General features: G+C 35.8%; 1 protein-coding gene and 1 pseudogene across 1 annotated transcript; one reads left to right on the forward strand and one right to left on the reverse strand.

Annotated features, from left to right (window-relative positions):
• The first annotated feature begins 2347 nt into the window (after positions 1–2347).
• Positions 2348–11010, forward strand: LOC113073713 (low density lipoprotein receptor adapter protein 1-like; annotated as a pseudogene).
• A 1048-nt stretch (positions 11011–12058) lies between these two features.
• Positions 12059–35933, reverse strand: LOC113073712 (fibronectin type III domain-containing protein 4-like). The gene is made up of 6 exons (XM_026246500.1): positions 35465–35933; positions 26661–26776; positions 23829–24033; positions 16600–16689; positions 15384–15517; positions 12059–13249 (listed from the first exon to the last, which is right to left on the reverse strand). The coding sequence occupies exons 1-6, from the start codon at positions 35538–35540 to the stop codon at positions 13208–13210; spliced, it is 663 nt and encodes a 220-aa protein (XP_026102285.1). The 5' UTR covers positions 35541–35933; the 3' UTR covers positions 12059–13207.
• Between the last annotated feature and the right edge of the window lie 15173 nt (positions 35934–51106).

A 51106-nucleotide genomic window follows, 5' to 3' on the forward strand; every position in this document is an offset into this window, starting at 1 on the left:
TGAATGTGTCCCGACTAAGGCTCTATTTACATTTGTTAAAATTTAACAAGTGTGTCACCTCTTTACCTAAAAATAGTTTCCAAAAGCAGAAAGCATTCATGCAAAGGCCTCACTCACTTATTTTGATGTGCATTTCGACTTTACTGTATCTTTGCTTTTAACTTTGCCTGGATTACATTTCTTTGTTTACATGACCCACCTCATGCTTTCTTATTAATATAGAGTAGAGTGCAAATGTCTGAAAACACAATGACAGTAAAAAAACAGTTCAGTTAATATGTTATAAATATCTTATATTTTGAACACAGCATTGCCATTAACTTCTTTGCAAAAAAAAAAAAAATGTTGCGAACTTACACAAGCAACAGGCAATAGGTGTTTTGTTCCTGAATAATTTGGTACAAAATCGGTAGCTTGATTGATTCAAAGACTCCGTCATAAACATAGTCACTTGTTTTGATAGTAAATGCTGCATCTAAAATTGCATGCATTCTAAGTAGGTGTTTTGTGTAGTTAATTTGTGACTGTGAAAAGTACCATATAGGATGAATTTATGTAGAATGAATGTAATTTGGACATATGGTTGGTACTACATTTGTCATGTTGTTATTATCATGTGACCTACCAGTGTCAGCCTTGCTTTCCTGCCATTCACAAATCCTCCTGTGCTGACATCACACACTTCATAATCTTCATAATCATAAACTCTTTAATATACTGCTTCTACTAAATAGTAGGAGAGTAAGCATATATGGATGCAGCCTACATTTCTAAACGAGTCCTTTGAGTGAACGAGTCCAATGACACACTCATAAAAATGGTCACTTGTTGCCACCTTCTGGTGAACCAATGTAACCTGCAGAAACAGTAAAAATGATTTCACCTGTAGAATTCACAAACACGAAAGTGGAGAGTTGCAAACTGTTTTGTTGGACTATGCATATATCAGCACTCTTATGCCGCTCAGACAATCAAAATCTAGGACTGGATGTAAATATGTAAACGTAAATAAATGTTCCATGAAGTTATTTTCAAAATTTCCTATTTGTTTTCCATGAAAGCAAAGATTAAGAAGTTCTTGTCAGTATAACAAAGGATAAAATGTCCCCCATGTTCAAGTCTATTTAAACAGATTTACAAACAAGCTTACAATCAGCCAGTTTACACTTTCCTTCCCATTAAGCTTTTCACTCTTCAATAATGAAGGTGTGCAATACACGACAGATTGGAATAAATGATAATTCAACACACCCCTGTGTTCAGAGACAGGAAGGGGAGAGAGAGTCTTGGGCATTTCTATTTAGGTCGGGCATCAGAAGCAGTACACTAACAATTGAAGATGAAGTGAGATCAGAGCTCTGTCTTCCCTGGGCTTGGTCTAATATATCTCATCATTTTCGGACAAATGCATTTGGGTTAGTGCTCTGAATTTCTTTCCTTTTCCTAAAATGACATTCAAAATCCACTTTCTATTACATTTTTGATGCTTCATATTTAATTTTAATTATAATTGTGTCTGATATTATATCTGATAATTGGCCCTAAAATATACACACTGGCTTTCTTTACAAAAACGAAATGCTGTAAAATAATAATAATAAAAAGTAGATTGACAGGATATCAACACAGTCTAGTGGAAAAAAATAAAGCCCAAAATTAAACTTTTGTCAGCATTTACTCACTTTCATATTCCATTATTATTGAATGTTAATGGTGACCGCGACTGGCAAGCTACATTTTCAATGGCAATGTTTCATTTGAGAGAATAACATCTTAAATTTCAGTCTGTTCTTTAAACAAATGAAAGAATGTTCTTTAGGTTCTTTTTGGTGCTTGGCAGCTCGAGTCCTCTTCGACTTTTATTAACATTTTATGCGTTTGGCAGACACAACTTACAACTTATATACAGAAATGGGTGCTATTACTGTACACTTCACCGACAGATTTGACCAATGTGAATCTTAGAGAATTCAAACCTATCTTACTTTTTAAAAATTACAAATCTGGTTATGACAAAGTTGTCTGGGTTGGTCTACAGACCTTATAGACCTACATTACATGGCTAGATGCATTTATCACTCTTGTTGAAAGTTAGAAAAGACTCGATATATAACAAAAGTGTTTTTTTGTTTTTGTTTTTTTGTTACTGAACTCCAAGAAGCTTGTAATTTCTCTATAACACAAGCTGGGGATTGTCACACACTTTCATAGATATTATAGAAAGATTAATATTTAGTCATAACCGTGACCCTGTTTGTACATTATACTTTCCCAAATAAATTTTATTTGATTATATGAGTCTTTATGGACAAAACAGTGAAAAGCCTGTATTTTATTGCCTCTGCAGAATATCTTACTGCACAACTGACAAAACTCAGGATAAGGTCTTTGCTTACGTCTCCCAAAGCCAGTGCAATGAAACTCTAGAGTGCCATGCCTTCCTGTGCCAAAAAAAGAAAATAGTAAGTTCTTCAGATGCACATAATGTCTATCTGCCTGCCTGCCTGTCTGTCTGTCCATCTACATTTTTAAAAAAAAATCTATTTTGATCATGATTGTCTATTTTCTTGCTACAGGTTTTGTATTATATTTGACAAACTCTTATTGTGAAAGTCACAGTCTTTTCTTTAGATCTGTATTTATAGTTGGTATCTAGCGCCATCTAGTGGACAAGAGCATGATTCTTCACAATGTTACCCATGCAGGGCAGGCTTTGATTTTGTGATCACGTGTCCTTCACAGGCTCAGGCTGTGACACTGACAGTTGCCCAAGCTTTTAAAGTAGCTCTGGATCAGTGGGAGATCGCACAGGAAGGTGAGTTTTTTTTTTGTTTTTTTGCCTTGGGTCGATTCTTTTTGGGGTGAATTATGTGTTATTCCATATATATATATATATATATATATATATATATATATATATATATATATATATATATATATATATATATATATATATATATATATATATATATATATATATATATATCCCAAGGAACAGAAGATATTCCTGTGTCTTCATTTTCCCATTGCAGACAAAAGTAAGAAAGCTCGCACATGCTACTCCTGTTCAGACCCTGAATCTCAGCCTGAATCTGAACCAAACAGTGTTTCAGGTACATTAATTGTTTGAACACAAGGTTTTCTGGATGTCTGTCTTGAATTCATGGGAATACTCTTCATTTGTGTTCTTTACTTGTGTCAGAGGAGGACAAGACTCAGGATCTGATGGAGCACAAACTTAGGAAGCCCTTCTTTCCTTCTTTCCTTTCACCATCCCACAGAGCAAAGCTAGGAGACGACCAATCAAACATGACTCCTGGGTACGATGCCAGCCTTTCTAAACTTTCCACATACTACCATGCCAAAGTTTGTGGTTGGTAGGAGTTAATAATGTTTTTAAAGAAGTCTCTTATGCTTATTAAGGCTGCTTCTGTTTGGTCAGCAATACAGTAAAATAGTAGTTCTGTCAAATATTATTACAATATTATCTTATTATATTTATAATATTAATAAATATTATGAACTCAGTTTAGAGCAGAACTAATTTTACACATAAATATGTTTACTGAAAGAGTGCCACTATTGTGCAGAGTATCTGCTCCAAAATGAAGGTCAGTTGTTCTGATAGAGCATTCAAAAAGCATGCCATGGCAGTTATTACTCTATTGCCCTTGGCTAATTGCCATTATATTATCAGTCAGCACGTCCTGTCCTGTTGATACAGCACATATTCACAACTAAGTGGCATTCTCTGCTTAAATGCAATATACATGACCTCTAGGTGGTGATTCCATTTTTTGGAATGGCCATTCCAGTTTTTTACAGCATGCTAGTGCTGAGAGTTACTCTGTGAATCTGTATTTGATATGATATAGATGTGATCTCTGATGGTTTTTCTCACACAGTTATTTCATGTTGTCTTATTTCCAGGATGCGGAAGATGGCCTCGATGATGCATTTTCAAGGTAAGTTTCCTGTTCCCTTCTGCTTATACATAGTCAACCTGTCTATGACATCAGAGATTGATCCTCCAGTGAAGTGTTTGTTTTAGATATTGTGCTTATTGATCACAACTTGTGCTTTAAAATACACTCACATACATATGCAAAAAATAAATAAAAGATTTGATTATGGTAGTAAAAAACAAATGCAGTAAACTTAAAAATCTTACTGACCCCAAAAGGTCTGAATGTTATTTAATTACTTGTGTTTATTCTAAGAGCATTTTATCTGCAGAGCGGCTCAGCAAATGTCTGAATACAGCATTTAAAAAAGAGATGATTTCCCCAGGGATGCTCTAAAATTCTTTGTTTATTAGCAAGAGGCGAAAGGGCTGATTTGCTTCCTTAAAGACACCAAGAAATCAAAATATGGGTTTTCTAACATATTATCTGTGTGTGTGTGTGTGTGTGAGTGTTAGTTTTGAGCCCATCTGTATGCTGTATTCAGATGAATGTGGAGTTATTAAATATCAGAATTCAATATCAAAATTCAAGCTTTTGTGTGAACTGTTAATGATATTAGATACAAAAACGAGAATTACCAAAAATAATGAATATGATTTTATTAACAGATAGTGAAACTGGCAAAGTTGAACAACAAAAACAAATAAAGAATCTGATCTTCCACTGCATGAAATGTATAGTTTTATAATAATTAATTAATTCATATTTTACTAAAAATAATAGTTTTGTTGTGTGTGTGAATTACCTGCATCTATGTCTCACTACAAACAATGAAGCTGAGTTTAGTTTCTTCCAAAACAGCTATTTTACCCCCTTGTGAGTGTGAGAAATAATGTAGGGATTCGGTATCGAATCTGTTTTATTAATAGAAGTCGCAGGGCAGCGTTTACAACAAGCTTCTGTGCTCCTGAATGTTTATTTGTGTGCGCAGTGTGATCTCTAATCTCTCTGTGTGTGTGTGTGTGTGTCAGTAGAAGCAGCACATTAAAATAGAACGGTGATTAAACTAAAAGATTTCAATACACAATTGACACTGTCACACACATAAAGTGGTCTTCAGTTGGGTCATATTGTGAATCTGTTATTTATTAAAATAAAGAAACTTTTAGGATTTTGAAAAATTAAAAAACAATTTACAAGAAAAAAAAACAAGATTCTGCACTTACTCAGTACAGTTTTGTATCTGTAAATTTAAAAAACCCTTTATGTACTACATATACAAATACAGCATGCATTAAAAAAAAGTTTAAGGTGAAGTATAATCTGTTCTGTGATTAGGATGAATTTTATAATTAAAGCTGACATTTTATTAATAATTCTTGTTTGTTATTATAATTTTAATAAAAAGATTTTAAATTAGTTATAATAGATAAAACAAAATAAAATTTAATAGTTTTTACTTTTATTTATTTAGAACTGTTAAGTAAATATAATTTTTTTATAATATGCAATCAATGTATTTAATGTGTGTGTGTGTGTTTTAATTTAATAAATGTTTTAGATTTTTGGAAACATTTTTAGTTTTACTCACTGTCTCTGCGTTTATGGGCTTCTTTAAAGGGGCGCCAAGCAATAAAATCATGAACATCAGTGCTTTCATTGCTTAATGTTTAGGAACTGATTGCTTAGTGAGTTACAGGCATTCCTCTGTACAATTTCACAGGGATGTACTTTCTAATCAATGTATTTTAACCCGATACAAGTCATTCTATGATTGCTTGCCACATTCTCTGCTGCCATTACGTTGTAACTGGTTGTGATGCCAGTGAATTACTGTGACTTTATTACTGAGATACAGCAGGTCAGAAACAGTACTGTCATCCTGCAAAGGGCCAAAGGACCATGATTCATCTAAGTGAATCAGATGAAGTGGATCCAAATAGTCAGCTGTTTCCTTTCACTGAACATAAATAATAAACACTGTAATATTAGATTTAGATCTCCACTGGCTGACAAAGGCTGGTATAGTTTGAACAGTGGGATGCTGGGAAGGATGTGATGGTTTAACCATAGCTTACAGTCAGCATGTGTCATGCTCTCTCTCACCTGCCATGCAGCAATATGGAGGTGGAGGAGATGGACGCAGGTAAGTGAGGTGAGAGAAACCGTACCGCTTAAAGATGAGCCTCAGTTATCATCAAGCCAGCCAGAGACTAATATCATTACACTTCAGACATGCATCACACTTAGTTTCCACTTAGTTTCCACTGCACTTTAAAACAGTAACATACAAGAGGGTTCCTGGTGAATTTTCATGACTTGTCGAGTCATTTGTGAGTACTGGATAATAATTTGTAAATAAAAATTTGGCAACACTCTACAATAAGGAACATTAGTTAACTACTATAGTTAACATGGACTAAGAATGGACAACACTTCTACAGCATTTATTCATCTTAGTTAATGTTCATTTCAACATTTACTAAAGCATTATTCAAATCAAATGTTGTGCTTGTTAACATTAGTTAATGCACTGTGAATTAACACAAACTAACAATGGACAAGTGTATTTTCATTAATTAACATTAATAAAGATTAATAAACAATGTAATCAATGTATTGTTCATTCATGTTAGTTAATACATTAACTAATGGCACTCTATTGTAAAGTGTTACCAATTGTCTGAATTATTCACTGAAAAGAACTGACTCAAACTAATGATTTGCTCACAGATTATTGCGTGCACAATATATCAGCACTACTGTTCAAAAGTTTGTGGTCAGCAGAAATTTTTTCACACAGTTAAAAAATAAATAAATAAATAACATCTTTTATTCAGCAGTGTTTTATTCAGTTGAATTAAGCTGATCAAAGGTTACCGTAAATATATTTATAATGTTGCAAAATGTTTCTATTTCATATAAATGTTGTTCTTTTAAACTTTCTCTTCATCAAAGAAAACATTTTTGTACTGACCCCGTACTTTTGAATGGTAGTGTAGCTGATTAAATATATACAGTCATGGCCGAAAGTTTTGGCAGTTAAATAAATGTGTTTGCTAGATATCGCTGCTTAAACTGTTATGGTGTTCATTCACCTTGTTTCTAGATTTTTGTGACTGATCAGATTTTTAAATAATTGCTAAAAGCTTCATTGGCCAAAAAATTGAAAATGGACAACAGCCGGTGTCAACCAGGGCAGCAAAGAAGCCACTTATCTCCAAAAAAAAATAGATAAGGACAAACTGAAATTCTGCAGGAAGCACAATATTTGGACAGCAGAAGACTGGTGCAAAAGCTCCCTTCTGACTGTTTGGAACATCTGGAAAATCTATTGTTCGGAGAAGAAAAGGTGAACGCTACCATGAGTCCTGTGTTTTGCCAACAGTGAAGCATCCTGAGACCATCCATGCGTGAAGTTGCTCTCTCGTGATTCTGCCCAAAAACACTGCCATGAATAAAGAATGGTATTAAAAGATCCTGCAAGATCGACTTCTTCCAACGATCCATGAGCAATTTGGTGATGATCGGTGCATTTTCCAGCATGATGGAGCACCATGTCACAAAGCAAGAGCGATAAAGAAGTGACTCGAAGATTATTGCATTGAAATTATCAATCCTTGGCCAGGCAACTCCCCAGATCTCAATCCCATAGAGTACCTTTGGTCAGTCCTGAAAAGGAAAGCAGAAGCCCACAAATTGTGATCAACTTAGAGAACTACCCCAAAATTATAAACGCAACACTTTTGTTTTTGCCCCAATTTTTCATGAGCTGAACTCAAAGATCTAAGACTTTTTTATGTACACAAAAGGCATATTTCTCTCAAATATTGTTTTCAAATCTGTCTAAATCTGTGTTGGTGAGCACTTCTCCTTTGCTGAGATAATCCATCCACCTCACAGATGTGGCATATCAATATCTGATTAGACAGCATGATTATTGCACAGATGTGCCTTAGACTGGCCACAATCAAAGGCCACTCTAAAATGTGCAGTTCTATCACAGCACAATGCCACAGATTCCAACATCACCTCATGTTGCAGCATGATAATGCATGGCCCCATGTTGCAAGGATCTGTACACAATTCCTGGAAGCTGAAAACATCCCAGTTATTGCATGTCCAGCATACTCACCAGACATGTCACCCATTGAGCATGTTTGGGATGCTCTGGATCAGCGTATACGAAAGCATGTTCCAGTTCCTGCCAATATCCAGTAACTTCACACAGCCATTGAAGAGGCGTGGATCAACATTCCACAGGACACAATCAACAACCTGATCAACAATATGTGAAGGAGATGTGTTGCATTGCATGAGGCAAATGGTGGTCACACCACACTGTAAAAAATTTCTTGTTGTTTTTACAAAAACTTTTTGGCAGCTGTGGTTGCCAGAATAATTTTGTAAAAATACAGAAAACTGTAAACACATTTACGTCAAAAACTGTTAATTTTACAATATAAAGCTGTAATTTACAAACAAGAAAATGTGAATATAAACCAGTAAATTCAACAACACACAAAATTAAATCTGTTTTGTACCTTGAAAATACTGACAACCACCATAATAATAAAGATGGTACTGTATAAGAGAAAGCCACATGAAGCATCAAAGCTCATCACAAGTAGCTTCACCACAAGCAGAAGTATATATTAACATATAGAAGGTGCACATTTATGGAAACACAAAACACCATCATGGTAACACACGTGATACTTAAATAATGCAAAAAACTTTCATTAAGCAACAGAAGATGTAACATAAAGCTCAAATGTACATAACTGATAACAAGAACTATTTAAAAACATGATTATTTAAACAAAATACTTTCAAACGTGGAGTGTCACGCAGGGAATTCTGGGAATATCAGTTTACAGTTTTAGACTGTAAATTATACATTGATTTGTTCTTTTTTACTTCTAAAAGCTGTATAATTAACAGAATTTTACTGTAAATTTACATTAAATGCTTTGTTAGATCTTTTACAGTTTTTCCCTGTATATAGTACGGGAACTTACTGTTAACCTATTATCAGTTTTTTTCCGTAGCGTTTTTACAAAATTTTACAGTTAAAATTACACTTATTTTTTACAGTGCAGATACTGCCAGAGCACCCTACAGAGATTATGAAGAAAAAAGGTCAACACTGTAAATTTTGACTCATTCTATTCAAGCCTTTTAAACTTATGATGTGCTTATCATTGTTTTTCAGTATACCATAGATATGTGAAAAAAAGAGACAAATCTACAAATACTGCAGCAACAAACTTTGTAAATCACAAAATGAATGTCACTGCCAAAACATTTGGTCTTGACTGTAGAGCTATGCTTGCAAAAATGTACATTTACTAAAATAAATAAAAATACATAATACAATACATGATAATAATTTCCAAGTCTGAAAAACGACATTTTAAATGCCATGAAATTTCCAGGTTGTTGATGACTATGGGAACCCTGATAAAAGCATTGTCTTTCCTAAAGTTTTTTGCATGTGCATCTTTCAGTGTAAATGTAGTTGTAAATTAAAACATTTTAACTGTTAGAAAAAATTTAAAACAAGGAAACATTGCAAAGTAAAATAATTAATAGTATAGATAACTCTACTTCTTCCCTCCATCAGACTGGCAACATCCCGCAGCAGAACCATGTCTGAGGATGCAGCTGTGAGTCCAGTGGAAGAAGATCTCCTTTCCTTCAGCAGTGAGGACTCAGACTGAACACACACACATCACTCTCACCAGCCTATCAGAAAGTGTCACACAACACCCCCCAGCTCCGCACACAATGTGTGACATATGCCTCAGTGATGGTCTCATTCACACCACTGCCACTTAAAACAGCCACAATACCACACAACAGCAGCAGAAACGTGCACAATTCAATTATAAAACGATTAAATTCCAATGTACTTACATTGTAATACTGTAAGTTCAGGGTAAGTACTTGATAATACAACATGTGTGAAACCGTATGTTGTTATGTAGTATTCAAGCATCTGTGTAAGCAAATCTACTGCATTATATCATGTAAAAAGTGTAAATCTTTTCAACACATTGGTGCTATATTGTAGACACTTGGGTTGTGTTAATTTAATATACATTAACTGCAAACATTGACAATAAAGCAGACTCGACTTGACTTAAACATGTACTTGAAAGGGAAACCTAATTCCACAAAGACCAGACGTCTGTCCTTCAGCCCGGCGTTCTTCAGGTCAGATGGTGTGTGGGTTGTTTCAGTCGAGTCCTTTGCGCTGAACAAACCCACTGCAAAGCTCTCAGACGAGTGTGATTAGACATGTACAGTACCAGAGCCGCATGTGTTAGGGAGCTTTAGATGTGCAGTTATACACTCTAGGTGAACGTTTACAAATAGAAGTATGTAGAATTGTTCAGGACTGATATTTTGAAGAAATGTAATTCAATTTCAGATATATATTGTTGGTCAGGGTGACGTTTGCTTATACAATCATGGCAGAAACAGAAAGTGATTGTGAAATTTTGAAATATTTTACAAATGCCTCAAACAAATTTTTTATTTCTTTCTTCTTTAGAATCCAAGATAGTCTCGTGTAAAAGCCTTTCACACTGGCTTCCAGCCTCAAGTGTTAGAATTATTATTATTATTGTTTATATTTACAGGACAGTGTTTCACCCTATTGATTGTCATCAATGAAACCTATTTTTAATTTGAATTCATTTAAATATATGCAACTTCATATATTTACTGACTTTTTTTTGTTCAAATGATTTCAAAATCATAACTGATTTGGTAAAAAATAAATATAGGTGTTGAATAGAAAAGGCACAGAAATTGATATCACTGTTTTCTATAGGTTCTGTCATTTCTTTGCTTTATAAGAGCTAAAGAATATTACACTGTGGCTCTCAGAAATGAAAAATAATCATATTCCCATGAGTCCCAATCAGTCTCCAGCAGCTAGCGCTACTACCATTCTGCCCTTTTTACATTAAATTAAAACGCACGCTCAGAAATCTCTTCATCATTCCCTGAAATCATTAAACATTAAGTCTTTGGGCCTCAGTGGCTCTCTCAGCTTTTTTCTCTTTCGTGCATTTTTGAACATGCACTATTTCTGCTCAAATTACAGATCAAAATATTGTACCATTGTACCATTTTAACCATTGTCCTGCTGAAATAAGTTTAATTTAATTTAATAGAATAAATACTGTAATAGAAGTGTATTCTGTCTTAGTTCAATTAGTGGTGTTCTGGTTATTTTGATTAATCATATTGAATATGTCTGTGGGTTAATTATTAATGTTTGTTCTGATTTGACTGTTTATGCAGTTTCCACAAAAAAAAAAAAAAAAAAAATTATCTGTGGAGGGACAACCATAGTAAAAACCTTTTTTTTAATTTACATAATGTCTGAAATGATTTCTTATATATTGTTCAATCAGTATAGCATATTGTGTGTGATTTTTATAATGTTTTTTTATAGAAAGAAATTGAAGTTTGTGCTTTATGAAAAACTATGCAATCTATGTTTGGCTTTGTACACATACAATTTTTTATTATTTAAACCATCATGAAACCATAACAGAGCTCAAGAGGTCGTTTGCATATATTCAGTACATAGACATTGGTTGATATTTAATAATATATAATAAAATATTTGTTCAAAAATACAATAGTCTCATATCTTGTGATTTTAGAAGTTAATGAACAAATTGTGCCATTAGGATATTTTTATAGTCAAAGATTATAGATTTAAGTCTCCATTTTGAATACATTGTTCATTTGATAAATTCTCTAAAGTTATGTCAACATTAATGATTCTTAATGTATTTTGTTTGGTTGTTGAATGCACCAATAAATTAGTTCCCACTTCATTAGCACGTCTGTGTTGAAACAAACATTAGGTTGGCTTTCTGTGTACTGTAGTACTTCTCTCATACACCAAATATGCTATGATGCCAATAAGAAAGCAAGAAAAAACTAACTTTCATCAGTAATTCATTATCTTTATTAAAACTGATATGGAGAAATAGAAGAAAAAAATTAACTCAAAGAACCATGCACTTTTCATCGTTAGGTTTATAGCATCTTTATATTCTTAAAATGACCAATAATTCAATATTATTTTTTTTACACATTAGGTACATTATTCATTCTGGCAAGTTTTAAGATCATTATATAGTAAAACAAAATGGATAAATAGGTAAATAAACATTAGTAGTCATATTTAGGATACATAAAAACTGTCATGGAAGGTGAAGAAATTAAACTATTTGCAAGTAGAGAGATTTAGCATAAGTCTGCTCTCTCTAACAAGCAGAACAGACACAATTCCACCACACTTACCAACTAATGAGAATAAGAACACCAACATAAAGGATACGTTCAGATGAAAAATTAACATTTGCTGAAAATGTACTGAGCCTCATTCCATCCAAAATGAGTTTTCAACTGAACAGATTTGTAGAAATGTAGCATTACATTACTTGCTTACCTGTGGATCCTTTGAAGTGAATGGGTGCCGCCAGAGTCCAAACAGATGATAAAAACATCACAATAATCCACAAGTAATCCACAACTCTTCAGTCTAAGTAAAAAACTGCATGACACAAAAAATTGAAAAGGAATATTATGGATAGATGACTCTTATTTATTTTTTGTTTAATACAAATACACTCAAAAAGACGTTAGTTAATGGATTGGAGTTACTTGCAGACTATTGTGATGCTTTTTCAGCTGTTTGGACTCATTCTGATGGCACCCATTCACTGCATCGGATCCATTGATGAGCAAGAGATGTAATGTTGATATTTTTTTTTTTCTGACAGAGAAACCAACTCATCTGCATCTTACAAGACCTTGGGTTAATTTTTGGGTATTTATTTTGGGTATACTATTTCTTTAATTTAAAGACCTGCTTCTGTACACGTCCTATCAGATCATGAAACTTGCATTCATAAACAAAACACAAGCTAAATAAATTGTAGAAACCCTGTCATACTTCACCAATGCCTTTACAAAAATACAATTTCCTTCCTATACAAGTGAAAAAAATCCCAGAATTAGTCTTGTTATATTGCAGTAAGAGGTTTGGGAATTCTCCATCCATGGTAAAATATAGACATCCAGTCATATACACAATATATGTTATTTACAATTCCAATAGATTGCTTTAATTTGTGTTTATGGGTGGGCCAATACTGCAGTGTTGCTTATGGATTTTTGACCGTGTGTTGATGAAAGTGCGACAAACTGTCATTCAGATACTGCGGGTGGTGCGACGGAGAGCGTGACTGAGGTCCCCAACACTCCCATCACACCTCAATGATGCTGATAGATGACACAGACTGGTGGAACTGCAACAGACAAGAAGAAGAAGGAAACTAGTGAAAAATGGGATTCTCCTCCGAGGGGCCTGTTTCATTAACGTCTGCAATCGTTTATGTGGCAGTCTGGAACATGATGGCTTCCTGGATGGATAGAGCGCCTCTGGATGTATTTGCAGCTAGAGATTATTGTATATATAGCTGTAAGCACACAGAGATTAATGCACATCATTTGGCTCTGTAGCAGTGCAGTATGTTGAAATTGAGGCCATCTGGGTCTTGGTGCAAGAGATGACATCATCAGAAAGATCTGATATTGATTTTATTATGCATCTAAAATGCCTGTTTTTTCATGTGTTATAAGGACTAATGTTGGCACATAGATCGGATTAAATGTGAAGTGTCTGTTTTTTTTTTTTTTATCGCTCTCAATTTCCAAAACAGACAAAATGCCAAATGAAGAGCTAAAGGTATATGGGAAGGATAAAAGGCACACGGTGGTTTTCCTGAGATGGTTTATTTTAGATGTAGGTCAATAGCTCTGGTTTTGATCCATAGAACGTATTATGCTGTAAAGTCTCTGATTCTAAAATTAAGTGCCATGCGTAATATTTTCCACTTTTCTCTCCAGTCTGTATCTCCATGGATGCTACAAAGTAGTAAATATTATGATATTATGGCCATTATTGTTATAATTAGTATTAGTTTACTCATGTTTATGTGCTGTTATAGAGAGTTGGGTAAAATGTTTTTATTTTTTTATTAATTGCAATCTTAATTTGAACAATTTCAATATTGATTCTTAAAATTCTAAAATCAGTCTGGCTGCATGCTAATGTACAGTATTTGTGTAGCGCTTCATAATCTGGGCCCTGTAGTCAGCTTTTAAAATGGTTATTGTTATGATTTACAGTTCTATTAATAAATTTACATATCCCTTGCAGAAAGTAAGAGCATCATTAAAATTATACAAAAAAAAAAAAAAAAAAAAAAAAAAAATACTGTAAAATAATGACAAGGAATGTCTTTCTGTGGAGTCTGATTCCCAAAATGAATGATTATTTTGAGCTGGTTCTTTTAGTAAATCGTCCAAAAAGAGATAACAATTTGAATCAGTCTAATTCTCAGTTTAATTTGCAGCATTAGCAGAAAAAATATTTATAAAATTACTGAAACATATGAATCAGAACCGAATGAGTTCAAGACCTTGTGAATGGAAAAATCTGTATTGAAGCCCAGTCTGACTATTCTATATTATTTATCAACACAAATAATGATTCTGACACACTTTCTCTTCCAAGCTGCTCAGCGCTACTGATCAGAGCCAAAAAGATGCTTAACAGTGAGTTGTAGCATTGTCTGCACAAATATAAAGCTCCACAGGCTTAGTTTATGGCCCCACAAATGTGATACAATAGAGATAGAGATCCTGAAGCTTTTCACATGAGTCAGGGAATGCAGGGCTGGCCTAGAGTTGACAGGCTGATGCTCTGGCCATTATAGTGTTTGTCCTCATACTTCATTGCTGGCAGGTTTCAACCGACCAATAACAAAAAGTTTTTTTCAATCAAAGGTTTTATCAATTGGTCTCCCTAGGAAGACAGTCTTTGTGAAAAGTGAGATGGATAGCTATCTAAATGCTTTTCTCCTTTCTGCAGGTGTTTAAAGGGATTTGGTTGTTTTTCCATCTTCTTAGCTCGAAATGCATCGTTTCATTAAGAGCTAACTGAAAGTATAGTGTCTCAGTTTCAACTCAATGTGAGGTTTTGAAAACAGGGGAATTGGGGGAATTGTGAGGGGAAAGTGTAAATGCATATCCGTTATGCACTGAAATATACAGAACTGGTGATATGTGATCTGATGTGGTGACAGATGTTAATTGAAAGTAAAAAATATGTTACAGCACATTCATCTACAACAAAAAAAAATAAATTTTATAGGGTGCTTTACTGAAGAGAGAGTTTAATTCAAAGAGTTAATTCAAAAACTACAGTTCTGTCCATCATTTGTTCACCCAATATCTTTGAAATTTAATTGGAAGAAGAGTGATACAGGTAAATAAAGAGTAAATGCAGAGTAAATGCAGACAAAATGTTCATCTTTCTTTAAAAGGTTATTAGGAAAGACAGTTTAATGTTGAGGAAAAGGTTTACAGATGTCCCACCTTGCTCCGCAGCAGACCTCCGCTGTGGTGCTCTGGTGTGGTTCTCTCTGAGGATGGTTTTACCTTCTCTTTGCTGTTGCTGGAATCGTTGTCCTTTATTATGTCATACTGCCGGCAAAACAAGGCAATTACAGCTGCAGAAACAGAGAAGACATGGAGTCATTGTACTGTAACTCTACAAAGCTCTGGAGAGCCAGACTGATAGGTAGAGCCTGATAGAGACTGATAGGGTTGGATTACTGAATAAACAAATGTGATTGTGTGATTGTGATTGTTTACCTTCATTTGACATCTGTCTCTCACTGTATGTCGACCCATATTCTTAAGTAGTTCATCACAAAGCATGTGGTTTAATAGAGAGTCTCGTATGAAGTTTAGTGTCAGTATGCACTGCAGTTTTTACTGCAGTTTCATGAAATAAATGCAGCCTTGAAGACACTTTTCTTGAAATCATTAATAATCTTAGTGATCCCAAAAATGTGAACTGTAGTGAACATCCTTTACATTTCAGTAACACCTTTTGTATGATCAAAATTGACACAGCGGGGAAGTGTGGAGAAAGGATGAAAATATGGCTGTTTTGGCACAAAAATACTAACTACATTTCAAGTGGACTTGAAATGATATTTATTAAATATTTTTAAGCATTTATGTGCATAGATCTAGGGTTTTAAATCAGGCAGTGGGGCTGCCCCTGCTCTTCATGTTGGACATGTTTAGCAGACAGAATTTCTTTCAGTAGTCAAAGCCTAGCGTTGTGAAGACATTCCTTGTTTGCTGGAGTGGCAGTTGCAATTGAGTGCATGAATTATTTTGTGACATTGGGGCAGACTGGCTCGGTGCCTGACGTAAGCAGAGGAGTGCTTCTCTTTCCCATGCCCTTCTCAGTATTCTGCCAGTATTCATATTTTATCAGTTTAATGCATATTATGGTCTTTGAAGTCTTTTAGAGCTGGCATGTATAGAGGAATTTTAAGCACCACTTAATTCAAGTGAGGTTGAAATTATTCAGGTGAAAAATTAATAACCATTAGCAGATCCTAGACAAAATATGATCCCTCTTTCTTTCTCAAACTCATTGTCTTTTTGTCTCTCTCTGAGGTTAGCGATTCATGAGGTAATGTTTGCAAACAGTAGGCATAAACAGTCAGAAGAGAATTACACGACTTGGATTAACAGTTGACACATTTCCTTTGAGCTGACATCAGTGTCTCACCTGCCCACATAAGAAGCACCACCACAATGATGATCATCTCTCCTGTCTGCAAGTGTCGAGCTTTATCCAGGCCTTGGACAGTCGGGTCATCTGTTAGAAGTGACAGAGGGTCATCTGTGAGTGATTGTATTGAGAACCGAATGATCATTTATAGCTTATACAGTTATCACTAAGCCAACTCTGAAATTAAAAATTTTGATTTTGATTCTTGAGGTATGAATCTGAAATTTTGTATGCAGTACTGTAAAAATGTTTGGAGTATTTTGTGGAAAGTGTGATACATTTCAGTATTTCTAGATAAATAGAAAGTTCAAAGAAGAGCATTCATTTGAAGTGTATTTTAATGTGTCCTTGCTGAATAAAAGTGACTGACCACCAACGTTTCAACGGTAGTTTAAATAAATCCATTTAAATAAATAAATGTAGAATCAACTGGAATAAAACCAAACAAATAACACTTCTGGTGTATACACACACACACACACACTCATTTATTTAAAATATTCAGAATGTTTTATTCAGAAATGTGTCTTTTTTTCAGGGAAATTAACTGTAGACTGAGATAGCATTCATTTTGAAAACATGAAAAGATACTCATTTAAATTAGATACCTTTATTTAGTTTATACATCCTATGATGCACAACTTGGACACATCATCAGTGTTGATTCCAGGTGTCATTGGGTGTTTCAGGTTTTTCAACAAACACCCTCTTCCAAGCCATTCGACCGAAGTTGATCAAGCTTCAGCCAGTGTCCAAGTAGTGTTTCGCAGTCTACACACATCACTCCTTTTTAGCCATAGTCATCTTAATGCCCGCTCTGCAGCCTCCATGCTGTTGTTAATAGCTCTTCTCTGACTTGTGCCCATGATTTACATCATCCTGTAAGCTTTGCTGGGGCAATGATCTGCAAACCCTCGGCAACCCACCTCCTCTGGCATGCATATGGTTTTCCAACAGTTCCTCATACTTCATGGTCTCGAGGACTTGGTCATAACAGCCTTCACCCAGGACCCGAGAGCAGCTGCTCAGAACATGTTCAATAGTACCTTTCTTGGAATAGGGTACATGCTGGAGTTTCTACCTTGCCCCAGGTGAACAAGTTGGCTGGACATGGGAGGATGTCATACACCGCCCGGATCAAAAACTTGCTCCTCTGAAGGTTCTGATTGTATACGTCCTGCTGGGTCACCTTCCGTTCCATTGCCTGCATCCACTTCATCCAGGCACACTATTTCCTCATTGCTACTATCCTGCTTGCTCGTTCCTCCTCCACTAAAGCATGCACCTCCTCCTGTACTAACTTTCGCCTTTCCTTCTCATTGGCAGTATTGTATCGGTTTGGTGTTAAGTTTCAGAGTCCAACCCTGCCCTGTGCAACAGGCTTTAGGAGAGCCTTGTGCCTCAGCCTAGCTTCTGCTTGCTGGACTTCCACTGCCTTACACTCACAATGATGCCTGCTATAGCATCCTAATATTGCAGGTGTACTCGTGCCTGTGCTTCTCTGAAATGGAACTTATCAGTCACTTTCCCTTTCTTCAATACTAAAGACAGGAATTTGGGGGGGGGGGGGTTGAAACTCATACGCATGAGCTTATCTAACCCCTGGAGAATCCATCTGGATCCAGGTACTGTTGTTCTTGTAACTGTGAGGTCATCCATGAAGGCCCTAATAGATGGCTGCCTAATTGCAGACTTGGTGAGATGGCCTCTACACTCTGACTCTGCTGACTTGACCAGGATGTTCATAGCCAGCATGAAGAGGGTCACCGAGATGGTGCACCTGATGATGATACCTACTTTTAACTGGTGCCAGTCTGAAGACAGCGAAGACTCTTAAGCTGAATTTGCTGTTATAGTCCAGGATTAGATCTTTCACCTTCTGGGGTACATGGTATCTCTCCAGCGCCATCTCTACCAGTTGATGAGGTATTGAGCCATATGGATTGGTCAGATCTAACCAAATTACCACCAGGTCCTCTCTGTCATCTGTCAACTGCACTTGTTAAAATTACAAATGACCTGCTCCTTGCGTCAGACCAAGGCTGCATCTCATTTCTAGTCTTACTTGATCTTAGTGCTGTGTTCGACACCATAGATCATGACATACTCATAGATCGATTACAAAACTATACAGGTATTCAAGGGCAGGCTCTAAGATGGTTTAGATCCTACCTGTCCGATCGCTACCATTTTGTTTACTTAAATGGGGAGTCATCTCATTTATCATCAGTAAAATATGGAGTGCCACAAGGATCTGTCCTAGGTCCCCTTCTATTTTCAATATACATGTTGCCCCTTGGTAATATTATTAGAAAATACGGAATTAGCTTCCACTGTTATGCTGATGATACTCAGCTATATATATCAACGAGACCAGATGAAACTTCCCAATTATCTAAGCTAACAGAGTGTGTTAAAAATGTAAAAGATTGGATGACAAATAATTTTCTCCAATTAAATTCGGATAAGACAGAGATATTAATTATTGGACCAAAAAACACTACACAGAATCTTGTAGATTACAATCTGCAACTAGACGGATGTACTGTTACTTCCTCTACAGTCAGAAATCTGGGTGTTATATTAGACAGCAATTTGTCTTTTGAAAATCATATTTCCAATGTTACAAAAACTGCATTCTTCCATCTTAGAAACATTGCCAAGCTACGAAACATGTTATCTGTTTCTGATGCAGAAAAGCTAGTGCATTCATGACCTCTAGACTGGACTATTGTAATGCACTTCTAGGTGGTTGTCCTGCTTCTTCAATAAACAAGCTACAGGTCGTCCAAAATGCAGCAGCTAGAGTCCTTACGAGGTCAAGAAAATATGATCATATTACCCCAACTTTACAGGCTCTGCACTGGCTATCTATTAAGTTCCGCATCAGTTACAAATTATCATTACTTACCTATAAGGCCCTAAATGGTTTAGCTCCAGCGTACCTAACTAGCCTTCTACCACGTTACAACCCATCACGCACCCTAAGGTCACAAAACGCTGGACTTTTGGTAGTTCCTAGGATAGCAAAGTCCACTAAAGGAGGTAGAGCCTTCTCACATTTGGCTCCCAAACTCTGGAATAGCCTTCCTGATAATGTTCGGGGTTCAGACACACTCTCTTTGTTTAAATCTAGATTAAAAACACATCTCTTTCGCCAAGCATTCGAATAATGTATCTTTTTAATTGTGAGTGTAGTTGCTTCTGATCAAAGGTGCATTTTTATTCATTAGCTTGGGTTAAACTAATTTTACTTTGTTGGATCAGCAGCTATGCTAATGATGTCTGTATTTTGTTTCTATGTTTTGCCACGGGATTCACATCCCGTGGTAACTAGGATTTACACAAGCTCCAGTCTGGATCCAGAACACCTGAGAAGAGATGATGCTGACCCTCAGAGGACCTCAGATGATGCTAACCCTGAATGAACAAACAGAACTAACAATTATTCCTAAATGTGTGACTTAATCATCTAATAACTTAATTAATAATATTGATAGTTCATCGTCTAGCTGACTACGTCTTGTATTATTATTATTATTTTTTAGTTTTTCTAAAATCCTGTCAAATGTGCACAAACTACTAGCTACTACTAAATATTGTAGAAACATAATTTTCTGTAAAGTTGCTTTGTAACGATTTGTTTTGTAAAAAGCGCTATACAAATAAACTTGAATTGAATTGAATTGAATTGCCTCCCTGATTCCTCTTTTGGGTATAAATAACCCTTCAGCCCATCTCCAAGCCCGTACAATTCTCCCTCTCCTCCTGATTACTTTCAGGGACCTCCAAAGCCATTGGCGTAGCTTTGGCCATTTCTTATAGACTTTAAAAATGTCACATGTTTTTATAAGAAGTCTAAAATGTTTAATGCTACACTATGTAATTTTTTTTATTTGAAACTAACAAAATGTAAATAATTACATTATAAATGCATCTTCCGAACTGTATTTACTTTACACCAAATCACTATGGTAAACCAATAATAATTATCTATACTTTAGAGCTGTCAGGATGGATTTCACTGAAAACTTCATTCTTTCAGCATTTGTTGATGCATGTTTATGTCATATCCATAAATAAAGGTACAAGCCATTAGATTAATCCGAACAGAACTGTGAAGACGAAGCTCAACTCATGTGATGACCAAAACAATATTCCTCTGCAACTTCAACTATGCTTCAACTACTAAAGTGTCGACAGTTGTGCAGAGCAAAAAAAGTATGCAGAACACAGTCAGCCGCTTTTGTGATTAATTTTACGTTTGTTAAGCCCTAAGGATGGTCAATTTCCCAGCATCCCAATCACCACCACCACCACTACTTGATCCACCCAGCCATCTGTCTTTATTATTAATCCGGTGTTAAAGGGATTGAATTCAGGCCCATTTCCCTTCTCCAAATATGTTTTAGCCTGTGTGGAGTTGGTCCAGAGCACCACTCTTTCCAATTGATGTTGCTTTCTGGATGAAAGCAGCACTGTCACTGAGACACCTGCTGTCATAAATTGAAAATGAAGGGTTCCATTCGCTCCCATTCATGTTCTCTGCTGCTAAAGACTCAGGATAGACTCCTCTCATTAGCCCCATGAATATTTATAACGATAAGTGTGGAGGTTTTGCACTTGTGTGGAAAATGAATGCTGTCTGTGCTCCATAAGCAGGTTCAACCTACCCTTGCCACCTCTCTCACCAGAGATAAGAGCCTCATGTGGGACACAGTGCTGTTTATTTAACTGGTTGTGTTCCAAAAGCCCAACAGGGGATCTCTTTAGAGCCCTTTAAAAAGGATCTGCTACATGCCAGACAACATAATTTTGGTGCAAGGATCCAAAAGCAAGACATCTGCTCATTAGTTCCACAAGCCTGAAATCAGTTCGAAGACAATATTGCACATGTATATATCATTGTGACATTCTTATGAGTAGCATGAGGAGAATCAGTATACAACTGCACAAATTGCCTTCATTTACTGACTCACGTTGTTCCAATCCAACACTCTATAAACACTCTATAAAAAAAATAAAAATTCTATTGGCATTTATTGGCATTGATGTTCCATGACGATTTATTAACATTAATTGAACATTTCCTTAGCACAAAAAGTACTTTATAGTGGATAAGGAGCCTTTAGATTGTTCAGATTGTTTTGAGGCTCACCCTGAAGTTCCAAACTTGTAGGAGTTTCTTTCTTTTATTGAACACAAAGGATATTTTATGTTATAAGAAGATATTTTGAAGAATGTTGGTAACAGCTGACATCGCCATTGACTTCCATTTCATAACTATAGAACGAAGAGCTTAATTACCAACTTTATTCAAAATATCTTCTTTTGTGCTCAACAGAAGAAAAAAAAACTCATCAGGATGCACAGGTTTGTTTGTTAGACCTGCAGGGCCTGATATTTGACTCGGCTTCTACAGACACAGTTCTTTGAAGTATCACAGTAATTGAGTCCACTGGGAATCATCTTCAACTCAGTCTGACAGCACATGAGAAGCATTGGCCAAAAATACCTCGGAGATGTGAGTGGAACTGTATAGAGTCACAAAAAAGACACATTACTCAGTGACTTGGCACACTTTCCTATCTCTCTCTATTATCTTTATGAAGACGACTTCTTTCCTTTTTGGATTTGTTTGGATTCTGGTCAGATTCCTCGGGTGATCATGACAATTTGACTTTGAGAGTTGAAACACAGAACTCTGCATTGGATCGTGTTTCCTGCTTGTAAGCAGATGGCAAATACTCCCTGCTAAGTCTATTGCTTCTAATTTCAAATCTATGCACTGCAGGATGGAGATGGGAGCGTTGGAATTTAACTGTTTTTGCATCAAGATGAGACATTATTATAGAAGCACAGACAGATGCACTGATGCATTGAGAGAGACTACACTAATTGGAACTTTGAATGATGCATTGTTATATTTTTTTCTCTGGGAGAAACATGTTCCCATGTTGTCATTTGTATCTAATATATATGTATTCATTTATTTAGATGATGTTGAACATCATATCTGAAATAATCTACAATCATATTCAGAATAGGGGTCAGAATGGGTTTTTCTATGACCGATTTTTAAACTATGACTCTCAATACTGAACACTGTAAACTGAATTGAAGTGAAATAATAAATGGTTTCAAATCAAAATAATATACTCACATTGCAATAAGCCAAATAACAAGCAGGATAATGTACAGCAAGCAAGCTGGTCATTATGGCAATATACTGTATATATGTATATAAATAGCTCAGAATGAGTTGACAGTAAGTTCCGCCCAGATTTCTTCTGTCCATGCAATTCATAAACTTTGGCCTTGTACACAGCTGGCAGCCAAGACAAAGCTAAAATCAAACTTTTACAAAAAAAAAAAACTATATATATATATATAGAGAGAGAGAGAGAGAGAGAGAGATATGAGATATGATATGATTCAATCATAAAGGAGCTTTGGGAATAATTCTAAATGAAGTTTAATTTAAATGAAGCTCTATGGAATAATTAATTTTCAGAGAAATTCCTTAATTACACAACTTCCTGTCAGCAAGAGTCAAAAGTGATGTCTTCAAATCAAGTTTGATGATACATTCTTAATGTGCTGAATATGTTATTTCAGTTCAAGGCAGGAGAGCATTAATGTCACATTGAGTGTATTTCTGAACTACGTGCATCTTTGAATGCTTGGATGATTAATTTCGAGCACTCCATCTGCGTCGGTGTGCATGAGATTGGATGTTTTGGTGTTCTGAACATGGCTGGCAAAAATAGCAACTCTCATGTTGAAAGCAACTTGATTTATCCGGTTCTCAGTGCTGTGCTAGATTTCATACTGAAGAGAAAATCTCTCAAAAACATCTCTAATCAACACAACATTAAAATGGACGTTAATAATACACTCAGTTGGACTACTATTAGTGCCAATATACAGCATATCCCCCTGGATATTGGGAGGCAGCAAGCTGATTGAAGCTGAAAATGAGAGGCAGTAACAAGGTCTACCTGCATCCATGCGTGAAGTGCATCAATAATTAATTAGGTTGTAAGAAAAGGATCCATTGAACACAATGGCAGAATCTGCTAAGAATGTAAACAGTCACTGCTCTGTTCACATTTGACGTTTCACATTTTTAACACACAAAATGTCAAGCTCCAGTATGGTGGCCTGCATAAAAACTGGGAAGAATGCCATAGCATTGTTTTATAAGAGTGAAAGTGTTCTGTTACCTTGGTTTGAACTGTTTGAGGGAAAGCGGTCCGTTTTCTTCAGGGTTCTGAAGTGGATACGATTGCTGGCCTTACTCTCTCCGTACAGGCCGATGGACTGCACCTGGATGATGTAATCCGTCTCCTCCTCCAGGTCCCACAGCACACAGGATCTGCTAGTGGTGTTCACCTCTCTGATAAACCTCTGCATTTTGCCATCCATTCTCTGAAAGAGTTAAGCCACTGGATCTCTATAGATCAGTACTATATATAAATATACATACACTATATGGATAAAGTATTGGGACACATGACCATTACACCAACAGGGACTTTAATGACATTGCATTCTGAATGCATAGACATTAATATATAGGGTTGGTCTATAGCTTCCGCTCTTCTGGGAAGGCTTTCCACAAGAATTTGACAAACACAGACTTGCCAGACTACCAGTCAGAAAGGCATGATTTGTCACACTACAAAACAGGTTTCCACTGCTCCATAGTCCATCTGTTCTTGAATTCGCTGAGCTCTTTAGAATAACCCTTTTTTCACTAATATTTGTAAATTTTATACACCTGTGGCAAAGGGTCTGACTGAAACACCTAAATCCAATGATTAAGAGGTGCATTTATATTGAGGTATTATATACTGTGGGCAGGGCCGTGCACAGGGGGGTGGCCCGGTGGCCAGAGCCACTGCCCCTCTGCCCTCATCGACTGAGGTGCCCCTTTTCCCCACCGCTCCGCTCAAAGCATTCCGGTGATTCCGCGAATCCGCTCCAGGTTTTCCCGCTCGCTCCGCACTCCGCAGCATCACTCACAGTATGTGTCTGCGGCGCTTGTGAACACGACAGTTCACGAAAGCTGTCGCATTAACAGGTAGGCTATGCAAGACAGTGGTTGAATCTGCGAAATTAGTCGATCAGATCAGATCTAATACAAATAACTACATTTTCTGTTGTTGGCACACTTTGTAGACAAGACAACCAAAAAAAAACAAAAAAACAACAACAATGCCTTCACAAAAAAGAAGACAGAGACAGAGAGATAATGAGTGCCCGTGCAATTTTGGAAACATTTAAGGATTTTGATGCTCATGTTGTGTTTCCAACACTTTTCAAGCTGCTGAAAATCTTTGGAACACTACCTGTCTGTCTCAACAGCCACTGTTGAACGCTCATTCTCGAAGTTGAAGCTGGTCAAAACAAAACTTCGTAATGCGTGTGGACAAGAACGACTCTCTGATCTTCTGCTTCTGGCCATTGAAAAAGACATCCCAATCATAAAAGATGAGGTTATTAGGGTTATTGAGGAAATCTTTCAGGACATGGTACCAAATAGAAAGGTTTTGCTGTAAAAGGAAAAGGTAAATACCAAAATGTAAAACGGACGGTAAATAGTTTATTATCACCAATGTGTAATTATGAATCATAAAAAAATTTAGTTATCAAGATATTTCAGGACATAGTACCAAATAAAAAAGTGTTGCTGTAAATGGAACAAGTAAATATAAAAAAGTATCAGTAATGTGTAATTGTGATGTTCTATCAAAACTTCTACAATAAAGTCTGAAATGTATTTGAGCGTGTACTGTCTTCTTTTTGAATTGTACATTTTGTAATAACTGGATAATTTGTGTTAACAAGCAACCACCCCCTTAGTGCCCCTTTTTTTGGTTTAGGCCACTGCCCCTCAAAATGTCTGTGCACGGCCCTGACTGTGGGTTGTGACGGGCTATTGTTCCTGGGATGTTTTGTAGTCCTATCCTTTCCTAGTCTAAACTACATTTATAAGTTTTTCCAAACAAAAACTTTCACAAACACCGAAACATCACCTGCAGCTTTACGCTGGTATTTGCTGACATTTCAAGTGGCTCACCCTGTCTAGAGGTCAGCAGTACAGTAACAGTAAGCACTTTCTATGAGGTCACCTAATAAGTATAAATCACACATTAGGGCACCAAAGGATCTTCTTGAAGCCCTGAGAGCCAAACACGACAGCCTTTCATTTCAGCTATAATTTTGCCCTATAACTTAATGTTGCATTTAGTTTTGCCTTGGTTGGTCTTTAAAATCTCCAAATAGATCCAAGGCACTTTCCTCTGCCCTTGGGCTCTGAAGCAGCCTCTAGGTGTGGGGGAGTCTGATAGAAGTCTTTGGCTAAATGAATAATGCATTAATCTGTGAGCATCGCCTGCACAGCCGTTACAGACATGCAGACAACATATTGCATAACATGATAAAGATAAATTTGTAATTGCTCTAATGTGAAATCAGTCAGTCAGTCACCTAGATAATAAATAGCTTCTGAATTTTAGTAAACAGCCATGTTAATCTTTTACAATGAGGATAGGACAGTAATCACATCGATATCTAAGTAATATACATCTAAATATTACCAAATTCACATTTACTGGCCACACCATTTTTTAACAAAAGGTAGCATGGAGGTATGAATGTTTACAAACGTTTATATAAAAATTCTGATCCTGTCTTCTGATTGGTCAATACAGTTTTTCAGCCATAATAAAATCAGGTATGATTTAATTCAGATTAAAACATTCACATGATATCTAGGGTCCCCATCATATACCAGTATTTTGCTAGTTTCAGCCTGATGCACTTATCATTTTCACATCCTGTGCCATGTTGTTTACTGTAAATAGCAAATGCATTTGCGCCCATTTGTGTGCCATGGGTGTTCAGATGCACCTTTGACCACCTGAAACATTGGATAAAAATAATAATAATGTGTATTCTACTTGTTTTACAAAGAAGAAGACAAGCTGTCAGTGCCCATATACTTAGAAATATTAGAATTAACAGATAATATTTTTTGTAAAATGATTTACCTGTTGAGAGATGGAAAAGCCGATGATGATGTCACCCTCAGGCACCTCCCAGGACACGGTTGCTGAATCAGCTCTCAGGTGCATAACTGAAACATTAACTGGAGCAGGTGGACGGTCTAGAAAAAAAAAATTATATATATATATATATATATATATATATATATATATATATATATATAATTATTCGGTAACACTTTATGATAACTGCACACTATTAATCATTAATTAAGCATTAGTAAACAGGTAATTCATAATTTATAAAGCATTAATAGACCGTTATAAGCAGTTTATGAATACGGATATAAAGGCTTTATTCTTGATTTAAAAGCATATCTATAATGTGTTTAATAATTGTATTTTCATACTTTATTCATGATCAATTTATCATTTCTCAATGAATTATAGCATTATTTACAAACCAGTTATTTAGGAGTTGCCAGTGATTCATAAGATCACAAGAAATGTAGTAAATTCAGGTAGTTATAAAGCATTTAGTAGTGGTCAGTTAACTATTTATGTGAGCTCATCTAAAGTGAGGACTAGTTATGCCTTGTAAAGCATTTATAAAGGATATTTAAAGGCTCAGTTATCTTCTAAACAAAAACCGGAAACAAACACAACACAGTGATACAGAACATAGTAATATTAACAGCCTTTAAATCTCATTTGTAAAAGCTTTACAAGGCATAAATAGTCCTTACTTTAGATGAGCTCACAAAAATAGTTAACTAACAACTACATATGTTTTATAACTACCTGAATTAACCCTGAATTACAGTAGAAATACATGTTAATAAACCATGTATTAACACTATAAGTAACTATTACTATATGTCTGAATAAAAAGATGTATGAATGCACATTTAAATAATTTATTAATCATTTACTTACAATTTCTAAGTGATCTTATGAACCACTGACAACTCCTTAATAACTGGTGTGTAAATAATGCTATACTTAATTTAGAAATGATAAATTGATCATTAATAAACTATGAAAAAACTATTATTAAACACATTATAGATATGCTTTTGAATCAGGTATAAAGCATTTATATCTGTATTTATAAACTGCTTATAAATGTTTATTAATGCTTCATAAATTATTAATTAACTGTTTCCTAATGCTTAACTAATGATTAATAGCATGCAGTTATTATAAAGTGTTACCAATTATTCTATTAACATTTGAATCTTTGAACCCTAATAATTTATATCATTCATAACTCCTCAGGGCTCATTGCCCACTTATTCTAATTATTAATTCTAACTTATTAATTATAGGGGAATAGCAATAGAAATAATTTACTGCCATACTTAAACTGATATATTATTACAACATTTCCCCTCTATTTTCAGAGCAATAAGTAATGAACAAGCTACCGTATTACCTTCCCATGAAAATACACAATAAATCCACTGTTTTGAAATATGTTGCTATGCTCTGTTTTATTTGCTGTCCTTGTCTGAGATGATTGCCAAGACCAATCAGATTTCGAATGTAAAACCTTTACTCACCGACTAGCTCTTTGAGGGAATACAGCTCTCTCTAAAAGCAAACTGAAATCATTATGCTGTTTGCTATATTACCAGTTCACCACTTCTTTCATAATTAAACGAGTCTGCTTTTTAGAGGTGGCTGCAAAGCAAACTAACTCAAATCAGACTGACAGTGGCAAAAATCAAAAGGCATTTAATCAAAGAATCAACAAGGTTTATAAAAAAAAATACACAAAGAAATTGAAATTAAATATATACTGTAGAGCAGAAGTGATCTCATCATGACTATTTATTGAAACTGCTTTCTGATTTTCGGCACAATGTGTCCTAGACTTTTATATGGGTCTTTTTTTTTTATTCAGCTTAACTGTAGGGTCCTTGATCATGGTTTAGGAAGCAATGGACAAGCTAATTAGTCTCTCAAAAATCAGAGGAGAACAGTGGCAGGTCCAATACTCCAGCACATGCCTCTGTCACTCTGGAGAAAATAGATAGGAGAACTAGACAGAACTGAGAAAGCATTTTCTAGCTTCTCCTCTTAGCAGTGCTCTAATGGACTTTATGTGTCTGCGTGGGCGATTGCAAAAAAAAGGGAAGGGGTGTGTTTTTTTTTCCTGTACCCTAACTAATGCAATGACATCAACAATAACAAATACAGACTCTTAGCTAAGTTACATAACAGCTGTTCTGAAATGAGTTGTGGCTTGTTGTAAAACGATTCTGATCCAGATCTGTACCAAATCTTTTACCAAAAGATCCCAACATGAGCAGGCACGTTCTATCAACAGAAAAACAAATAATGCATTAAACTAATTTTTTAATGATGAAAACTACAAGTAATGAGTTGGGGAATGGGGAATTAAAATTAACATTACTACAAATTCCATTGTTATTGTTGCATAATAACATTTGGAGAATATGTACGTACTATAAGTGTCTGTAGATTATTTATTTGCCAAACAATGGTAATTTTTTTTTACAAATCTGTGGCATTCGGGTAAGCGGATCTATAACAGTTGTGGTGTCTATGCTCTATTGCTATGAATTGTCATTATTGTTTGATGCAAATCATGAATTAATTAAATTAAAATAAATAAATAAATGAAAATAACTATACATTTTTCTCAAGCAAAATAATTTGTGAAAAATTTTCAAGCCCACTGACAAATGTCTTCTTACAGCATGTCTTCTATACTCCCTTTGTTTTCACCATGCTTGACAAATCTTGTCTGTGTAATGTGTGTGTGTGTGTGTGTGTGTGCGCGCATAAACATATGGGAAGGCACTGCCTGGCAAAAGCCCTACTTTTAAATCGACACCTTCCATGGAGTTTCTTATTTGTAGCCTCTGATAAATTAGACAACATATCCAGTTAAAGGATTTAAAGAATTTGTCATTTGTCTGCTATTCTCCAGAGCTAATAATCAGCAACAAAACCCATGATGCATCACAATGCTGAAGGATCATACTCCGTATCAGACTGATAATCAATGCCCCGTGTTGACGCCCTAGGAGGTCACTAGTAAAGCAGCGCTCATCTCCATGCAACTATGATCATACACAACAGGGGTCAGGGCTTATTATGCTGGTCTTCCTTGCCCTAAGCAATAGCTGTGTAAATTGAATGGAGAGAGGTCTGACTCCAGCTCTGCACCAAAGGTAATCATTTTGAGGAAGGAGAGGGCCACCTCTTGCGACATCAGAGAGTCTATGGGGTCACATTCACCAAACCTTCCGTTTTAATGAGTTCCGAGATATATAGCTACACTGTTGTTTTTGTGTAATTCTGTGTGCAAGGGGTTATTATGAGCTCTACATCAACACTAGCCAAAGATATATATGCTATATAAGATATTTCCACAATTTTACATGTGTAAAAGGCTGCAAACCAGAGCAGAACATGGACTGTAGACACAATGAAAAACAGAATGACTGTGAGAATGAACATTAAGTTAATATAGAGTAACTTATATTTTAGACACAGTTTTGCCAGTTTGCCAAACAAACCTAGAGCTGTCATTAATCTCAAAGTGACACACAGTAGCAGTGTTTCGATCCTGAATCAATCAGCTGTGTTGAACAAATCAGTTGAGTGAATGATTCAATGACATATTCAAATTAACTCAATAAACTTTTTTTATTTATTTTTTATTAATCAGTACTAACTTATAAAGATGGTCAATTGTTGCATTTGTGGTTGTAATGAATGGGTGAAAAATCAGTTGTTTAAAGATATTTTCAGACACAATTGTCAGATTGTAGAAATACTAAATACTGGTGGTTATGTCTATTAGTGTAAGAGGAAAACACATCAGTATTATAATGTGTTGTTGTTACACACTTAATGCCAGGCCAGTTTTATTTCATCCGTCCAGCAGATGCTCACCGAAGTGAAAAATGAAAGATTCTCATAAACTCATATGATGGGAGAACATCTGCCATGGTCATCTCATCTGACAAAATAACAATTGTATTTGTTTGTGTGTTAAATTATATCTCATGAAAACAACTGATAATTTGTCACAGAAAGCAGCAACAGAAACAAAATGTTTCCATGTCAAACACATCAAGGGCCCAGTGACTAAGAATCCATTCTGCTAGTTTGATGCCAGTGTCCAGAAAGTACTAATGAATGATACATAATGAACTGCCAATTTTTTTTTTCAGTCCATTAACTTAATATAATGAACATTCTTCACTGACCAGCAATAGAAGGTTCTTATGAAACAATTCATCAGGTTTTTGTCATTTTAGCCATGACATTAACATCGCTCTTCCCCTGCAAGAGCTCATTGTCCTTGAAGTAACAGAGGTTACACATGTCTGAAGGTAGTTTCAATAAATTGTGATACATGGCCAGGCATAAGCTCTTTAGTGATGTGGAAAATAACTGTTTAGATAAAGGAAGACTTGAGTTATGGTGGTACTGTCAGCATTTGCATTGCATTTTCTTACTGTCTAATTAAATTAAAATATACAATAAAAATAAAAAAAGACATAATTCACCCACCCCTACTTCTTTCAATCTAATATTATCTTCCAGTGCATTATACTGTACATCTCCATGGTTTTGTTTTCCACACATGGTGATTTACACTGCTAAGCTGCATAAATAGATTATTTAATGATATATTATATATGTCTTAAATCTTAAATAAATCAGCTTCCACTTCTTTTTAAAGAAAACAGCATATATATGTTACAGCAGATATAGGACAACATGTAAAGTATCAGTCTTTAGTAACTACTTATGTTGTCTGTATCCTTAGAGAAATCCAGTTACTAAACTGGACAATGTCAGACGTTGGAGTATCTCACAAATGTGCACTGCAAACACTGATGAATATACTGATGCAAGCTTTGCACACTTCCATTAGTATCTGACAAGAAGTGATTTGCTTACAGCTCTGATTAAACTTAAACCCACAAAAAGCAAGCATGCATTTGATGTAAAATCAGACTGTCTATCGTTATCTCTGTCATGTCTCAAACCACTCAAGCACAAGTCAGATGCACTCAAATCTGTTACATAACAGGAAGAGTAGCACAGGTCACCCTTGGTAAAACACTGAGCATACAGTTAAAAAGCAAGAGGCCACATGAGACACAGACATCCTGTCAGAGTAATTCACAGCAAACGGGCACATAGCAACACTTCAACTGTTCCCCATGATCTAAGAGCAGACACGGGCCGCTCCAAAATCTCCTTCAAAGAGACCTTAAACATGCAAGTTTAACTTTAGTTTAAATTGCAAATGTGCTTATTGATTGCTTGAACAACGTCCGAATAGAGGATTTAAACGAATCTTCTTGCTACATAAGAGATCTGTTTGTTGAATGCAATAAAGAGTTCTCTTCACAGCCTAAAAATTTGACATCTATCTCATACCATCTCTGTCCACCACTATGTTAGCTCATGCTCTAATGACCTGCAGGCATGCAATGGATTTTGGTAAGGGTTTAGTGCTTCATGATAGATTTCGTGAAATGTGCTGTCTGATCCTCTCAGGGTAGACAATGCGCTCACAGATGGAGCTGGAGGGCGTTCTATCAACACAAAGCCACAGAGGGAGCACATCTCAGCCTCAGGGGAACACTGCACTTTCCCAGCGGAGCAAGATGTCAACGTTTATACAACAACACCGCACACTGCCCTTGAACAGTCAATAGGTTTTCTGAGGACAAGACGGAGAACTCAAGAATAGGCCTTTCTTTCTTCAGCTGAAGAGAAATTATGATTTTGGAGGAAAACATTCCAGGATTTTCCCCCATCTAAAGCAAGAGAATGGTGCTCACCGTAGACCATTTCCATTGGTCCAAAATCTTATTTTAAGCAGCTTCAAAAAACTGAAAAGTATAGGTTGAGCATGACAATTATTATTAACAACATTCACTCGCATTAGATTATGTAAAGATTATGTTATATAAAGGGTTATGCACTCACTCATAAAAAATTTCACTTTTTGCCACCTGCTGAAGTAACAAATTGACTTCAGTTAATTAAAGAGTCACTAAACTTTCCCCATCACTAATGCACAGGGTAGATTTTCTTTCCTTTTCTGAACTTTTTTTCTTGTCCTTGTAGAGTATTATTTTGTTTTCTATTAGATCTGAAACTAGTATCCAACACTTGATGTTTCTCTATAATTACATTTTTATATCCTTATATTTCAAGGCAAAGCACTTTTCAAAGACACATAACAGAAAAGTAATCCACACAAACAAAGCTGTACATGTGGATATTGAGTCCATATTTTATTGTGTGGAAATGTTGAACGCCTTTTGAAAAGGCATTTTTGCTTTTCTTTGTTTTAAACTAAATGTCATCAATAATCTCCCACAGCATATACAGTCATCTTAAAAGTATGCATATGAAATACAAGTGGTTTCAAAGTGTACCATTAACATGATCATGTATTGATTTGTCACTGTGTGCTTTTAAAAAAATCGAATATTTCAATAATCTCATTTATTATAGATACAATAAAATCAACTGATTCGTTTCATAATATATTCTATAAACCTTAAAGGATTTGAAAACATGTTCAGTGTCTGTCCAAACTTATTAAAATGTACATGGACTAAACTTTTTTTTACTCTACAGACAAATAGAGTAAATACTAGTGAAAGAATACTAGTGAGATGGCACAGTCATGCATTTCTGCACCACCACGTCACCTGTGCACAAATGCGACCTCATTTCCTGCTGTCAGTGACGTTCCTAGCTATGTAAATTCATTTGATTGGTTTGTAGGGTCTAGCAGTGATCCGTGAACACTTCTCCTCCCTGGGTCCACAAGAGGTGGAATTGGGAATTGTGGCAGTTTAAGGTCAGTGTAATTGATGACCATGGTCCACCAGGTCTGGCCCGGTGATGCAGTTCTCCTGTCGCCTCACCGAGGGCTAGATAAAATATTGGAAGTCTGACAATTCTTTTTACAGGCAGCCAATTTCAGCACAAATCCTCCAGATATACACTACAAGGCCATACACATGACACCCACACCCATATGTGCTTGCTGTGCATTTAAGTTCAACATTTTAGCGATAAGAGCTTCTGCTGTGCTTTCCATCTGGACATAAGTACATCAGGTCTGGTACTCATAAGTTTGTTAAGTGAAGTTCAGGTCTGTGTTGTTTTGTTTTTCACCAACATCAAACTCAGTCTTGATCTAATATTAGGCCATTGGAACATATATGTAGAAATGTAGCATTACATCAGTTCTTTACCAATGGATCAACTGCAGAAAGTATAACATCAGAATGAGAGTACAAATATAAAAGCAATAATTCACTAACTAATTCAATAACTAATCCACATGACTCCAGTCCATTAATTCATATGTTGTGAAGTGTAAAGCTGCATATTTGTAAGAAACAAATATTTAATTAAAGCATTTTAACTTTAAACTATCTATTCTGGTCAAAAATATTGTCCATAATCCATAATAAAACTTCCTGCAGTGAAAAAGCCTATTGTTTTCTTTTCACATCAAAATCCACCAACAGATTTATTTAGACAGGTTTTGCTTGTAAACGGTGCATGATCTGTGCATATTTCTCCCCAGATTCAGATGAGACACATTTTAGATAGAGGGCTCATGTTGTTGTTGTTGGTTTATTTATTTTTATTTTAATATTTTTTTATTAAAGGGATAGTTCATCCATAAAATTACCCCAAAATGTACTTACTCTCAAGCAATCCCATGTATATATGACTTTCTTCTTTCAGACAAATATATAAAATATAAAATGTCCTGGCTCTTACAAGCTTTATAAGGGGAGTGAATGTGTAATATTCAGTAGTCCAAGAATATCAATAAACTGCCTATACATTCTAAAATAAATATAAAAATTCCTCCACATGGCTTTGGGGGTTACTAAAATTAGGGGGTAATTTTCATTTTTTGGTGAACTATACCTTTTATATTGTCTTGATGGGTTTTTTTATATAACAAACACACTGCTTTTCGTTTCACAAAACGTAAAGTTAAGTGAATAATTGTAATATTTTTATTGGGCTGCTTGAATTTTAATTCTTATTCACTGCAGAGGATTCATTTGTAGGAAGTGATGTAATGATAAATGTATCCATATCGGTTCCAATGATGAAACTCATCTACATCTTGGATGGCCTGAGGATAGGTCAATTTTCAGTAGATTTTTATTTTTGGGTTATCTATTCCTTTAATCAAGGGTGATTTTACTGTAGTATTTTGAGAAGTGCTGTCATCTGCATGATATTAACTAGCTCATTTCAGGTGTCAGTTTTCAAGGCAAAGAAACCAAATTGAATTTAAATTATTCTACAGTCCTAAATCTCAGCAAAGAAGCTGCTCTGAATGACAAACTAGGACAGATTTCAAATGGCATGATCATAATTTCTCACAGATCCCTCTGTTTAAATTTAATCAATTGTGTCTGTTGTGCCATGCATGTACGAGACATGACCTTCTGCAGTTTGCATGCATTCATGTTGACATTGCGCTTATATTAATTCATGGCTGAGAAAAGATAAATAATAGATCAATTATATAACAGCAGTTAAGAATGAATATTGAACTATTCTGTTATGTTTTCTTTGACAGGTGTAATCTATAAAACTTACAGTGAAAGTACCGATTTATGTAACATTGCATGCCATGATTTTGCTCACAGACGCACAAAGACCCCCAAAAACAGAGCATCCAAGCAAAACCAGTAAAGATTCAGCTCATCTCATCTGCAGAAGCTAACGTGCATCCATTCAATACAAGAAAGAACGCTGCTTATCAGACAAATGTTTCATAGTAAGAATAAACTTACTTGCTCCCACCAGAAACATTTCACTACCGAAGAGCAACAGTCCGACTGAGTTAACAAGGACAAGAACGCGAGCCATATCTCCACTTCAAATGTCCAAGAATCCAAATAGATTTATTTATCTTCTTTTGCTTCTAAACGGGTTTGCTTATAGCAACATTCTGAATATAAATTAATCCAAATAAAAACATCTTAAATGAAATACAGTAAAAATCTCATGATGGACATCATGTTCGCAAATCCTATTAAAACATGTGCCGGAACGTCCATGACAGCATCAGGTTTAATACTGACTATTCTTCGACTTCCAAAATGCTTCCGTCTCACTTCAGGTTCATGCTCGATTCTTTCAGGCTTCCCTACGAAACTGAAGGTTGTGAGAGAGCGTCAAGTTCAGGAGGTGTTCACGTCCTGATGCTCGTGCGTGCCAGTGTTGCTCTTGAACGAGCGTGCGGCGATCAGCACCACGGTCAGCTCCAGTGCTGATGCGCGCGAACGTGAGTCAGAGAGACAGCAGATTTATTTATTTATATATGTGCGCGCATCCTGACAATAGTGGATATCTCAGTGTTACTACATTCCTCAATGGCCAAGACTCAAGAGAGTTCCCTCATTCATTTCAAAGCCTTCGGAAACCAAGCATTTCCATGAAGAAGGTATCTTCTTTTCCTCTCATTCACGCAGCCAATAAATAAATGAATAGTAAAAAATTAACATATTTTGTTTTGGAGTCAGTTTTGGAAAATAATGACTTCACAGGAAGATCGTTTCTTATATATTGGATAGTCCAGAAATTATTCTGTAAAGGTGCGGTCACATTTACCGATATTTTAATTGTTTATTATTATTATTAATTTACTTAATTTACAGCCATTTTAAAAGGAGAACCCGCGCGATCGCGAATGTCGCGTGACAGATTTCTCATTTTGTTGGTCACTAAGACAATTCACCATGCCTACCAACAAAATGCTGCTTGGCTTCAAACTAACTTGAAGAGCAGATCAAATTGTTTTTCGAAAAAAAAAAAAAAAAAAAAAATATATATATATATATATTAGGGTGACCACCTGGCTATTGCTCTGTTGCAGGTCAGCAGACCTGATTTTGCGGGACAATGCGGGACACGAGGCAGAGAAATTACTATTATTATACTAGGTGAATAAATATTGATTTTTTTTATTAGATATCTCTTTTTGCAGTGATGTTAACATGTTTTAAATTGCTAAAAGGGTTTATAAAAATGTTAATGACGGTGCTGACCGGCGCTGTGAACGTCACTAATAATATTTAATAGTAATATCAGTAAAATAAATATCAACATAAATAGCACGTTAACAGCACGTTAACAGAACGTGTGTATTCAATCCAAATAATTAAGTGAAAATAATAATCCAATCGCTACAAAGCACATTTCCAAATAAGCATATAAATTCCATTAGGAAAGACTAGAAAGATTAAATGCGTTCTTACCAGATTCAGTGCATCTTGAATTTATATTTTTTGTCTGATCTGGCAGCTTAGAGTAGGGCCTTCTCATTCATTATGTGTCATTAGAACTCCTGGCAGGTGTAGCTGTAGTTCACTTTCACCAGGAGTGGTTTTTTTTTTCTCGGTGTTTATTTTCCTGCTCTGGCTAGCCGCTAGAACCAATAATAACGGCTGCGCTGCGCATGTTCAGTACGTGTTTTCTTATTAACATTTTTTTTTATTGTAGAAAATGTAATTTAAAGGACGATTAAATAAAATGACGAAGACGAAATTAAAATGCGGGACACTGCTTATGACTTGCGGGACGCGGGACAAAGCTTCAAATTTCGGGACTGTCCCGCAAAATGCGGGACAGGTGGTCACCCTAATATATATATATATATATATATATATATATATATATATATATATATATATATATATATATATATATATATATATATATATTGCCGTTTGTAACGTAGCATTCCTGCGATGTAAACAGTCTGCAAAGTTGTTAATCAAAAAAGTGCATGATGAATAAAAATACTATCTTTCAAAATAAAGAGTTGACTCTGAACCTCCTTAAGGAATCTTCTGCCTATATACGTCACAAGGTAAAATATTTGCATAATCCCCGACTTCCGCTAGTTAATGTGTTTACACAATGTGAAGAAGATGCTGTGTTTTCAGCCTCATGGGCATTCTAACACAGTTCCCCACACGTGCATCTCAAATAAGTAAATAATAATAATAATGAATGAATGAATAAAACTGCTGTCACATCATGTAAAGTGTATACAAAGTTTAAACTTACCACTGAGAAACTCCTGATCAAGTCCTGCTTGCCATAGAGTTTCCGGTTGAGTAACTGCAACATCTTCGACTAGGGCTCAAACTGATAAGGTAATATCAATGCCATTTCTATAACCTTATAGTATCATTGTTTATATATATATTATGGTAATTGGCGTTTAGTTTCTGACATGTGTTGTATGAGGAAAGACCAATCACAACAGACTTGGCTAGCTGACCAATCATAGCAGAGTAGGCTTATAGAAGGGAGGGGTTTACAAACTTTAAAGAGGTAATCAGATGCTACATGCACTTTTACAAGTTGATTGCACTGAAATGTGTGTTGACAGTGTGTGTACACAACCACCCTATGATGACCACCCTTTTCTTTCTACTAAAATTTTTATCCCTTTCTCAAATCGAGGAGATCTCAGATGCCTGTCTTTGTGACGTCACACATACAGGCCCCTCCCATGATAGTTTGATTGACAGTAGCGTTTCAGTACAGACTGGACTGACATCTTACCTTAGACCCGCCCTGAGTGAGCTGTCATCATCAGTGTGCCATTGTTTCACCACTGGAGCAGAGGTAAACAAGAATGTCTCCTAAGCAACTGAGGTGTTTTATTGTTGGATGTAATAATGAACATAGCAGTCGTCATTTACCTCGGACATCTGAGCAGCTGAAGATGCAGTGGATTACATTTATTTTTGAAAGGAATGCACCCCAATCTACCTAAATGCACCTATCTTCAAGCAAATCATCAGTCCTTTTCCTAATAATGTGCTAATTTAGCAAGTTTCAAGATGAATGTGGCTAAAGTAAACGGTCTCTCTGAGAAATGCTTGGAAGAGAGGGGTGGGGTCAGCAGGGCTCATTAAGATTTAAAGGAAAATGCTATAAAATGGCTTGCTCTGACAAGAGTTGTTTTTGATGGTAAAAAAGGTGTATTTTACACTACCGTTGAGAAGTTTTAATCAAAATATGTTACAGACTTTTCATTAAGACCATAAAGAATCATATCAACTTGTGGAAAATGGGTATCCAATGACCCCTTGAAGCTCAGAACTGCTTTGAACAAATCATTTTGAAATCATTGAAAAATTATTCTGATATAAAATGTATTTTCTGAGAAAATTACAATGTTTTCTGACCTTAGATGCATTTAAACCTATTGTAGGGGACTCCAACACAATATTAGGACACTTTAAAATACAATGTGACCTACTCTTTAAGGCTTCATACATTGCTACAGACGTAATGGACAATGGATCTTTTTTTTTTTTACCTTGCTTTCTTGCTGAAATTTTGCTGAAGTGACTACACAGAAGAACTATTACGTAGAAAAACTGAAAAGTTAGCCTTCTGGTAATTGTCTGCAAGGACATTATCTAAATGTTCTAATTATCCTTTGATCCTTTGTACAGGCAAAACATCTGTGAAATATTTATACAGAAAATTTCCTCATATTAACTGCCTATTAGGTCCTATTTTTCAGAAAATTTCATAGAGCGTACACTTCACTGACCACCTGAAAGTATCTGAAAACTTAGAGGCCTCCAGTGCTTTGGCCTTCACAAAAGTCTGTGCAATAAGTTTGAAGGTAGACACCAGAGTAGTTTAATCACATGACCTTCTAACATAATTAAACTTTAGAGAGTGTCACAGGGTGGCTCTGCAATGATTTTCAGCCTTCTATCTTACCAAAAAGGCTTTTAAAGGTTAGTACAGCAGAGCAGCACCTAAATATGCATTTTCAGGTACTTTGCCTCTTTAAAGTGTCAGTGAAGATGTGTAGAAATGTTGTAGCATCATAAAACTGTATGAAAAATCATTTGGAGTTTGTCTATGATTTACTGAATAGGCTCCAGTCTATAAATAAAATAATAGAATGTTGATAACTATAGCCCTCTGTTGCATTGTTCTATACAATTTTGAGGGGGGTAATCTTTTCCAATTACTAAACATGATATGATCTTTTTTATTATTATATATTAAATATTTACTAGGAAAATTATTCAATTTAGCCCTAAATTGTAAAGAATAATGTCAGGAAAAAAATATTTTATTGCTTTCATCAAGTATTTTACTTTGTTATGCGCCTTTGAGAGTTATTTGTTCATCTCTCTATTTTTGCCTCTCCTTTATCAGGAAACGAATGGCCTCCTGCCAACAGACAGAACTATCACTCCAAACACGTTCTTCATAAATGCTGAGGCATAAATCAATCATGTAATTCAGTCAAGTCCACTATTTTCCTCAGCCCCTGTTCAAGTCTATACACATTAAGCTGTAACAATTCAAGGCATGCCTAAAGATTTTTTTCCTCTACTTCAGGTGCATTCAATTAATGCGATATTTATTTAGTTTATCCACCCCTTATGAATATTACACATTGTAGAAAAAGTGTATTAACCATTGTTTTTTGGCGTATTGATAACCACAGTTTTACTACAAATACCACGATTAAACTATGGTTAGTGTAGCAAATCAATGGTTACTTTTTGGTTACCATGGTTTAACTATATAGTAACCATGTTTTTTTGGTTTTATTTGTAGTACAACCTCGGTTACTTTTAGTAAGGGACCATTTAGTCCACCAAATATGTTATAGGTATTGTCTAATGAACACCAATGTCCAGTATTTCTCCATCCTCTCCTAACTTAAACAGCTAGTTTGCAGATCTTTGGTATTATGCAGCAGCTGGAGTTCTTACTAAAACCAGGAAGTATGACCTTATTACCCCAGTTCTGCCAACACTGCACTGGCTCCCTGTTTAACATTGTATACATTTGAAAATCTTGCTAATTACTCATAAAGCACTGAATGGTTTAGTGTCTCAGTGCTTGAGGGAGCTCTTATCATGTTATACGCCTTCACATCTGCTGTGAGCTAAAAAAATCTGCCACTTGATTATACCTAGAATTTCAAAATCAACTGCAAGCTGCATATCCTCTTCCTATTTAGGACCCAAAGTGAAAGTGAAAGTCGTGACATATGCCAAGTATGGTAACCCATACTCAGAATTGGTGGTCTGCATTTAACCCATCCAAGTGCACACACACAGCAGTGAAAAGTGAACACACACCCGGAGCAGTGGGCAGCTATATATCCAGCACCCAGGGAGCAGTTGGGGGTTCAGTGCCTTGCTTAAGGGCACTTCAGCCATGGGTATTGAGGGTGGAAGAGAGCACTGTTTGTTTTTAACACTGTAAAGCTACTTTGACACAATCTGTATTGTATAAAGCCCTATATAAAGGTGACTTGACTATTATAATGTTTCCAAAACCACCCACACATAATGGCTTAAAGCTTAGAGATTATGCTAAGTGTATATTATATTAATTTTAAAATGTGGCACATTTAAAGGCAGACAGCATTTTGCCCTTTAGACACCTGTGCAGCAGAAAAGTCTGTAATCAGGACACGAGTTAGCAATTTATCTCTTTTCAAAGGAATAGCAGATAATACATTACAATCTGTATGAGGTTCTTTTTTCACACTCATATTCCACAGGCTCTAAGAAACGTGCATTACCTGAACAAGAGAAGTGTACAGAATGATTTAGGTGATTGAGGTAAATGATTCATGTAATAATAGAAGTAAGAATAATCAGAGACAGATAAAAAAGATTTATTTTTGTCTGATTTTCGCAATTGTGAAGACAGTAAAACTTGAAAAAGACCATCCTCTGGCATTACTTTAAAAGACCGAAAGTAATAAGTTAATGCAGAATAGGGTGGTATTTTGCATTTAAAATGTACTCACCTATAATGTTGGCTTGGATATAGATGTTCCTCCAAAATAAATTTACAAGCTTTCTCTTTCCAAATTGCATATTACTTACACAAATTAAGATATGAACTAGGACCAAAGACTGTTACATTAAAGGATAAGACCATTATAATAAGAGTGGGACAGTGGCCACATGTTGTTTTTGTTTTATTCAGAAATCATAAGTGGTTTGTGGAACATCAGAAATGAAAACAATTAGCTTTTTCAAGATTCTATTCTGAAGTACAACAAATGATTAATTTCCTTACTGCAGAGGGAATAACAAAGGCAGTTACTGGCTCATTATTTGAAATAATACTAGCAATGTAAAGTGCATTACAGTCTGAATTGCTGTAGAGCCCTTGAATGTACATACAGCTAAAGATGAATGTATGTAAATTCAAGTCTCTTTAGATATTTTATTTCTCACTGGTTTCAGTCAAAATGAAATAGTATGCAAAACCAATGGAGTATAAATGAAGTAGCTGGGGAAAAGAAAATTCCCTCTTTGAAAGAAAAGCTTCATGACAGTCATATATTTGTTTGGTAAATAAATAAATAAGTAAAATAACAAGCACGCACAGCTATTGATTTTTGCTGCAACGGGCTCTCTAGGGCTTTCTAATTGTTTGAGAGGGAGAGACTATGGTCAATTTTATCACCATAAAAGACAGTATTCTAGGTCACGGAAACATTCATATTTATGCCAAGGATGTTACTCCTATTGATATTAATCATTCACATCCACTGTCCTGACTCTGCAATAATTTACGTTTCAGGGATCTGTATTGTTGCTCTGTACATTTAAAAATCTCATTTTAATTGAACTGAATTACAAATTGGAAACTTTTATAAAACATTTTATATCGGACTCCACGAGAATGCAAGTCTGTTCTTTGCGTTCTTTGAAATGGCATGACAAAACATGCTAACAACTTTTTAAAACATGCTAGCAACTTAAGCAATGTGATAAAAATGCTAGAATCATGCTAGTAACATGCTAAAATGATTAATAAATTGTTAACATGTTGTTAACATGCCAGTAACTTGCCAATAATGTGCTAAATATGCTAACAATATATGCTTTTTTTTTTTTGTCTGATGAGGTTTGCAGTAGTCTAATAGTTTTATTGGTCTGCCTGACTTTTAAACTTCAAAACCTTTAGACTTCAAGCTTTTAAAAGAGATTTTAAACTTTCAGACAAGGCTTTGTCAAGCAGACATCAAAGCATAAGATGCTACTTTTAAAATAGGTTATTTTGCAAGGCACTGTACTGCACTGTAGGGTTTGGTCAGTTAAGTCACGTTTCTAAGAAGAGGACACCCACCTGGATCCATCTTTAGACAGGGACAATGAATCAGATTCTGTCCCTCTTTATTTCTTGACTGTTTTGTATTCATATCACTCTCTTTCCAGTGATGGTGAGTATAGAAAGCAGGGATGGAGTGATTGTGAAGAGAATATTTTTGTCTTCCATCTGGGGTGAGTAAATGAATCAAAGCACAGCAAAGTCAACCCAAGGACAGAGGTTACATCAGATGAATCTGACAGAGACCCTTTTGTTGTCTGTCTATCTATGCTTTATAATTTTGTGGTATGTGAAAACAATAACAGCAATTTATTTTACAAGTGCATTTTCTCCTGGTATGATATAAATAGCTGCGACTCTGACTGATAGTGACCATTTGTTTGTGAGACATGTAACTCAGAATCTTTGATTTGTTGTTCTCAATGGCCTTGACTCTACTGAAAGTTAGTAATTTAGATAATGCTATATAGAGACATGACACAAGAGTATTTCAGTTTGAAAGGCAGAATGACTGCAGGGACTGTCATAGGGCCTGAAGTGATCTTTATCAGAACAGGCAAAGGGTTGTGAAGCAAACTGTTGACTCACACAGGCAGACCACCAGCTGCTCACATTTGTTTCAGAGAAAAACAATTGTAAAAATGAAAACTGATTTACCCTCTGCAGTCCAAAACTGACATTTTGAATAATAAGTTCTAAAGACAAAAAATGTGCAAAAGCTCCACAAAAGTGTCATAAAACTGGTTCATATAGTCTTCTAAAGAACTATAAATTTCTGTGATAAACAGACTCTTACCGCTATGTTCACGAAGGAAGTAACAATGTTAGAATCTTTTCAATTAATGATTTGTGCACGAATAGGACTGACACAGTTCTCAAGTTTCAATGATCCAGTTGTGAAGACTGTCACTGAAAAACAGTTCACAAACAAACTTTTTAACATTAAATGATTGTACGGCTTCAGAAGACTTTTATTGTGGTTTGATTTGTTTTTGGACAGTGTCAGTTGCAATTTATTATTAAAATCAGTGCCTTCATCTGAAAATTTTTTTTTACAGAAGAAAGAATATCATACCGATTTGGAACGAAATGAGGGTTAATAAAGAATGACAGAATGTACACTTATCCCTTTTACTTAACTGGGATCAAATCATGATGTTATATAGAAGAGAGTAACATTTCTTTAAGAGCACATGCCTAGGGGGACATCATCAGGACATTAATCAATTTAAAGATATTGATTAATGAAGTTTGAGTGAAAGAGCCTATTGAAGAGCTGACTAGTTAGATTTGTCATGAATAACCTCAGACAGTGTGTGGGTCAGCATCTAATTAAAAGAAATTGAGGCTCACTGTCTGGCAGATGATTTATCAAGCTAGTTTCCGAAGAAAAGTGCAGTGTTTGACCGGAGATATAATTTATCTCAAATAATGTGATAGGCTACAAATGTTCAATGCTATAAGCAACACAAAACTTCTCAGATTTCGCATGTAGGTTCCCTGAGAAGGGGAACAAGACACTGTGTCTCTTAGAGACCACTATGGGGAATTTCTGAAGTGTAAACACAACAATGAAATTGGCATTTGCAGGTGGCATCCTATGACATTACAGATGGTGCGGCCAAGAGTATAAAAGGGCATCTGTAAAATACGTCATCAGGAATCATGCAGGAATTCCTGAACCATGGCAAAGGGAAACAGCGTTTCGTTCTCCTTCTCAGAGAACCATGGTTACATGCGTAACCTGAGATGTTCCCTTTTAAATGGGAACACTATGCTGCATCCCCTAGAGGGCGCTATGGGGAACTGTATACTCATGCCACCATGCTGAAGGGAAAAATGCCTTATTGATTGAACTAAGTCAAAGATTTAAAGGAGTCCTAATCCCTGCACCAGCAACACAACCATATGGCAATTTTCCACAACATGGTAAGGCATGGATCGGCTCACTTTTGGGGGATTTCCACTATGTACATTACCTGGTACCTGGTACTATTTTCAGTACAACCTCGGATGAGGTTCCAAGCGAGTCGTATCATTACCAAAATGTGATGTATAAACCCTGCTGGTCACTGATTGGCCGGAGAGAATCGTCACTACCTGCGTCATTGAACTTATAACACAAGGCACAAGACTCGCTAGATTAAATCAGCATGGCCAGAGAGGATCGAACGCAACTTTTTTTGAACAAACACAAAAGTTTCAAATGAACAATCCTTTTTTAAAACAGCAAATTAATAGCTGTTACATAGTCTGTTGTGGAAGTACAGACGTTCCTCTCGTTGATAGCCGAGGAGTGGATCCAGCAAGAGTTTGATAAGATGACATGGAATGAAACAACATGTCTATAATCTTGCCCACTTTAAAGTGGTACTAAACTGCAGTGGAAATGCAAACCGAGCCAAGCCGAGCTGTACCATGCAGAGGAAAATCGCCAATAGACTGGAGCTTCTCAAGAACGGAGGTCTCAACTGGAGATAGGAAGCCTAACTACATTTTTTATTGAGGCCAGCATCCAAGAAGGCTCACAGAGAGCCTAACATTCAAAGCCAACTGGCCTGCAATGCTCTGCAGAAAGGAGGCCTAAATACAATAAACACCCTAGCAACACTCCATACAGCGTAGCCAATAGCTATAGAAGCTAAGGCCCCTGAATGATGAGGCCTAACTACGCCCCATGCTCAGGACATCCTATAAGGAGGCTCACAGAGAGCCTATAGTCTCAGCCGGATTGGCTGGGAGACGTGTGTGTTGCGTTCTTTAATGTTCCACTTGGAAAAAAAGATGCAGTGATTCCAAACGCCTCATGGAATAAGAAAGCAATCATGTTTACAACTGTGATGGTGAGTGCTTATCAGGATCAGCTAAACCAGGGTTCCTCAAATCTGGACCTCAAGATCCACTTTCCTGCAGAGTTTAGCTCTAACCCTAATCAAACACACCTGAGCATGCTAATCAATGCCAATCAATGTCTTTGGGATCATTAGAAAATCACAGGCACGTGGCTTTGATCAGGGTTGGAGCTAAACTCTGCAGTGCATTGGACCTCCAGGGCAAGATTTGAGGAAGGGGGAAGTAAGCGCTGCATTTTCAAAAGAATGTGAAATATTTAAATTTCGTGGCATAGACTATTTCAAATATATCCAAGAGATTTACACACTGGTCTGTTATTGTTGGGACATTTCCACCCCCCTAAACATGCTGTGACACAAAACGAAATGTGATTGGTTGATTTACCTGTCAGTCATAAGGCCTCTTCAAAGTGGCCAAAAAACCTATAACTCACAGATGCTGTCCTAGCATAGCTCTTGCGAGGGGAGTCCTCATTAAAATAATCTTGAATGGCGAAAGGAGGCCCAACCATGCTCACAGTAGCCAAGGAGGCTCAAATAGAGCCTAAAAACTTAGCAAGCTGCCTAGCCAAGCTCTAGTGCACTGAGGAGAAAGCTTTTTACCAAAATGGAAGCAGTTGTAACGATTGTAAAATGAAAGCAGTTCCAGGAGGAACGATGTATGAGGTCACCTTTTAATCTCTTGTTAACAGGAGCAAAGGAAGCAAAGTTTCCTTACTTTAGCAAAGGAAAACCAGCCTCCTCTGGTTTATATCGAAATCCTCCAATATTCTTCTTTACAAATCCTTGTTTTGTACTTATTTGTTTTGCTATGATATCTCTGCTGCATTTCCACGCATCACTTTCGAGCGGCGCATGCTAAAGCTGACTTCACATACGTCATTCCTCCCGAACCGCATTGTTTACAACTGTGAGCACAAGCTAGATTTAAGTGATTATTACATTTTGAATATGGATATTTTTATTACAAAAACGCTTCGATTCGCTACAGAAGGCATTTGTTCACCCCCCGGAGCCGTGTGAGACACTTTTTTTCAATGGATGTGCTTTATATTAAACTTATCATGGACCGATGCAGTGCAAAACCCACTAAGTTGCATCAAATGACTTGAAAGATCAAAGACAATTTTTAAATAACTCCAACCAAATTCGTCTGAAAGAAAGTCATATACACCTAGGGTGACTTCAGGGTGAGTAATTTATGGCTTAATTTTATTATTGGCTGAACTTACCCTGACATAGATGAAAACACTTCCTAAATTTTGTGGTGCTAGTGGTTTGCTATAGTTTCCCTGTTTAAGCGCACTCTGAGACAAATGGTCTCCTGAAGACAAGAGAGAGGATGAATTATTTTACAGGTGCACTTTTATACTCTTTGCCGCACCAGTTGTGACATCATAGGCTGCCGTCAGCCAATGTCAAGTTCATTGTCGAGTTTAGACTCATGCTTCAGACACCAGTCATGTCGAGTTCCCATTCGAAAGGGAATCACTCCTGACCTGTACTTGACTACCCCCTGGTGGAAATGACTGAGAGAGACAGAAAGAGGAAATGAGTGTGTGCACAAACTAAATACATCACGTCAAGCTACAGCATTTTCTGACTGGGGTTATGATAGCACAGTTCTTCAGGATGTCCGTCTCAATTGCCTATATCCTCCAAACTTATTTTTTAAACTTGTCAAAACTTATCTTGATTCAGTTTCCTTTCGTATTTTAGTTGTAAATTATTTCCGTTCTACATTATCAAAACATTACAAGTGGGGTGAATGGTCTGGCACACTCTAAAGCTGTGTTACAAATGTAATAATTTGTAATTGCTCTTTGCTAAAAGTGTTAAAAATGGCTGTTGACACTGATCAAATAGATTTTAGATTTTTTACATTTAAAAAAGCAAACCTTTGGCTTCACATGCACATTTGCTGGGACTTAATGATTCAACATCAGACAGTCTGATTCTCCCAAGAAAAGATGTTGAGTAAATGGAAGCAAAAATAGATTTTTCATCCTGAAGGAACATGGCCAACCTGGTTGTTTAAATCAGGTTTTCTTTTTTTCTTTTTTCGGAGAAAACCTTCTCATTTAATCTTTATAATGGGTTGAAGTTTTTGCAGATAAGCAATTTGTGATCCATTAGAATAATTGATCTTCCATACGTAAATTGCATGGTTTAGAGAGCTGGCCAACACAAAGAGCTTGCTGACTCCAAGTCTAACCCTTCTATTTGTGTTATTAAAGGTGCAATAGAAAGCATTAATACAATTCTCTGATATCTAAATATGAGCTATGTGGCTTAGTTAAGGGCAAACAATCTCAAGAAATGGTTTTACATGTCCATTTACAAGCAGCTAACCATGTCCCTTAGTGGCTTGCGTTATTTGTTTTCACTGACATTGTGAATATAGAACCAAACCAACCCTGCACATCACATCCCCTGCACAGCCTGATACATAACATTTATTTCCATGATCTAACATTTTCGCTATTATCCTCACTTGTTTCTTCACAATATCTGCAGAACGTCTGATGATTCAGGTGTGCATTTTCGGCTGACAACTGGCATAGAACATAGGAGGGTATATTATGCGAACATTGGGGGCCGTAGCTAGTGATCCCGACTGTAACGTCAAAGTCGGTGTTATGTTCTGATTCGCCTGTTTTTCAGTGGTCTTTTGCATTCTCGAGAGTTACATAAAAAGGAGGAAACAATGGTGTTTGAGGCTCACGGTATGTCATATCCATTAACAGAACTGTTATTTATTCAACTATGCCAAGGTAAATAAGGTTTTTTTATTCAGTGGCATCGTAAATAATAATAATAATAATAATAATAAATTAATAAATTAAAAAAACATTCTGTCATATGGATTTCACAAACGTAATGATCCAATAGTATTGGAGTGAAAAGCTAGATAATCACCTCATTAAAGAGTATGCAGTAAAATGCACTCAGGTAATTATTAATTTCCACTGCTACAGTCAAAAGCCACTACTAAAGCCACTACTATCACTGATGAGTTATTTTATCAGCCTGTTAAATGTCATCTTTCCATCAAAGCAACATTACTTAATATATGAACGGATATCAAGCTTGCATAAGTATATCCTGCACCAATACAGCTTAAAAGCACCAATGAATCAAACTAGGTTCAGCATGCACTTCCCAGAAATATTTAGCTTAAACTGGACACCTTTGATTTTTTTCATGAATGCTGAGAAAAACTTCAGCAGCATGTTTGGAATTCCAAGCCACGAGTGCTTTTCTTGAGAGGAATGCTGCTCTCTTACTGCTTCTTGTTTCAGCTGCAGGCAGGAAACCACAGGGAGCAGCCTCTTGGGTGTTGGTTGAGTTCTCACAAACAGTTATCTACAAAAATCTAAGGCCCAAGGGGTGAGTTTAAGGGAGTAGAGCTGTATAAATCTTGGGCATGTCTTATATTCATCTGATCCACCAGAACCAGAGCAACAAATCAGCATATTAGAATGATTTCTAAAGGATGATGAGACCGTGAAGGCTGGATCCAGCTAAGAAGAAACTTTCTCAGAACTTTCTGAAAAGGTTCTCTCAAAGTTATGAACAAATGTTAAAGTGACATTAATAGAATATTTGTTAAGAGTTTTAATAATGTTCTCAAATCATGCAGGAAAACATGAGTCATGCATCATTCTTGTTCATTTTTTTTCACTTTTTTTTTGTTTTTGTTTTTTTGCAGAAATATTTTGAATTTTTATGTCTGGGGTGTGTTTCAGAACGAAAGCAATGGTCCCATAATGATAAAATTATATAAAAAAATTGTATGTCCCTTAAAGTTTTAAGGTCCCCTTGTTTTTTAAACATTTAAAGCCTAATTTCAATTTAATGGGAATGTTAGCAGAATATTCTTAGAACTCAGAAAAATAAATAAATAAATAAATCCTAATTAATTTAGTAAAATCCAAATAAGCTTGACAGTTATTCACGGAAAATGGTTTAAACAAAAAGCATGAGGCATGATGACTTCAAACCAACAAAGTGCAATGTCTTTGCAATGCAAGATGCCAAAGCAATGGCTTTGCCATAATTTGGATGAATTACATTTGAAAATATATTGAAATATCTAAATGCTTGAAAGCTTAATGTCATTATTGTTTTTGCATATATGATTTCATAAATGCAGCCTTGGTGAGTTTTTTCCAAAAAACATTCAAAAGCTTACCAACCACAATATTTTTTAAATAGTAGTGTATATAATCACAAGCTTCTTCACTGTGCAGTCTAACTCTTTGATCTATTCATGATGAACGGAACATCTAGTTATCTCAGGAGGAAGTCTAACTAATGATGTTCATTTTATGGTTTCCTGCATGGAACTTCACTGATGATTTTATCAGTTCATTTAAAACGCATTCAAATCAGTTCTGAGTTCAAATGAATCATTGGTATTGTGCATAAATAATGTTTAATATTTGTGCATGGTTTTATTTAAATTTCGAGGACCTTGTTAAAATCCAAAGTGTCATATAGATCTTATTGGGCATGGGCATTTTCCAGAAAATTTGCATTAGAATATTTGGGCTCATAAAAAACGAATATGCGATTAACGAGAATGACGTTTAGTGAAAAAGACGCTATATTAAATTGGTCTATCAAGTTTTTCTGAACAAGCTTATCATTAGCCGTTACACAACAATGTTCTACAACAACATTACGTTATATCGCAAGGTTTTATTTTGGTTGAAAACGTGTAAATTAAAAAAAAAAAAAGAAAAAAAGAAGGCATTCAGGATCAAGCAGAGCAAACGGAAAAATCAAGCTGTGCCAATTAAATAATTACATATACCAAGTCGGCTTATATTTATTGTGTTTGCATTGTTTCACGTATTAATTAATTAGTAGTAATTACATTTTGTCAGATAATTTAGTAAGATCGTGATCAAAGTAAATCCAAACTTTGAGAAGAAGACATACTGTGCTCAAATACCATTACATTTTTAACTCACTACACAGCGCCACCCAGTGCATTTAGTTATAACTGCGTATGATTTATCATGTATTACCTGCATTTACGGCCAGCAAATCAACACATAGTAAAATTTGAATAGTGTTTTTATTGTTCGAATAAAAATTACAGACCGAATATTCGAATGTTCGACTATTCGTGCACATCCCAAATATCTACATTTTCCAAAAGCTTTATAGGAGAATTTAAGTGTGTAATGATTTAATTGCATAAATAATAACTGGGAAAACACTCACCCTGTCTTCCAATTGGTGGGATAAACAGATTGCTCCACCCCAATCTCATAAAATTGGTTAGGCCAATGATGTTGTGCTGGGCTGGTCAAATGCTCAAACTAAAAGAGCAATGTTCTGAAAGCACCACCTGTTTCGAGCAATCACACAAATGGAATGCACGCAGCTGTGCATATTAAGCTGCGATGGAAGAAATTATCTTATTGAAAAAAG

This window comes from Carassius auratus, unplaced genomic scaffold (assembly GCF_003368295.1).
Source record: "Carassius auratus strain Wakin unplaced genomic scaffold, ASM336829v1 scaf_tig00012825, whole genome shotgun sequence".
NCBI classification, from domain to species: Eukaryota; Metazoa; Chordata; class Actinopteri; order Cypriniformes; family Cyprinidae; genus Carassius; species Carassius auratus.

Excerpts from the sequence above, each read along its gene's own strand:
- LOC113073712 (XM_026246500.1), bottom strand. The coding sequence starts at position 35,540 with ATGGCTCGCGTTCTTGTCCTTGTTAACTCAGTCGGACTGTTGCTCTTC. Across the intron at positions 24,034-26,660 it reads GCTTTTCCATCTCTCAACAG|AGAATGGATGGCAAAATGCA; the intron begins GTAAATCATTTT and ends TAACTCTTTCAG. Across the intron at positions 15,518-16,599 it reads GGTGCTTCTTATGTGGGCAG|CTGTAATTGCCTTGTTTTGC; the intron begins GTGAGACACTGA and ends CTGTTTCTGCAG.